This window comes from Ovis canadensis, chromosome 1 (assembly GCF_042477335.2).
Source record: "Ovis canadensis isolate MfBH-ARS-UI-01 breed Bighorn chromosome 1, ARS-UI_OviCan_v2, whole genome shotgun sequence".
Classification (NCBI taxonomy): Eukaryota; Metazoa; Chordata; class Mammalia; order Artiodactyla; family Bovidae; genus Ovis; species Ovis canadensis.
This window is the reverse complement of record NC_091245.1, coordinates 108,720,498-108,792,586: the sequence shown is the minus strand read 5'-3', so window position 1 is coordinate 108,792,586 and position 72,089 is coordinate 108,720,498. Positions and strand designations below refer to the sequence as shown.

At 42.0% G+C, this 72,089-nt stretch overlaps 1 protein-coding gene across 2 annotated transcripts; it reads left to right on the top strand.

Annotated features, from left to right (window-relative positions):
• The first annotated feature begins 36,857 nt into the window (after window positions 1-36,857).
• Window positions 36,858-71,679, top strand: FCRL4 (Fc receptor like 4). Of its 2 annotated transcripts, XM_069544975.1 has the most exons (13): window positions 36,858-37,000; window positions 38,688-38,711; window positions 46,468-46,722; window positions 48,122-48,376; window positions 48,820-49,104; window positions 49,922-50,209; window positions 60,160-60,270; window positions 60,685-60,747; window positions 61,944-61,971; window positions 62,738-62,820; window positions 63,019-63,087; window positions 69,606-69,637; window positions 69,735-71,679. In XM_069544975.1, exons 1-13 carry the CDS (start codon window positions 36,940-36,942, stop codon window positions 69,774-69,776), a joined length of 1,596 nt encoding a protein of 531 aa, XP_069401076.1. In that variant the 5' UTR covers window positions 36,858-36,939; the 3' UTR covers window positions 69,777-71,679. The 2 variants fall into 2 exon arrangements, with proteins under 2 accessions (XP_069401076.1, XP_069401084.1); XM_069544983.1 differs by lacking the exon at window positions 60,685-60,747.
• Window positions 71,680-72,089: the final 410 nt, after the last annotated feature.

Below are 72,089 nucleotides of genomic sequence, written 5' to 3'. Positions count from 1 at the left end.
AGATGCCCCATGCAGCATTCTTATTTGCTACAGTCACTTCAGGCAACATCAGATCTTCTGGATCGTACCCCTCACACAGTTGAGTGGCCTCTTGCCCTGGGCCTCCCTCAGAACCGACAGTCGTTTGGGCTACTCAGTGACTGGGTCAGAGGAGCATACTTAAATGTGAAAGACAGTGCCTCCAAAATAAAAACAAAAATGTACCAAACATTTTGCCTCTTCTTTGGTGATAAGGGGTGGTGCAAGTTGCAATAATTTGGCTTTGACTCTGGCAATGTCCTGAAATGGGTGTGATGATATCATCTAACTTATAGCTTTGGGAGGAGACCATGAGCTACTTGGCACAATGAGTGGCACTGAATAGGGGCTTAATAATTATTAGCTCTTATGATGATGGAGGTGATGATGATTCTGTTTATTATTGTTTCTATATTTGAAATTTCAGCAAGACTGCGTAATGAAGGCCTTTTCAGACCTTTAAAATCTTTCCTTCGTCCCACTCCTCACCACTGAACAATACAATAAACAGAGTCAGAAAGGAATAGAGACCTCATCTGAGGTAGTTACAACTATATTCATATCTCATAAAGAGCAGCTACCAAATTCAAGAAGCCTGCTTAGATCTCCGCTGTAAAGTTAATGAACAGGAATTGCAATTAGAGCTAGGAGACCAGCAGGGGGAGCTCTCACACACTGTGACGGTAGTGGAGCCTGACCAGGAAGAGAAGGAGGAAGTCTTTCTTCTGGCAAGACTCAGAAGCTAATCAAGTCCTGGACTCTGTTTACTTTAGCCCTCTCAGCTTCTTTTCTACATGTAGAAGCATTCTCCTTCCCTTGTTGTATGGGGACTTACATGTGACTCACCATGGTTGCAGACCCTGAACTGTAATTCTTTCCTGATTCCGAATAAACCCATCTTTGCTGGAGAAGTATCTGGTGGCCTGTTTGTACCAGGTCAACAGTACAAACTGCTGTTATATGTTCAAATCATTTCATATGTATTATATTCTTGTGAAGTCCTAGACTTTTTTTTTTAGCAAGAAAGTGACAAGAAGTGAAGTATGTCCTTGGTCATACTTGCTGAGTATATTGGGGTGAATGTGTATGCAGGGTACGGGTGTGGGGACAGTTGGGGGAACTGCCACCTCCACCCCCAGGAGGACAAAGGCCTTTGGGTTCCTAAATAGCAAATTCTGTAATTCTAGGAAGAATATATAAGGTATAGTTCGAGCCGAGGCAGAAAGAGGAAAGACGACCTCAATAGGACGACCTACTCAATAGGAGTAGGTTACCTTTATTCAGGCAAGGAGGGGCGACAGTCAGCCTAACGGCCAGGCTGAGTGCTGAGAGGGATCAGGGAGGCTCCAAATTTATAGGGAGGTTTGTGGAAGCGATAAGGGAAACATTAATCAGGCAGGATGTTTTGGGTATTCTTTAGTTGAGATGGCATTTGTAGTTGGGCAGGGGGTGGTAAGTCTTCTGTGCAGGTGTAGTGGGTGGAAGGTTTCTGGACAGGAAATGATAAGCCCCAGATAGATGCAACCGGTCTGGAGCATCAGGGGGGCACCTAAAGTTCTGTTTTGTTTTCTCTGAAGTTAGATGATTCAGCAAGGGCCTTTGAAACTGTTGTTTTCCTTTCTAGGCCCAAAAGACTCCTTCAGAATAAACACGACTTTATGTGTTTCTGTAGGCTAAGTCCTTCCTAATAGACAATTCAATTTGTTACTTTCAAAAAAGGAATGAATACTTTCAGTTTAGAAGGTATGAAATGGAAATCAGCTCAGTCCAGTTCAGTTGCTCAGTCGTGTCTGACTCACTGTGACACCATGGACCACAGCATACCAGGGTTCCCTGCCCATCACCAAGTCCCAGAGTTTACTCAAACTCATGTCCATCGAGTTGGCAATGCCATCCAATCATCTCATCCTCTGCCATCCCCCTTCTCCTCCCGCCTTTAATCTTTCGCAGCATCAGGGTCTTTTCAAATAAGTCAGTTCTTTGCATCAGGTGGCCAAAGTATTGGAGCTTCAGCTTCAGCTTCAGTCCTTCCAATGAATATTCATTACTGATTTCCTTTAAAATGGACTGGTTGGATATCCTTGCAGTCCAAGGGACTCTCAAGAGTCTTCTCGAACACCACAATACAAAACCATCAATTCTCTGGCGCTCAGCTTTCTTCATCCAACTCTCACATCCATACATGACCACTGGAAAAACCATAGCTTTGACTAGATGGTCCTTTGTTGACAAAGTAATGTCTCTGCTTTTTAACATGCTGTCTAGTTTGGTCATAGCTTTTCTTCCAAGGAGTAAGTGTTTTTAATTTCATGGCTGTAATCACCATCTGCAGTGATTTTGGAGCCCCCCAAAATAAGTCTTTCACTGTTTCCATTGTTTCCCCATTTATTTGCCATGAAATGGAAATATCTCCTGCCATATCAACAAACAAGAAACAAGAAATTTCACAACAAGTGATTTACGGCCTCCAAAAGTGAATGAAGACTCTAAAAACTGTACCCTCACCCTCAGTGGTGATTGCTGAGGAGTTGGGGGTGGGGGTGGGGGGGTTGGACATGGCCGGAAGCAGCCCATCTGCCACACTTGCCACTCCTTAAGGTGAATAAGGAAACAGGATTTGGCCCCAGATAGCTGAGGTACATATAAAAGGAATGAATCCTGTGAGCCCAGAGGCTTGCATCTTCCCATACACAGAATGCTGAATTTCTCAATAGCTGATCTTGGGTGTTCAGACTGCTCCCTTTGTTGCAAACTTGTATATAACCTGGCTCAGAGTCCTAACTAAACATTCCTACCAAATAAAACAACTCTCTACTTTTAGGTTGTGACTATATTTTTTTAGTTGACAAGGCAAAGGCAGTGGTAGACCTGGAATGAGAATAGGGGGAGGAAAAGAAACAGAGGCTTTGGGTCAAGGAGAGAGGTGGTCACCTGCTCCTGAACAGATGGCTCTCCTTGAGTATCTCTCTCACACTGCTTCCAGGTTCTGTGTCCCAGGACATCTCAAGATCAATCAGCCATAGGCTCCACTACCAGGAGGGGCATCTTGTAGGTGTCCAGCAGTGATGGACGCTGCTAAATGGACAATGATGGGCACTAGCAGTGATGGACAGATGCTAAAACAGAGGACCCACCCTAGAGGTATCCTTTGCAAGGAAGCACTCCTGCCACATGAGTAATATCATCGTCACCCACAGGCTTCAGTGCACTGGACACCACTTACCTGTGGAACTTGAACAGGGCATATCCCAGGAAACTTGCAAGCCCTATGGAATCACTAGAAAACCTGGGGGTGGAGGAGCTGGAGTGCTTGTGAAAGCAAGTCTTGGCAGAAAGCCTCAGCAAGAAACCCTTTTTCTTGTTATTTTTATCAAAGCTACATTGTAACTAACTTTTAAACCAAGGCCCCACCTCCCACCCCACCCCCTACCCTGGGCTCTACTCATCTCCAGGCTTAGCACACCTTTCAAATCATTTGATCACACAGTACTTTGTAGGTTCCTTCCTAGATCAAAAAGTAGAAATGAAGACTAAGTAATTAATAGAAAACCAGATCTTTTCCCTAGCTTCCTCTTCAGTAATCTTGCAAACTATGTGACCAAACTAGCATCTAGAGGAAGATCACAAGATGTCAATGGGCCTGCATGCAGTGGGGGATGGTGATGACTCTGATCCCCTATCTCAGTGATTAACTGTGATCACTGCCCTTTTTTCCTTTAAAACTTTCATGGTCCAACAGAATCTTTGGAGATGGTTTTGGGGGGACACCGAGTCCCCTATCTTCCCAGATTGCTGGCATTTTGATTAAAAGCACCTTCCCTTCTTACCAACATCTTTCTTTCTTGAGGTTTTATTTTTTGAGCAGTGAGCAACCAGACCTAATTTGGTAATGCATACACTCTGAAGGTGAATGGTAACAACTTGGTCCACACTGAGTATGTATGGGACAGACAGACAGATATTCCTTTCTCTTATTTCATATATGTGTCAGGTACTAATTTAAATGTTTTTACATAGCAACATTTAATGGAGAAGTTGAGATTTCTGCTCAAGGTGAGAGACAATCAGCCTTAGAGCATATGAGTGTGTTTGCAGGCTGTGGGCAGAGTCGAAACTACCTATAAGGAACCACATGGAGCATAAACAAGTGATAGATGACAAGGATGCTCTTGAGAGACATCAAGTAAGTTTTTGATCTTACCAGGAAAATAGAAGATATGTCATTCTTTACGTCAGCTTCGTTCAACACAACACAGCCAGGAAGATATGACTCACCTATATAACACAGTCCATGAGACTGTACTTAAGCAATGCATGACAAGTCGTTTCAGCCACGTTCAATTCTATGGACTGTGGCCCACCAGGCTCCTCTGTCCACGGGGATTCTCCAGGCATGAGTACTGGAGTGGATTACCATGTCCCCCTCCAGGGTATCGTCCCAACCCTGGGACTGAACCCACACATCTTATGTCTCTTGTATTGGCAGGTGGATTCTTTAACTAGAGCCACCTGGCAAACCCAAATAAGCAGTAGTTGAAATAAACCTACCCCCCCACCCCCACCAGAGACAGAAACTAGGGAGATTATAATATTATATAATATCATTATAATTGAAGAAGCCAGAGAGTTCCAGAAAAACATCTATTTCTGCTTTATTGACTATGCCAAAGCCTTTGACTATGTGGATCACAATCAACTGTGGAAAATTCTGAAAGAGATAGGAATACCAGACCACCTGACCTGCCTCTTGAGAAACCTATATGCAGGTCAAGAAGCAACAGATAGAACTGGACATGGAACAACAGACTGGTTCCAAATAGGAAAAGGAGTACGTCAAGGCTATATATTGTCACCCTGCCTATTTAACTTATATGCAGATTACATCATGAGAAACGCTGGGCTGGAAGAAGCACAAGCTGGAATCAAGACTGCCAGGAGAAATATCAATAACCTCAAATATGCAGATGACACCACCCTTATGGCAGAAAGTGAAGAGGAACTAAAAAGCCTCTTGATGAAAGTGAAAGAGGAGAAGGAAAAAGTTGGCTAAAGCTCAACATTCAGAAAACGAAGATCATGGCATCTGATCCCTTCACTTCATGGGAAATAGATAAGGAAACAGTGGAAACAGTGTCAGACTTTATTTTTTGGGGCTCCAAAATCACTGCAGATGGTGATTGCAGCCATGAAATTAAAAGATGCTTACTCCTTGGAAGGAAAGTTATGACCAACCTAGATAGCATATTTAAAAGCAGAGATATTACTTTGCCAACAAATGTCCGTCTAGTCAAGTCTGTGGTTTTTCCTGTGGTCATGTATGGATGTGAGAGTTGGAGTGTGAAGAAAGCTGAACGCCAAAGAATTGATGCTTTTGAACTGTGGTGTTGAAGACTCTTGAGAGCCCCTTGGACTGCAAGGAGATCCAACCAGTCCATCCTAAAGGAGATCAGTCCTGGGTGTTCATTGGAAGGACTGATGCTAAAGCTGAAACTCCAATACTTTGGCCATCTCATGTGAAGAGTTGACTCATTGGAAAAGACCCTGATGCTGGGAAAGATTGAGGGCAGCAGGAGAAAGGGACGACAGAGGATGAGATGGTTGGATGGCATCACCGACTCAATGGACGTGAGTTTGAGTGACCTCTGGGAGATGGTGATGGACAAGGAGGCCTGGCGTACTGCGATTCACGAGGTTGCAAAGAGTTGGACACGACTGAGTGACTGAACTGAATTGAACTGAATGAGATACCAAGTCTCACGTTTTTGGATGACTTTCGACTACTTTAGCTACATTGTTGATCTATATTTAAGCAAATCTATAAACGAGAACAATTTCACTTCCTTAGAACCCACTGCAGAGGAAATGGCAATTACCAAATATCAGTGTCCTTGGCTTCCCCTTTTTAAAAAAACTTCTGGGCCATGCTTATTGGTGCCACTGTGGACAGCCTCTGTCCTCAGATCCAAGCACAACCGTCAGTTTCCAAGAGAAACTTCCTCGGAGTCTCCTGGAACAGGACTCCATGCTACTATGGTTCTTGCTGCGGGTTCTAGGTGAGTGGGCACCACAGAGCAGAACCTGGATGGGATGGATTGCTCAGCCTCCTCAGAACACTCAGCTCAGATGCCCATAAAAACCTCCCTTGGGCTTTGCACTCAGACATTCTCTAGAGTTAGAAGGGACTGGGCATGCTGTACGTGGAGTGTGGGCCCTTATCTTCTTAAATGAGAATTTAGCAGCATGTCAAAACAAAAATGATGACAATAGAAATGCTAATGTTTATTGAGTGCTTACCAGTAATTTGTGTGCTCCTTGTGTATGCTCACTCGCTCAGTCATGTCCAGCTCTTTGTGACCCTAGAGACTAGCCTGCCAGGATTCTCTGTCCATGGAATTTTGCAGGCAAGAATACTGGAACAAATTGACATTTTCTACTCCAGGATATCTTCCCAACCCAGGGATTGAACTTGCATCTCTTGTGTCTCCTGCACTGGCATGTGGAGTGCCACCTGGGCTCCTTACTAGCAATTTGCTTGTATTAAGTATTTTCATCTTATACTAACTACTACCAACTAGAATTTGGGTCAGAATTGAAGAATTTGTAAATCTGTTGTTCTTATATAATAATCCACACCAAAATGCCAAATAAAAATAAATGGTGACAACAGGAGCCAAAGGTATTAGAATAGCTATTAAAAATCAACGAAGTGAAAGTGATAGTTGCTCACGTGTGTCCAACCCTTTACAAAACCCACCAGGCTCCTCTCTTCATGGAATTCTCCATGCAAGAATATTGGAGTGGGTTGCCATTTCCTACTCCAGGAGATCTTCCCCCAAGGATCAAACCTCAGTCTCCTGCTTTACAGGCAGATTCTTTACCATCTGAGCCACCATGGAAGCCTATAGAAAAAATCAATATCTATTCCTAAAATAAGTATTTCAGAAGACTACTTACTTAACATAACAAAGAATGCTTATTCTAGATTGAAAGTCAATATTACACATAACAGAACAGCACTAAAATTGCCGTTCAAATTGGAGCTAGAACCAAGATGCTTGCTATCATTGTTATTTGTTATAGTTTTTAAATTCTGTCAATACACTAACATTGGTAGCAAAAGTAAGAGGCGTACACATTGGAAGGCAAGATTTAAAATATATTATTCATTCTTTATACTTTCCCACCACACTTATTTGGCACTTGCTTGCGTTACAAACTATACAGCTTCTATTCTTGATTATATCATCTATGCGGTATAGTTAGAAGTACATGCATATGAATTAATTAATTAGGAGGATTCAAGATAAACATCCAAAACAGTGACATCCTTGAAAATTATCAAATACTACTTTCAGATTATAGTGAAGAAATTCCATCTAAAATAGCCATAAAAGTGAAAGAATAGGAGTGATAAAAATGTTTTTTGACTTATAAAAGGAAATCTATAAAACTGTACAGAGAAAACGTCAATGAATGAAGACATGTCATTAGTCTAGATAGGAACACTAAAGTAGAAATATTATAAAGATGTCAGTCCTCCCCAAGTTGATTTATAGATTCTATATAATTTCAAACAAGCTACCTGCAGAATTTTTCCTTATAACTCAATAAAATATTCAAAAATTTATCTGGAAAAATTTATTGGTGAGAAAATCAAAGAATAGTTTTTTTTAAAGAATAATGTTGGAAATCTAGTTCATAATATTTTAAAAATAGATTGTAGAACAATATAGAAAGATGGTATTGTGGGTATAGGATATAAGTATAGGTCACTGGAAAATAACAGAAATCTAGAAATACATTTAGTTACATATTAGCTTAATTTATGATAATGAGACATCATCACACAAGAGATATTTGCAGATTCTATTGTAAATTTTAAAATAAGCCAGATAATTGAGATAAGTATATTTTTTAAATTCTCAAAAACATGTTGGAAAATGAGTTAAGGCTATATTGGACTTTTATACAGGTTATGTTCTTCTAAATATTGGAGTAGTAGAAAATTCTGATAAGATTTTATAAAATAAACTTTTAATATTTCTGCATTATGATAATAATATAACTATAACAAATGTGAGTGCAGACTTTGGAAAATATTTGCAGTAAATAAAGCAAGGAGTTGAGATAGGATGCAAAGTATTCATATAAGTTGGCAAGAAAACTTGAAAATATTTTGGGTAAATGGATAAAGATCATGATGAGCTGCTAAAAATTACTTCCTCCAGCAACTGCTTCCTTGACCATCAGCCTCACAAAAAGCACTGTCTGTCCCTAAAACCTAGCTGAGTCCCTGGCCCATAGTTGGCACTCAGTTAGTATTTCCTATATGAATGAATAAATCCATTCAGGAAACACAGACTAAAACATGGCAGTTTATAGTCATTAAATCGGCAACAACAACAACAACCCCAGAAGGCTAAATGCTGATTTCCCAGTGTGGGGAGATTGAGGGAAGCAGGTGTAGGCATACACTGCTCTTGGCCACAGAAGTGGTGAAGCATGTACGGAAAGCCAGTTAAAAAACGACATCCATGTTGACCTAGTAATCCCAGGTCTGGGAATCTAAAATCAATGGGTAAGCATGGAGAAGATAATATATACACTGATGATTTCATTGTATTTATTATGATATGATAATGTTGAAGTAATGAAAGCAAAATTCTAAAACGTATCTTAACAAGTGCTAAAATTAGGTTAAGCAAATATACATTCAAGAAAAATGTCTGGAAGGAAATAGTGAAACCTAATGAGCTGTGTAAGTGAAAGTACACATGGACTGTTTTATTATTTTTAATATAAATAATATTGAAGGGGAACTAAAAAGCCTCTTGATGAAAGTGAAAGTGGAGAGTGAAAAAGTTGGCTTAAAGCTCAACATTCAGAAAATGAAGATCATGGCATCTGGTCCCATCACTTCATGGGAAATAGATGGGGAAACAGTGGAAATAGTGTCAGACTTTATTTTTCTGGGCTCCAAAATCGCTGCAGATGGTGACTGCAGCCATGAAATTAAAAAATGCTTACTCCTTGGAAGAAAAGTTATGACCAATCTAGATAGCATATTCAAAAGCAGAGACATTACTTTGCCAACAAAGGTCTGTCTAGCCAAGGCTATGGTTTTTCCTGTGGTCATGTATGGATGTGAGAGTTGGACTGTGAAGAAGGCTGAGCACTGAAGAATTGATGTTTTTGAACTGTGGTGTTGGAGAAGACTCTTGAGAGTCCCTTGGACTGCAAGGAGATCCAACCAGTCCATTCTGAAGGACATCAGCCCTGGGATTTCTTTGGAAGGAATAATGCTGAAGCTGAAACTCCAGTACTTTGGCCACCTCATGTGAAGAGTTGACTCATTTGAAAAGATTCTGATGCTGGGAGGGATTGGGGGCAGGAGGAGAAGGGGACGACAGAGAATGAGATGGCTGGATGGCATCACTGACTCGATGGACGTGAGTCTGGGTGAACTCCGGGAGTTGGTGATGGACAGGGAGGCCTGGCGTGCTGCGATTCATGGGGTCGCAAAGTGTCGGACACGACCGAGCGACTGAACTGAACTGAACTGAATATCTAAATATTTGAAAAATGATGAGTTTCAATTCTGATAATAGGCTTAGCATTTTTACTCTGATGTATTCCTGTAATTTTGCAAAACTACCTAAATGATCTTTTCTTATTCAGTAAAAGAGAGAAGTTTTATACTCACTCAATAATTCTCTCTCTTCCCAGTGTCACGGCCCTATCACACTGTATTGTGACTCCTTGTCAATTTAGCATCTCCTCCATTAGACTGTAATTATCTTGAAGGTAGAGGCAGTGTTTTATTCTTGGTATCTCTGATATTTAGACCCATTCCTGGCGCAGTAAGTGTTTACCAAATGCTTGTTGAATGAATGGGTAAGTGAGGAAGGAAGTTGCTTCTACTGAGTACAAAGGGGCAATCCCTCATATGAGGACTTGGTGAGATCAGACTTCTGCTAAACCCTCCTCTGGACACCAAAGTCAAACCAGAAAGCAGGTAGGGAAGCAGGTAGCGGAGATCAGTGCTGAGGAAAGGAAGGGCTAGAGGTCTTTCTCCACTGTCCTTCCTGTCTCCATGCTATTCTAAACCAGCATCTGGGACTAAATACACACACACACACACACACACAAAAAAAAACAGAACTGCTGAGTAGCCGAAAGCCTCTGATAATGAACTTGAGAAGGGTCCATCAGTTGTTTGGGTAGGGACAGGGTGACATAGAAAAGGCACAGAAAGGCAGAGGAAGTGTGAGTGCACGGAGGAAGGGATCCCTGTGCTGTGCTCATTTCTCACGTCCCTCTCTCTCTGTCTCAGTTCCTAGCTGACGAGAGTCCTGTAAGTTCATCTCTGTTTCTTCTTCGTGACCTTGAAGTTATGGCCAGCACAGGAGCCTGGGGAAGTTGCAGTCCTTCTCCCCACAGCTGCAGGGACGTGTCTCCCTTTCCTCTAGCCCCAGTCATTCTAGTCCTTCTACCTCTTCGTTGTTGACACCTTCCTGCTCTGCTCTGCTCAAGAGCTGGCTCTTTGACCTCTTTTGCAGGAAGAGGAGGACAAATCTGATAAAGGAAAGGCAGGCAAGAAGACAATGTCTTACCTGTCTGCAGGTGCACTAAGGCTCCTGGGTGGGGGAGCCCCAGCTGGAAGTCCCTATTAGGAGCAGGAAGGCAGCTCTGAAAGAATTATTGACAGGCACAATCTCACTCAAATCTTTGATCCGGGCTCAGGACAAACTCCTGTCTTTTCCATCATATTTACCTACAAACTCAGTGTTTCATACTGACCTTGTTTCAACTTCTTATTTTCTTGTCTGAACAAGAATCAGAAGTGTTTTGGGTGTGGGAGAAGAAACTGCTTACTCATTTGCCTGATTCATTTCAGACGCTGATAAAGATTCATGAAAGAAAGTCCCAGAACTATCCCAGAGCAATGTGGGCTCATCACTTCCTTGGCAACCACCTAGCAGAGGATGAGGGTTTTGGCAGCCTTCTCAAGCATAGAGCATGGTTTAGTAGAAAGACTATGGTCCTAAAGTTTAGTGAATGAAGTTCAGATCCCACCTTTGCTGAATTCTAGTTCTGTAACCATGGGCAAAATGGTCTGAACTTCCTGCATTCTAATTCTGTGACCATTGGCAAAAAGGTCTGAACCTCCACTCATTTACATGCTTACAAATTAGACGTGATGATAATGACCCCATGGGTACTTGTGAGGCCTCACCGATCTCACATAGAGAGTGTAACAGGTGTCTGATGCCTAATGGAAACTTGATTCATGTCAGGTTCCTTCCATCAGTCGCCCAATCACGAGCTGTGCTATCTTCCATTCTCTGTGGACCATCGCAGTGGTAACAATGACATGCAAAGCATCTGTCTATCCTGGAACAGAGAAAGCATGAGGAGCCTAAGAATGAAGATGGACTAGTAATTTCCTTTCAAACATTATCCAAGAGACACACGCTGGAAAGCACCAGTAGTTGTTCAGTCGCTGCTGCTGCTGCTAAGTCGTGTCCAACTCTCTGCGACCCCATGAATTGCAGCATGCTGTGCTTCCCTGTCCTTCACTATCTCCGAGTTTGCTCAGATTCATGTCCATTAAGTCGATGATGCCATCCAACCATCTCATTCTCTGTCACCCCCCTTCTCCTCCTGCCCTCAATTTTTCCCAACATCAAGGTCTTTTCCAATGAGTCAGCTCTTGCATTGGGTGGACAAAGTATTAGAGACTCAGCTTCAGCATCAGTCCTTCCGATGAATATTCAGAGTTGATTTCCTTTAGAAATTCTATAACCTGAACTTGAGTCCCAGTGACCCTGTGCACTCAGGAGTCTCTTCAAGTGAGGGAGAAGAGGGTCAGACTTCAGAAATTACCTGCTCCTGAGCAAAAGATCAAATTCATGAGGAAAAAGCAAAACTGTCATTGAATAGGCTGTGAATGCATAGGTTTTGTGAGGAAAGTGAGTGCAAGGTATCACCAGGCACATGGACAATGGAAAATCAGGGAATGAATTGTCTGGGGTCTGTTGTAGGCTGGCTGATTCTTTAGGTCCATCGCTCTATCTTTGAAAAAGATGGAGTGATTCTGAGATGCTAGGGAAGGGAGGGAGGGGAACTGAATGAAATGTTTTACTACAAGGATGGGAAAAAACTTCACTGCTTTTACAAGGACTCAATCTTTTTAGCATACCAAAACCAGTCTCCAGAAACAGTGGCCTATATATTACTAACTGCACTGTTTTCTGGAGAATGTTGTGTGTCTCTATGGGAAAGGATTTCAAACCTTGTAAAGATCAAAGTTCAAGGTAATGATTACACTCCAGGTATAGCAGTGAAAGTAAAAATCATTCAGTTGTGTCTAACTCTGTGCAACTCCAGGGATGATAACCTGCCAGGCTCCTCTGTCCATGGAATTTTGCAGGTTAAAATACTGGAGTGGGTAGTCGTGCCATTCTCCAGGGATCTTCCCAACCCAGGGATGGAACCCAGGTCTCCTGCATTGCAGGTAGATTCTTTACCATCTGAGCCACTAGGGAAGCCCAAAGGATCAGAGTTCAAGGTAATGACTATACTCCAGGTATAGCAGGGTTAGGTGCAAACAAGGCTGGTCAAGGAATACAGAAGGAGAAGGTATGTTTATCAAATTTTGCTAGAAAGCCAGAGGTAGAAGCTATGATAATTCAGTTGCGTCAGGGAGATGGTTGGTAATGTTATTGACTTGATTCTGTGAGATCTATTAGATAGTGCCGAGGACACAGATGAGTCTCTCCAGGTGTTCTGACCCTCGCTGCCCTGAGATTTCATTCTCTTTAGAACTGTTGCCAACTCCTGTGCTGATAGCCAACACCCTCTGGCCCACCAAAGGGAGTCCAGTAACCCTGATCTGAGACTTTGCTCTTTTCAGAGTCAGACGCCCAACTTCAATTTCATCTCTTCAGAGAAGTCTAGGACCTGGTGCCCCCAAAGCTCCAGATCGCTTCCAGGTGAAGAGAAGACGTGGGATCTTCCTGGTACGAGGCACAGACAGAGGCTTCCTGGGTCTGCAAACAGAGTCAGAGGTCCCAAATTCACATGTAGAGTGAGCTTTGGTGAAAAGGGACAGTGGGTCTGGAAAAGAGGTAGAGCAGGGCGCTATTCAGACCTTAGTGCCTTCTTTTCCCATAAGGTAGGAATGGGGGTCTATTGTAGAGAGATACTGATGCTATCTTGTGTCCCTCTCATTTGTAGTAGTGCTTTAGGACTGAAATGGTTTTCAAGAGACTTCAAGAACCACAGAACCTTGGCAGGTATACCACATTCTTTTGTAAAATAGATAAACACTGCGTGTGTGCTTAGTCATTTAGTCATGTCTGAGTCTCTGCGACCCTCTGGACTGTAGCCCTCTAGACTCCTCTGTTCATAGGATTCTCCAGACAAGAATACTGGAGTGGGTTGCCATTTCCTTCTCCTGGGCAGATATATGCTAGGTGCCTATAATTATGCTATAGAGGCTGTAAAAGGAGCTGACAGCCAGAGAATAGCTTAGCAGCAAATCCAACACAATAGGATTTGAAAGAACATAGAGACTTATTTTATATTGGGGCAAGAAGACAGTACTGAAGCAGGGGTCTTGAAGTAGGTCTGAAAAGGTGGGAGGAAAGCAATTTATCATCTTGCGTGATGTCACCTTAAAGGAAGGCTAATATTTTCCATTTCCTTCCTAGTTCTCAACACAAGACTTCTACCCATTGTCACCAAACACAAACCCAAGGACTTTTCCCTGGAACTGCCCACTCTGGCCCCCTAGAGGAATCAGACTCCTGAAGTGAACACCTTATGAGATGAGAAACCTCATGTGACTGAAGGCTGGGAAGTGAAGAACTTGCCTCCCATAGAAATATACTCAGAACTGACAATCACCATCTTCAATTCTGTCTGCAAATATCTGTTTTCTGATCTTGCTCAAAATTGCCAGTTCTGTCTGCTGTCATGTTTAGGGAGACACCAACCACTTCAGCTTTGATGTTCCCCAGAGTCAAGTCATATCTGCTGTCTCCTGTTTGCACAGGGATCCTGTGTCTTATGTCCCCATGGAAACTGCCCCAGAAGGCAGGTGATTGAAGGGAAGACACTTGTCCTTGTCTGCTCCATGTCTGAAGGCACAGGGGAAACCACCTTTTCCTGGCACAGAGGGGACATGAAGGAGAGTTTGAGGATGAAAACATGGCATTTCTAGGGAGCAGAGCTGGAAATACTGGTTATCACCACATTGTGGGGGATGCGGATAGGCTGGAGGGTACAACTCTACAGCTGACGACAGTTATGGCCTCATCCAGACTGAGGTAGGAAATATCCCTGTGAAAGGTGAGATCCCACAGTTCAAACAGAGGTTCTCAGATAAGGCTCAGGGATCCTATAGGATCGTGAGAACACTTTAAGGTGCTCATAGCAACCAGAGCTATGAAGAGCTAAACCTTTTTTGACAAAAACAGACCTTCCAAAATAAAGAGCTGCCTTAGGGGAGCTACAAATCTGGTAGAAAAAGAAGATAGTAAGGTGGAAGACTTCCCTGGTGGCTCAGACAGTAAAGCATCTTCCTACAATGCAGGAGACCTGGGTTCAATCCCTGGGTTGGAAAGATCTCTTGGGGAAGGAAATGGCAACTCACTCCAGTATTCTTGCCTGGAAAATCCCATGGACAGAGGAACCTGATAGGCTATAGTCCATGGGGTCACAAAGAGTTGGACACGACTGAGTGACTTCACTTTTCACTTTAAGGTGGAAGAGATAGTAAGGTGAAAGAACACTGCTGCAGTCAGCAAGCTTCCTAGAATTCATCCTCATAGCTCTAGGGTAAATGCCTCTACTCCTGTGTTATTCAATACAGGGGCTGCTTGTCACATATGGCTATTTACGTTTAAATTGTTATTAGTTGCTCAATAGTGTCCGATTCTTTGCGACCCCCTGAACTGTAGCTTTCCAGGCTCCTCTGTCCATGGGATTCTCTAGGCAAGAATATTGGAGTGGGTTCCCATCTCCTCCTCCAGGGAATCTTCCTGACCCAGAGATCGAATCCAGGTCTCCTGCATTGCAGGCAGATTCTTTACTGTCTGAACCACCAGGGAAGCCCCACATTTAAATTAATTAAAAATATATTCTTTTATTCACACTAGTCACATTTCAAGTTCACAACAGCCATATGTAGGTAGTCCGCTGGGCAGCACAGATGTCAAACATTTCCAACATCACAGGAAGTTCTGTTGGACAGCCCTGCTCAGGATTAAATCTGGAATGTAGGGACAGAGGCAGGGGTAGGTGGTGAGATGTCAAGCAGAAGAGACACCCTCTGACCACCCATTTTCCCCTTCAGGTCCAATGTCTTGCCCTGTCCTCGCCTTCAGAGCTCCAGGGACCCAGGTGGTGTCGGGGGAGGAGACATGGTGAAGCTTCACTCTGAAACCCAGAGAGGCTCTCCGCCAATCCCATATCAGTTTTATCATGAGGATGTCGCCCTGGGCAGCTCAGGCCCTTTTGGAGGAGGAGTGTCCTTCAACTTCTCTGACCACAGAACATTCTGGAAACTTATTTGAGACTGACAATGGCCTGGGGGCCCAGTGGAGTGAGGCACCGCTATTAAATATCATTTGTGGGTTACTTGAGCCAGGGCTATGGGATTCCCTTCTATAGGAAAGACAAGTGTGCCAGTCAATGTGTGCTAAGTCACTTCAGTTATGTCCAGCTCTTTGTAACCTCATGGACTGTAACCCTTCAGGTTCCTCTGTCCATGGGATTCTCCAGGCAAGAATTCTGGAGTGAGTTGCCATTTCCTTCTCCAGAGGATCTTTCTGACTCAGAGATTGCACTCGCGTCTCTTACATCTCCTGCATTGGCATTGGCAGGCAGGTGTTTGTTTGTTTGTTTACCACTGAAGAGCATTTGGTTAAGATCGGGATTTCTCAGAAAGTAGCATTGACATATATACGCTATCTTGTACAAAACACATAGCTAGTGAAAAGTTGTTATATAATGCAGGAAGAGCAGCCTGGTGGTCTGTGATGATGTAGAGGGCTGGAATGGCAGGAGGGGAGGGAGGGAGCCTCAAGAGGGAGTGGATATATGTATAATTATGACTGATTCATATTGCATTACTGTTGTAGCCATGCATTCCGGGAAACAAACTCACCCAGAAGGGCAATGCAGATAGTGGAGTGCAGTTTATTACACCAGTGGGCCCAAGGCAGAGTCTCCTCTTAGCCAAGGACCCCAACCAGCATTTGTGAAAATCTTTTATACCCCATGTGTACGTGTCTGAACCCACCACCCCAAATTCCTTGAGACTTACATAAACCAAGGAAAATACAATCCCATTAACCCCATGATTCACGTGCTGTGCGCTCATGTGCTCAAACAGTCAAACAGTTAGCCAATAACCAATAAACCCGAGGTTACACTCCGACAGCTACAGAAACATTTATGGCCTGTCTGGAGAAAGGGGTGATTAGTGTATGTTTTCTCTTAGGTGATGAGTAACCTAGATACGCTCTCCAAGGTTCCCCTGTGTGGAGGGGGTCTTATCCTTCTGTTGTTTTCATAGGCACTAAACACAGGGTTCAGAATCCACTGGAAAGGTGGCCGAGCATGATCAGCATGAACAGGCCTAAGATGGAGTGCAGGCCCTGTGAATTCCTTCTTCACTGCAGAAACCAACACAAGTGTGTAAAGCAATTTTCCTCCAGTTAAAAAATAAATTTAAAAAAAAAAAAAGATAAAAAAGGAAGATTAGGGTTCCTTGGGAATTCCCTCGTGCCCCAGGCCTGTGTTTTCACTGCCATGATCCACTTTCAATTCCTATGTGGGGAACTGAGATTCCACAACTGAAAAAGAAAGAAAAAATGTTTGAAATTCCTCAGTGACTTGTATGGGAAGCAGAGACTAGAATTGTGAAGGTTAACAGCCAGCCTCACACTAACCTGAGAGGAGTGGACTACACTTTGGGTCATCGGACAAATAATTGCACATCCACTTCACCACGTCTAGCTAAGGCAAAACTCCCTGAGACCGCTGCCCCATCCCCACCTCACACCCCTCCCCCACAATATCCGCAGGACTCCAGCCCGAGTCCCAGGCCTCTATCCTTAGGCTTTACAGAGGACAAGAGCCACCTTCTGGCTGCAGTGATGGTGGTAGGGGCTGGGGGGATCTCTGCTTGGTTTACTGGCAACTGCTGCTCTGTTTTTGTTTTTTTTTTAACCTCAGGTTCCAGAGGAAGTCAGATTTGTAACTTCTGCCTTTGTTCTTTACTGCTCTCTCAGAAATGCTGCTTTGGTGGAGTAGACAGCACACAGGTAGCCTGGAAGCTGCCACCCAATGGGTGAGACTGTCAGTTAAAGCAATTCAGCCCTCCAAGAAAGTATTGATTGCACATTTACATTTGTTTCTTCAATAGAACTCTGAAAAAATAACTCTCAGTGAGAAACAATTTCCATGAAGATGCATAAACAGGGGAAAAACAACAGGGAGCTAGATTTTTAAAGAAAGAATCTGAGTAGTCTAACTACTATAGACTATAATGGGCTTCCCAGGTGGCACAGTTGGTAAAGAACCTGCCTGCCAATGCAGGAGACACAAGAGATGTGGGTTTGATCCCTGGGGTAGGAAATGGTAACACACTCCAGTATTCTTGCTTTGAAAATTCATGGACAGAGGAACCTGTTAGGCTACAGTTCGTGGGGCAGGAGGAGAAGGGGGCAGCAGAGGATGAGATGGTTGGATAGCATCACTGACTCAATGGACATGAGTTTGAGCAAACTCTGGGAGATAGCGAAGGATGGGGAAGCCTGGTGCAGCGCAGACCATGGGGTTCCAAAGAGTTGGACATGATTTAGCAACTGAATAGCAACAATAGACTATAATACAATGGATATACTAAGTATAGTATAATTGATATTTAATTAAAATATAACATACTGTACTATGCATAATTATATATGAAAATGTGCAATATAATATAGAAAGAGCTTTGGGCTGGAAGAAAAGAGATGAATTCTAGCCACAGTTCTGCCATTTGCTGAGTGGGATATATCAAAAACCTACCAAGACAATGATTTGATCCGAGTTTCATTTTCTTTCTCTGAAAATGGAGATATTCATGCATCCTCTCCTTGCCTTCACAGAGGCATTCTGAGTCATTTTATATAAAATGTCTCACTCCATTTTTTCATTTAGTTATACTCCTAATTCACTTCTTGAGAAAGCTTGTGACAAAAAACTATCAACAGAGAATGAAGTGCAAACAGAGAATCAAGCCCATGGAAAACATAAATCGATGGAAGTTAGCCACAGCTTGCTTGCTTCAGTTTGTAATCACAGAGTCCAGTCCTAGACTGCTCTCTTGGTAGCAGGAGAATTCTGGCTACTCCAAGCCTGCTGCTTGTTTAATGCTCAGGCTCCAGATTGCTCCTGCAAAAGTCTTAAGAACTTGGGCTGAGCCGGCCTAGGGCATGAATGGCACACAACCCTCCCTTCACCAGAGTGAGGAAGGATGAGTCAGCTTCACCAAGACCTCATGAACCAAGCACAACTGTCATATAATGTGTGAGTGGTGCCTCTCCTGTGGGCTTCCCAGGTGGCGTTAGTGGTAAAGAATCCATCTGCAATGCAGGAGGCTTGAGTTGGATCCCTGGGTCAGGAAGATTCCCAAGAGGAGGGCATGGCAACCCACTCCGCTATTCTTCCCTGGAGAATCTCAAGGACAGAGGAGGCTGGCGGACGCTACAGCATATAGGGATATAAAGAGTCAGGCATGACTGAACAGCTTGGCACACATGCATTCCTCCCATCAAAAGAAGGTTTCATTGGGCAAACAAAGCCAGCTAAGAACTTGATAACAGACAATCAGCCATTACTACCTTGACTCCAAGAAGTCACTTTCCCCAAATTACTATAGGCTAGGTTTTTCCAGTAGTCATGTGTGGATGTGAGAATTGGATTGTGAAGAAAGCTGAGTGCCGAAGAATTGATGCTTTTGATCTGTGGTGTTGGAGAAGACTCTTGAGAGTCCGTTGGACTGCAAGGAGATCCAACCAGTCCCTTCTGAAGGAGATCAGCCCTGGGATTTCTTTGGAGGGAATGATGCTAAAGTTGAAACTCCAGTACTTGTGGCCACCTCATGTGAAGAGCTGGCTCATTGGAAAAGACTCTGATGCTGGGAGGGATTGGGGGCAGGAGGAGAAGAGGATGATAGAGGATGAGATGGCTGGATGGCATCACAGACTCAATGGACATGAGTCTGAGTGAACTCCGGGAGTTGGTGATGGACAGGGAGGCCTGGCATGCTGCAGTTCACGGGGTCACAAAGAGTCGGACACGACTGAGCGACTGAACTGAACTGAACTGAGGTCCTTTACCCACAAAAAAATAATTGCATTTCTTTTTCAATTCACCTCCCTCCCATTACCTTTTTCAATTCTTAGGGCATAAGAAGAGCTGTTCATCCCAAAAGAGGCTTTTGATGTTTCTCTTTGAGAAGTCTTTCCAATACTTTTACCTTTTAAAAAAAAAGGCTCTTGTAATATTATGACATAATGTACTCACTAGATGCATTAGGGACGCCCAGCATATTGGTGCCAAGGATGTACTTCCATTCAGAAGAGCCCTCCAGATACCCAATAAGCTCACATAAAGACAAATAATAAACTTAGGGAAAATCCTAACTAACACAGGGAGGGAAAAGGATCCCAGCCCTCACTAAGTGTTCCCCAGTCATGAAAGGAGCCTGTTAAAATGCCCTGTGCCAAGAGACTGCAGAAGATCTCCATGAAGACATTAACCAGAAGGACAAGAAGAGCCTGGCATACATCAAACAAGTGGCTGAAGATTTCATGTCCCTAAAGGATGTCTAGAAAATTTCAAAGTGCCTTACCTGCAGGATAAAGGAAGGGAGAATATAGACACCAGAAGGGTGAAGACTACTGTGCCTGCTGAGGGTACCTATTAAAGTTCATATGTATTTAATTTAAGTATTCACTTTTTAAACCTTCCAGCAAGATTGTATAAGTGAATCAGTGACTGCCGAATAATTAAAATCCTCAAGATTCAAAATTGTGGCTGCTTTAATTTCAAAATCAAATATATACTGAATTTGTGTCATAAAGTTACTCTGAACTGTGCCTACTTGGGATACAGAACAGAACCACAACCTAGGACTGGAAGAAACAGAGTCACTACATGGTATTCACATGGGGATGTCATTCACTTTGCAGTCTATAGAGACGGCATCCCATAGCAATGAGCATGGCTTGGAGCCAATAAATCTGGCTGCACAGCAGAATCAGCCATAAAATCAGCAAATATCCCATCCCAACCCAGACTTACTGATTCTAATTTCTGGAAATGAGGATCAAGAAACAGTGTTTGTATAGTAACCCAAATGCATAGAGATGTTGGTTTAGTTTGGGCTATTTAATAAAAAATGATAATAAAAATAATAGAAACAAAGATTGAGAGCTTACCATGTGGCAAATACTTTTATAATCACTTACCATCCAGTGACTAATTAAATCTTCACTTTTGATTATTATTACTGTTTTCCTCATTTCACAAATACAGAAACTGAGATACAGGAATGGTGAGTAATTTACCTAAAGTGACCCAACCACAATGAACTATGCTATGCTCATAAAGAGCACACCAAGGTCTCAAGAAGAAAGTGATTCAGTTAGGTTACACAGCCAGTAGACAAATCACTAAATTTTCCAGGTGTAAAGCATATACTATCTGCCCCTGGGAAGACAGGCTTTTCATTCATTCCACTAACATATATTAAGCACTAATTCGACTCCAGGGACTGTGCCAGGAGCTAGAAACACAGTGGGACAGAGCCAGGAGTTTATTGCCAAGGAATACACATACAGCGGTCATGTGGAATGTGGGATGCTTATCCTGAGTGTAAACTTCCCAGCATGGGGCCTTCCAGACCATCATCTATGGATATGTGAAATGAGTAGACTCCTCTTACGTCACATCCATCTGAGACAGAGCTTCCCCTTGGAGGACACTTGCTTTTCTCTGCCTCACAGGATCAGGTTCTGGTGTCAGTCCCCACAGGGAAGGCCTCTATGTCTAGTCCACCTTCGTGTGTTGGTTCATTTATTCAATATCTTGTGTGTATGTCCTATGTGCTAAAGATGCTGGCATTCTCCTTCTGATTTATTCAAAGCTCAAAATGGAAGATTTGGGAAATGATTCAAAAATGGAAATTTGGACATGCCATGTTCTGCATCCCTCCCCCTTTCTGAGACTAAGCTCAAACCATTTCCTCAGGAACAAGCCCTTCTACTACCCTCACCTTCTATTCCTGTCTGATTTCTACGTCTTCACATTTCAATTCATATGTCAATGTATCTGAGAAGTCTAACTCTCCTCCCAACTCTGCTTTCAGAGATAATAATGAAATACCATAACTCCTGCTGATAATAATAGCCAGTTCTTACCATAGCACTTTGTTCTTATGCTTGACATATGTTAATTGATCATATAGAGTATTGTTTATATATGAGGGAATTAAGCACAGAGAGGGTATGTAAGTTAATCAAGATCACAGAGCTAAAAAGTGACAAAGTCTAGTTTTGAAACTAGAATTCTGGCACCAGAATCTATACAAAGATGCTATAGATTTAAGAGAATATTTTATGACATATTTTGGAACACAAAAAAGAAAGACTGCTTAAATATAAACTAAAACCTCATGGTGATGGTAACTGACATATATTCACAAATGGCATCCCATTTTCTTCCTGGATATTACTACGTTTTTTGTCTAAGACTTCATCACATTCAGAGTTTGAACTTTATCTGAACCGCTTTGGTCAACAGCAATGCACAGGAATCTTTATTTTAGATGTGACAATATAATTGTGAGGTACATCAGAGACAATACAACTTTGTTTAAAGTCCAAGATTCTTTTTTCCCCTGATTAAATCATATGTTATTGAAAGTTAAGTATCTTTTCTTGTGATATTAGCCCAATGTAATAGAAAGATACTTACACAATTTGTATCTTTGAAAGGAAATGATAATGAGCTATACTTTTAGTGAACAATTCCAAACAACTGATTAGTTTTCTCTGAACTTGATCTGGACTTCCCCAGCTTAGACTTGTTTTGGTCCCACCGGGCATCAGGGGTTGCCCTTGCTGGGCCTCCGTGACATTGCCCATGCACAGTGTATCAGGAGACAGTCTACCAACCTTTCAAGACCCTGTGCCTTTCTGGGTACTGAATCCTCTGAAATTGTCTACATGTTAGCCCCCTTGCCAGCCTTTCTTCGCCTCTTAATTGACTGTTCCCAGGACTGACACTTGTTTCTGTGCTTTCAGAAATCTTTCAGCTCAGATCTGAAGAAATGCCTCTATTCCAGTTCATCTGCCCCAGCCAGGGACCAGGAGCTTGTGCATGTCAATGGTGAATGAGTAAGGGCTGTTAGGTAAGGTCTCCAGGTAAGAAAAGGACCAATGAGGTGAGGCTTGTAGGGATGTCCTTAACATACCAGGTTCCGCTAAGACTCAACTGGAGTGGTCAAGGGAAGTATGAAGCATGTGGTTGGGAAAAGGTGCCTCTGTGAGCCCTTGACCTCCACGTCCTGTCTAACCTCATCCCCTTTTTTCAGTAAATCCCATGTGTCTGTGCATGGCTCATTCCCATGTCTAGAGCACCCAGTAGGGACTGAAGGGTGCAGGTGAGCTTTGGGGCAGTGCTTCTGTATTTGCAAGTGGGCTGCTGGACACAGCAGAGATTTTCAGAGCAGTAACTTCTGCCCCTTGACACTGATAGCAGTCATCACTCTGCACATAGGAAGAGAATGTGGGTCTCTCTCGAAGGCCATATCTTTCAGAGCCTCTGTGTCTCTTGGAGAGAGACAGAAATCCTGGGGGATGAAGTTTAAGGACTGGATAAAAGAGCCCCACCCCACACCCTCTTTTTAATTTTCTAATTTCTTCCCCAGCAGAGCACCTAGGAACACATCTGGAAAGCAAAGTGGTTTCATGTTCCTGGCTTGTCTTGTCCCAGTATTAATTCTCCCTCAATGAAACATGTAGTTCAGTGTATGAGACACAGTAGTTCCTCAACAAAGCATTAGCTTCATTTCTCTTTATGAGTTTTTTCCTCCTCAAAATTCCTGTGTTGTCTCTTCTGAAGTGGAGAAAGGACAGTCTCTAGCAGCCCCACTGAGCAAGTCTGAGCATGAAAGGAGCCTGAGAGGAACCTGCAGTGAATCAGAACAGATCCTACAGGCATTCTTGACCTTGACTCAGATCCTTGGTGAGTTGAAGTACCCACCAGGATACCCATGTGCTTCTCTCCTAGGAGTCATCAAGTTGTTTCAAGGATAAGGATAATTATCTGTCAGGACTCAGCAAGGAAAACTCAACAGAAGAAAAACTAAAATCATGGCATCTGGTCCCATCACTTCATGGCCAATAGCCGGGAGAAAGGTGGAAGCAATGACAAATTTTCTTTTCTTAGGCTCCAAAATCACTGCAAATGGTGACTGCAGTCATGAAATTAAAAGATACCTGCTCCTTGGGAAGGAAAACTATGACAATCCTAGACAGTGTATTAAGAAGCAGAGACATCACTTTGCTGACTAAGTCCATATAGTCCATGTGGCTTTTCCAGTAGTCCTGTATGGATGTGAGAGTTGGACCATAAGGAAGGCTGAGCACCAAAGAACTGATGCTTTCAAATGTGGTGCTGGAGAAGGTTCTTGAGAGCCCTTTGAACTACAAGGAGGGAAAACCAGTCAATCCTAAAGGAAATCAATCCTGACTTTTCATTGGAAGGACTGATGCTGAAGTAGGTAGCTGATGCTCCAATGCTTTGGCCACCTGATGCAAAGAGCCAACTCATTGGAAAAGACCATAATGCTGGGAAAGATTGAAGACAAAAGGAGAAGGGGGTGGCAGGGGATGAGATGGTTAGATAGCATCACCAACTCAACGTATATGAATTTGAGCAAACTCTAAGAGATAGTGTAGGACTTGGAAGACTGACATGTTGCAGTCCTTGGGGTCTTAAAGAGTCAGACACGACTTACAGGCTGAACAGCAGCAAGGAAAGTCAAGGCTAAGAAGCAACCCTAACCCACAGTCAAGGCTAACCCTAACCCTAACCCTAACCCTAATTTTTTCTGAGGATAGTAGAAAAGGTTATGGGAATATTGTCCTCATGACCTGCTCAGGACCCAGACCTTGTGTTTCCTTCAGGGACCAGGGTTGGCAGTTGGAGCCGTCTTTCCAGTTTTCTTCACCCCCTCACCCAGACTATACCATACTACAGTGAAGCCAGTATAGGGCCCTCAGCTGGAAGAACCAGGTCACAGACAGGACACGAGGGAGAGGGAACCTTCGTGAGTAGGGGCTGCCCCCAAATCCCCAGAGGGCGGTTATGTAGTCAGCACCTGCACACACAGAGTGAGCGGTAGCCTTGCACCCAGGCCATTGGCTGCAAGTCACAGACCCCCTTGGGGAAACTTTGCCACAATTCTTAGGTTTAACTGTGACAGAGGCTCTCAACTTGGCAAGCAGTGGGTGGAGATAACCTTTCAAGCACCTTTACCATCAGGCAAGACCTTCTGGTATGCATGGTGTTCACTCATGATTTGTTTTACTAGTTTACCCCATTTCTTCACTTTTAATCTTTTGACATGCGTTCAAGCCTTGATCATCATATTACTGATGATCGTCATATCATCATCTACTTCATGAGGTTAGAATAAATCAACAAATTAAACATAGTAATGTGGTATAAGTAGTTCTAATTGGCATAAGAAAACTAGTTGTGAAAAACAAACGGTTATGATGACTCTGTGGCAATGGTATATTTTTATATTCATCTGCCTCTACTGCAACTATGTAGTCAGGCTACACTGCATTACATTAATGTAGCTTCATTATATGAGAAACTACCTTAAAGCCATTAAGTTCCTCGGTAAAGGGTTTCCCTCCTCACTCTGCACCTTCTATTTCTCATTCTCCCTGACCAAAACCCCAATTAATTCTTAATACTGTTTCTATCAATGGATTAACTTTCAACTTTACATAAATTTAAAAGAATAAAATAGACTTCCTTAGGCAATTTGAGTGGGACTATTCTTTCCAGAATCCATTTAATCCTTAGTCCTAGGGATTTTAAAGACTTATGAAATGAGTTTTCCATAACATGAAATACAAAATAATTGAGACCAATATAATTCTGCCATTACAGAAAGTTTATTACACTGTCTCTAAAGCACAAACCTGCCTCTCTCCTTTTATACCAAAATTTTCAGAGTCCATGGTCCCCCAAATACCACAGTTTGTCCTGTCCTCCTTGTCTCCACCTTCACTTCCTGCCATATACCACCATCAGACTCTTTGCTAATGGAAGGAAAAAATTTAAATCTTTGAAATGGCTTAAATTAAAAAAAAAATTTAAATCTTTGAAACATTTCCAGAAACTTTAGGCAAAGTAGGCAAGACATATATTTCAGGAAAATAAAGGGAAGAAAATAAATTCTAAAAAGAGGAATGGTGGGTCAAAACAGCCCCTGGTGTCTGCAGAACTAATATGTCATAGACAAAAGGAAGGTAGAAAAAAGAAAAGAAAAAATAAAAATCTGACAAACAACTTCAGATGAAAAAAAAAAAAAAAAACTTTAGGTTGAGGCATACGATAGTAAATTTTGTCAACAGGACTAGGCTCAGAGATGCCAGTGTTGCTAGTAGAACCTTATTTCTGGGTGTATCTGTGAAGGTGTTTGTAGAAGAGACTCTCATTTGAATCATAGACTGAGTAAAGACCTAGCCTCATCAATGCAGGTGAGCATCACCTAATCTGTTGAGGACCTGATTAAAACACAAAGGTGAAGAAAAGGCTTGAGCCAGGACATCCATCTTCTCCTGACTTCAGATATCAGCACTCCTGGTTCTTGGGCCTTCAGACTCAGACTGTTTTACCATTGGCTCCCCTGGTTCTCAGGCTTTCAGGTTTGGACTAGGACAATACTACTGGCTGCCTTGAGCCTCCAACTTGCAGACAGCAGATCATGAGATTTGTTAGTCTTCTCAGTCATGTGCCAGTTCTTTTTGCTATATCTATGCATCTTCTACTGGTTAAAAGGTAACTGCAGAGACTTCACAAGGTGTTCTGGGCTAGAACCTTCTCTGTTTTTGGAAGCAAGGTTACATGGCAGGACAAAAAGACAAGATTTGGACTGGATGGGAATGCTGATTGATTTTTTACCACTTGTCTAACTTTGGGAAATTATTACCCTCTCTGAACCTCAGTTATCTTATCTATAAAATGGGAGTAATTGTTCTTATAGGGCTGTTATAAGATTGAGAACTTCTAAGAAATAAATGCCTATTGTAAAGAAGGCATATAATAAGTGGTAATTTTAATATTGTGATTGCTATTATCATCATTGTTATGGAAAGGACTGTTCCTTACAGACATTCCAAAATACAAATTTATCAAGAGGTCTTTAGTGAGTTTTATCCATGTTACTGCTACCACCTTTTTCCAAACACAGGCAAATGCAAAGAACCCTACATATGCTCATATAGTCTAATCAATGGAGTAGACTACAGAAAGCCCACTTCTCTTCTCCAGTCTTCAGATAATATTTTAGTCAGGGCTTTTTGTTCTAGAACAGAAATCAGTTCTGGCTCACTTTTCAAAATGGGGATATTTAACTGAAAATATATTAGCGACTCAGAAAGTGGAATGACTAGGCTTAGGAAATGGATAGGAACAAGAGAGTAAGTGGCCCAAGCAGTAGAGACCACAGCAAATTTCATATTACAGAAATGTGATCTACACACTGATCTGTACACTGTAGCAACCCCATACCCTAACACCACCAGCTCAAGCTGCAAAGTCCTGGGGTAGAGGACTAACAGGCTGAGCATGGGTCGCACATCTATCTCTTAACGGCACAGGAATGGGGGATGGAATAGTCTTGTTCATTGGGTTTTTAAAAGGAGACACTGCACTCTTCCTCACCAAGACCATGCACCAGGTGAGTCCACCTAAAAGGAAATCAAAGTGATGATAAGAACAGCGTGTTGTACTCAAGACATCAAATAAAGCAAATGACAAGAGTCTGCTAGCACCACTAACTCAGTCATCTTAAAATATGATCAATTGACCCATATATGTGTTCTACATATCCATGCAAATAAAGTGTCTTTTTTTTGGCCAAGCCCTATGACTTGCAAGATCTCAGTTCTCTGATTAGGGATTGAACCCAGGCCTTGGCAGTGAAAGTGCCAAATCCTAACCACTAGACCACCAAGGAACTTCCAAAGTGTGTCTTTTTGGATTAGATACAAATAAAGTTACTACTGTAAAACAGACTATAGCAAGAATTATGACAGGCTAGAGAAGATGCACATTGAAGAACTTAATGAACTAAAAAATAAAAGGCTGAACTTTAAAGAGGTCCTCTTTTTAGTGTTCATAAATTAAATATTACCACTATGAAATGCAGCTATGTGCTCAATAAGAAACAAAAAGTTTTCTAAGTACAAGAACTTTCACAGAGGGTAAATCTATAAAAGAATGTTTCTTGAGGGCAAAAATATTGTGTTTCCTGAAGAGAATTAAGCATTGGCTGATGTTCAGGAAGTTGAAAATATGATTTAAGAGCTGAAAGGATAAGTGTGTGAAATTTTTAACCAATGTATGGCATTTTTACAGCAGTTTATAAAAGAATAAAGATAAATACTACCACCACCTGGAATAACTATTTACTTCAATATCTTTAAGAATTAAGATGGAACTAAAAGTTTTGGTCCTGATGCTAATAATGTATTGAGATAAATCACATCAGATAGTGCATGCACGCATGCTTAGTCAATTCAGTCGTGTCTGACTCTTTGTGACCCACTGGACTGTAGCCCACCAGGCTACTCTGTCCATGGGATTCTTCAGTCAAGAAGAATCCTGTGCCCTCTTCCAGGGGATCTTCCCAATTGAGGGATCGAACCCTCATCTCCTTTGTCTCCTGCCTTGTAGGCCGATTCTTTACCACTGAACCACCAAGGAAAGCCATCAGATAGTAAATCTGTGTAACAAATCACCTTAAAACTAAAGTTTTATTTATTTATTTATTTATACATTTATTTATCTTATGATTTGGCAACACAGTTACTTGGCTTGGGTTTATCTCGACAGCTGTTTCGGCTTAGGCAGTGCTCAACAGTTATTGGCTGGGTTCTCTTATGCATTTCTCCTGTCACCTGATGATTGGGTTTGGGCTCTCTGGTTTAAGCAGTGAAGGCAGAAGCATGCAAAACCTCTTGAGACATTCATGATTTTCATATCATTGCTACTGCCACTTTTTATTGGCCAAAGCAAGACGTTAGACCATACTGTATTCCAAGAGATAAAGAAACAGATTCCCCTCTTTCATGAGAGAAGTTACCAAGTCACATTATAAGGTCACAGATGCAGGTTGGGGAAGAGTTTGTGGCTATTTTTGCATCTACCACAAGTCTTGAAAAGTTAATATGTGCTCAGTCGCTCAGTTGTATCCGGCTCTTCTGTGATCCCGTGGACTGTGGTCCACCAGATTCCTCTGTCCGTGGGATTTCCCAGGCAAGAATACTGGAGTGGGTTGCCCTCATCTTCTCCAGAGGCTCTTCCCATCCCAGGGATGGAGCCTGCATACACTGCGTCTCCTGCATTGACAGGCGGATTCTTTACCACTGAGCCACCTGGGAAGCCCAAAGTTGAATATAGCCTGGTCAAAATTAGTAAAAAATGTGCTCTTACAGTGGTCAGTGCTAATACTGAACTTATGATTTGCAATGAAAGGGAACTAAATTTGATCATTGCACCATTCATAAGAAATCACTCTATGCTGAAACAGAGCACATCTCAAACTCAATAATTAAAACCGTAAGCCAGATATATTCTTGGATTAGGATCACAGAAAGACTAGCCATTTTACTTGATGAATGAGAGGCAGAGTATAGCTGTCATTCGTACATGAATTTTAGGTGACTTACTTGTGACATGATACCATAGAGAACTGAAAGAAACTCATTCATGTCATCGACCTCGGCTCCCCACCAAAGATTAAGTCAAATACTTGGTTTTTTAGTGGATGATTCAATACATTTAAACACTATGTCTCAGGGAAACATTCATTAATATTATGTGCTGTGCTGTGCTTAGTTGCTCAGTCGTGTCAGACTCTTGGTGACCCCATGGACTACATGTAGCCCGCCAGCCTCCTTTGTCCATGGGGATTCTCCAGGCAAGAATGCTGGAGTGGCCTTCCTCTAGGGTATCTTCACAACCCAGGGATTGAACTTGGGTCTCCTGCATTGCAGGCAGATTCTCTACCATCTGAGCCACCAGGGAAGTCCAAGAATACTGGACTGGGTAGCCTATCTCTTCTCCAGGGGAACTTCCTGACCCAGGAATTGAACTGGGGTCTCCTGCATTGCAGGCAGATTCCTTACCAACTGAGCCACCTGGGAAGCCCCATTAGTATTATAATTCCCCAAAATTGTGATCCCATTGACTGAAATCAGTTTCTAGAAATAAAAGGGATGACCCAAACTATATAACTCTAATTATGGAGTTGAAAAGTAAATTTAGAAAAAAAATGTCTGAAAATAAACTAACATGGTTAAATTGGCCTTTTCCAATGAACGTGATAGTTGAGCTCAAGAGTTTCAAATAGAAATAACTAAACAGTAAGGCAATGTAACAGTGAAAAACAAATATGGCAATGTAGGAATACCAGAATTCCAAACATCTAAGTCCTTCTGAATATGAAAACCACTGTGCAAAATTTCTACGCGTGATCAGAGACGCTTACATTTGCAAATAGCTATTCAACCTTACAAAACAACAAAACTAAATGTTGTGACCATTTGTCTTTTTTTCTTCCAGTTTTATGAAGATATAACTGACATGCAGCACTGTCTAAGTTTAGGACTTCTCAGGTGGCACAGTGGTAAAGAATCTCCCTGCCAATGCAGGAAATGCAAATATGCATTTGCATTGACCTCTGGGTTGGGAAGATCCCGTGGAGGAAGAAATGGCAATCCACTCCAATATTCTTGCCTGAGAAATCCCACAGACAGAGAAGCCTGTAGGCTACAGTCCATGGGGTCGCATAAAGAGTCAGACCTGACTGAGTGACTGAACAGGCATGCACACATCATATGAGTTTAAGGTGGTGCAGCATAATGATTTAACTTACACACACCATGAAATGAGGATCATAAGGTTAGTAAACATTTATTATCTGATTTGAGTGCAAAATTAAAGAAATAGAGGCACTTCTGTGGTGGTCTAGCGGTCAAGGTTCTGTGCTTTCAACACTGGGGACATGGGTTTGATTCCTGGTTGGGGAACTAAGATCCCACATGCTGTCTGTGATCTTAGATGAAAAAAAATTTTGCTTCCTTTTGATGAAAATTTGTATCTTTTGACTACTTTTATCCAATTCCCCCTCACAAATCCCTCCCCCATCTCAGGTAACTACAAAGCTGATCACATCTCTATGCATTTGTTTGTTTTTGGAGTATAATTGACCTACAGTACAATTAGTTCCTGTCATAGAACATAGTGATTTGATGTTTCCATACATTTCAAAATGATCATCACGATAAATCTAGTTACCATCTGTTGCCATACAAAGATATTACATAATTATTGACAATATTCTCCACACTGCTCATTTCATGCCCATGACTCATTTATTTTGAAACTGGAAGTTTGTTTCTTACTCTCTATCATCTATTTCTCCCCCCTCAACTCTCTTCCCTCTGTCAACCACTTTTTCTTCTCTCTATCTATGACTATTTATGTTTAGTTACATTTGTTCATTTGTTTCTTAGATTTCGCATTTAAGTGAATCATACAGTATTCATCTTTCTCTGTCTGACTTACTTCACTAAGCATAATACCCTCTGGATCCACCCATATTGTCACAAATGGCAAGATTTGATTCTTCTTTATGTCTGAGTAGTGTTTCCTTATGTGTTTATGTATCCATCTATATATATAAACATACATACATATGCATAATGCTTCCTCGTGTGTATACATCACATAATGCTTCCTTGTGTGTAAACATCACATCTTCATTCATTCATCTACTGATGGTCATTTAGGGAATATTCACATCTTGACCAGTGAAAATAATAGTGCAGTGAACACAGGGGTCCATACGCCTTGGAATTAGCATTTTCATTTTCTTCAGATAAATATCCAGTAACAGGATTGCTGGATATACAGCAAATTCCCTGAGCTGTACAGCAAATCCCCACTGGCTATCTATTTTACATATGGTAGTATATGTGTTTCCAGGCGACTCTCTCCATCCGTCCCACTCTTTCCTTCCCCCCATCTCTGGTATCCTGTCTGTTCTCTATGTCCGTATCTCCATTGCTGCCTTGCAAACAAGCTCATCAGAATAAGATAATTAAACTTTTAATGCATTATGGAAATTGATTTTTCTCACACCTGACTTTTTTTACCGTACATTGCTTGCCTGACTTTCATAGGTTTGGAATTCACACCCCTTGAAACAGACTGCTGCTGCTGCTGCTGCTAAGTTGCTTCAATCGTGTCCAACTCTGTGCGACCCCACTGACGGCAGCCCACCAGGCTTCCCCGTCCCTGGGATTCTCCAGGCAAGAACACTGGAGTGGGTTGCCATTTCCTTCTCCAATGCATGAACGTGAAAAGTGAAAGTGAAGTCTCTCAGTCGTGTCTGACTCTTAGCGACCCCATAGACTACAGCCTACCAGGCTCCTCCATCCATAGGAAGTTCCAGGCAAGAGTACTGGAGCCTTCTCCGTGATGTGCAGTTGCAGCTAAAAATGTGTAGTTACAGACAAAATTTAGAACCAAATGCATAGTTTAATGCTGTTTACCAGTGATGGGTGGCCTTATTTTAGTATCTAGATTTTTTAATTCTTTAATATACAGTCTGCCAGTGAATTGCTTGGTTTAGAAAATTACAAAGTCCAACTAAAAGTTATGGTTTTATAATTTTTATTTTGCTGATTCTTTCTCAAAATGTTTTGGCCAATGGAAGTGAAGTAGTAAGAAAATTAATTTCTATACTGGCAACCTACTCCAGTACTCTTGCCTAGAAAATCCCATGGGAGGAACTTGGTAGGCTGCAGTCCATGGGGTCTCTAAGAGTCGGAAACAACTGAGCAGCTTCACTTTCAGTTTTCACTTTCATGCATTGGAGAAGGAAATGGCAACCCACTCCAGTGTTCTTGCCTGGAGAATCCCAGAGACGGGGGAGCCTGGTGGGCTGCCGTCAGTGGGGTCGCACAGAGTCGGACACAACTGAAGCGACTTAGCAGCAGCAGCAGCAAGCAAAATCAGTAGATCAGTTTTTCACTTTCCCTTCCAAATAAGTAGGGGCCCCCTAACATGTGTCATCCAAGACAAGAGTAGAAATGAAGGCCTTCCTTGTATATGTGCAGAGGTTTAAACATTATAAATCAATCTAGTGAAATAGTAAAATATATTTTTTCCTTTTACTTTAGCAAATATGCCTTTATGATGACCTGCCAGTCTAGGTTCAAATATAAACTCCTTGGATCTTTGGAATTCCATACTGGAACATGACACCATAAGAAATGCAAGCTCTGGTTGCAGGTCCCAAGCCTGCAGCTTCCTCCTTCTCCTCCCACCCCCAGCTTCATCCTATAGCACAATGCATGTCAAAAGGAAATACCGAGACTCAGTTCCAAGAGTTCCCAATGGACAAAGCAGAAATATTTTAAGCAATGAGATGAAGTAGCATTAGATTATACCTAAAGTACAAAATGAATACACATGAGTTCATAGTGATATAAACAAAGATTGAATGAATGAATGAATGAACACACAGAGACAAATCAATAAACAATGGGGACCAAAAGACAAATCTTCCTTACAAAAGTGGGACTTAACACCCTCTCAACCCCACTTCTTGAGCGTGGATTGGATTTAGGAACTTACTTCCAGACACTAAAGGGTGGAAAGGGATAAATAGTAACACTACATTGAAGAAAACTGGCAAACACCACCATAACCAAGTGACTCAGATAAGCAGTACTTGTAATAAGACATGTTGATGTTGTGTATCCCTTGATAGGAAATGATGAGAAGCACACTGTGGCATTCTTTTTCCAAACCCGTAACCCTAGTCAAATCCTGAGAAAAACATCAGATAAACGCAGATGAAACAGCATCATAGGATATCTGGCCAATGATCCTTAAAGTTGTCAAAGTCACGGAAAACAAAGACTGAGAACCTGTCACAGACCGGGGTAGACGAAGCAGAAATATCTAAACGCAATGTGGTATCTTAGACTGGATACTACAAAGAGAAAAAGGATTAAAAAAATTTAGTCATTCTAATGGGTATATAGTAGTACCATGTATGGTTTTAATTTGAATTTCCCTATATATATATATATATATATATTTTTTTTTTTTTTTTTGTGAAGAATGCATTCATATTCTTTGCCCATTTAAAAAAAAAGTTGTTTTTTAAAGGAAAAAAATGGTAAAATCTGAGTAAAGTGTGAAGTTAAAATTAATGCATATATATATATATATATATATATATAATCTAGAAATAAGTGCTGCTGTTGCTGCTGCTGCTAAGTCCCTTCAGTCATGTCCGACTCTGTGTGACCCCATAGACCGCAGCCCACCACGCTCCCCCATCCCTGGGATTCTCCAGGCAAGAACACTGGAGTGGGTTGCCATTTCCTTCTCCAATGCGTGAAAGTGAAAAGTGAAAGTGAAGTCGCTCAGTCGTGTCCGACTCTTAGCGACCCCATGGACTGCAGCGCACCAGGCTCCTCCGCCCATGGATTTTCCAGGCAATGGTACAGGTGAACCCATTTGCAGGGCAGGAATGGAGATGCAGACGTAGAGAACAGGCATGTGGACACAGTGGGGAAAGGGGAGGGGGGATGGATTGGGAATTGATATATACACACACTACCATGTGTGAAATAGATGGCTAGTGGGGCAAAGCTACTGTACAGCCGAGGGAGCTCCGCGGGTGCTCTGTGATGACCCGGAGGATTGGGATGCGGGTGGGGGTGGGAGTAAGGTTCATGAGGGAGGGGATACATGTGTACATACGGCTGATTCCTTCATTGTACAAAACATCATAAAACAATTATACTCCAATAAAAATTTTTAAAAGGTAGTATACCAATCAGGGTTTCTTAGTTTTGATAAATGTAGCACTATAACATGAGACAGTGGATGAGGGATACACCGGAAACTTCTGTACTATCTCTGCAATTTTCTGTAGATCTAAGATTATTCCAAAATTTAAAATTTATTTTTAAAACGCAGAGTTTTAAATATTTTTTCATACATGAAAAAGATCAATTTCTTACAGTCAGTAAATATAAATATTTACTGTCAGTAAAAATAAATATAAATATAACTGTTTCTCATTAATATAAAATCTAAAAGTTGTTCTTGATTGTTTAAGCAACTGCCTAATAAATTGTGGTATTTGCTGATTTGAAATGAAACTATAGTTATGATAACAATAACATGCATTTATAGCAATGACTTAAACACAACAAAAATAGTATTTGACTTAAACTATGTAAACTTTTACATAGTGGTTGTCAATGTGATTTTTGTGCTTGGACATCTTTTGTAATGTCATAAATATAAAATTTTATTTGCTAATTGAATATCCCTCATTCATCAAAAACAAGAAAACGAAAGATGTGATTTCAGCTTCCCCTCTACCCAGAATCAATAATATTGAAGTAGTTAGTGTAAAATACTTTTTGTAGAACATTGTATCAATTATAAAGTGCTTTCTAGTTCATAGCCCTAAAATAATAATAGTGATTTATTGAATGCTTACATTGTGCCTAGCACTGGGCCATGAGTTTTACATCATTATTGCATTCATACACACGACAATAGCAACATCCCCTCTGAGAGAAAGTGTTAGTTGCTCAGTCATGTCCAACTCTTTGCAACTCCATAGACTGTAGTCTGCCAGGCTCCTCTGTCCATAGAATTTCCCATCAAGAATCCCAGAGTGGGTTGCCATTTCCTCCTCCAGGGGATCTTCTGACCCAGGGATTGAACTCAGGTCTACTGCACTGCAGGCAGTTTTTTTTTTTTACTGTCTGAGCCACCAGGGAAGCCCTTTAAGTGAATATTATATTTATCTTGTTTTTACCAGTGTTGAATCTGAGACCTAAATAGGTTAAGTACTTGACCAAAGTCATACAATTAATAAGAGGTGGGGACAAGATCTGCATCCATGCCTCACCCCTCCTGAGACAAATAGCAACAGTTGGAAGATGATAGGTCACAGAGCTAGGTGATAAAGGACCTAAGTGCCACCTTGACACTCTTTATGTTCCCATGGTGCCTTGTGTCTATCTATACTTTGATCCTTACAACATTTTACAAAGTCTTTAAAGGAGATGCATTTTATTTATTTTGTGATACTTCTAAGGTCATGGACATTGCCTAGAATTGATGTCCAATACGATTCTTAATTAGAGAAACAACTGTATGTATATAGAAAAATGTGATTATGAGAAAAATATGGGCCATTCACCTAATTCATCCTATGTCTGTTATTGCCTCCTCCTAAGAAGGCCAGGGGTCATTTAGTCACAGATACTATGAATGTGATGATGACAGTGACATGACTGCCTCCACCTTTGATCACGCTCATCTCTCAGTCTACTTGGATGTCTCTTCCATGGGAAACTTCTCCTGATTCTCCATAATTGGGCCAGATTTCCCTCCTTCTAAACTATCAGAGCACTTTTCATTCTATTTAACTTCCTGTTGGCTTTACTGTCTCCCCACTAGGATGAAAGCTTATTGAGTCTTGCTTACCACTATTCTCCTGGCACCTGGCACTATGCCTGAAAGTGAAGGTGGCTCAGTCGTGTCCAGCTCTTTGCAACTCCCTGGAATACAGTCCATGGAATTCTCTAGACCAGAATACTGGAGTGGGTAGCCTTTCCCTTCTCCAGGGGATCTTCCCAACCCAGGAATCAAACCGGAGTCTCCCGCACTGCAGGCGGATTCTTTACCAGCTGAGCCACAAGGGAAGCCCAAGAATACTGGAGTGGATAGCCTATGTCTTCTCCAGTGGATTTTCCTGACACAGGAATCAAACCGGGGTCTCTTGCGTTGCAGGCAGATTCTTTACCAACCGAGTTATACTTATGTAATTAATATACATTGGTCGAGACATTCCTGTAGCAAATTTTGGATTCTAGGATCTTAAATCAAAAATTTCACAGTCCATTCTCCAGGAAGAGCATGATGGGGCTATAATTTATTCTTTGCAACCTTCTCAGATCAGTCTGTATCTTCATTTGAGACAAATGAACCAGGGTATTTTCATAAAGGTCAGACAAGGTACAAGTTGTCTTATGATTCAGATACTTTGTCCTACATAGACGGTTATCTGGAGGTAGCCCAGTAGAGGTTGTCAAGGGTCATTTCTGCATTGAATGGGAAGGTTTTGAACACTGGAATGATACAGCCACATCCTTGGATTATGTGGATCTCAGTTGGATTGCAGTCTTACCTGATATCTGGTAGCAGAGAGGATAGGTTACAGTTTTCTCAGAAGACAGAGTCTGGAGTGTTCTGAAAATAAGATAGCTAAAGCCTTGAGAAGCTATTCATACCAAGATATCTGAGCAGTTCTTAAATATTTTGATTAAATTTTGACTTTCATCACTGAGATTTTCTCACACAGGGTAATGTGCTATTTGGTATTTAAAGAAGGATTCCTCCACTTCCCCTTTTCACTTCATTAATTTGAGCAGCGATACTCAGAGAGGAGACCGGTTGAACTCACTCCCCAGTGCTGGGAACTGGCTTGTCTCCTATGAGATGCTCTTCAGGATGCTAGAGGAGGCTTCCGTGCTGCTGTGGGCATCCTTGCTGGTCCTCGGTAAGTGGTGGGGGTCGTCTCTGCTCACTGGGAAAACTGAGTCTCTCCATAGGCAAATAGCTTCTCTGGGCTGACTGCTGAAAAAAGAGATTTTACTCCCATTTAGAACAGCAGAAAATGAACAAAGGAGAAAGATATCAATTTAATGGAAAGACAGGGAAAAAATTATTTCCAAAAATGTGTACCTCATTTGCTTTTAATTGCCTAATTGAAAAATTCCTTTTATTCTCCAAAAAGTGGACTTATTTTTCCATGTAAAAAAAAAAAAACTACAATTAGTTGTTACCTTTCTAATCACAGATCATGAAGACTAGGAGTAAAAGATGAACTGACTCCCTTGTGAAAGGACCATGTTCTGACCATGGGCTGATGTAGAATGATCTTCTGCTGAGAATAGTTACTTCTTTCTCCGTATTAAAAGATCAAATCTGTTCTAATGTTTGCAAAGAGAGTGAGAAGTTTTCCTTTGATTTTGTTTCCCTGCTTCTGGGTTACTTGCTAATATCTATCCAAATGAGACACTGAATCTCTAGTAGTTCAAGCTTTGGGAAATAAAGACTAGCCAGTCATTTGTACAATGCATTTTGTTAAACGTGTTTGTCTTGTTCTCAGCTCTATCTCCAGGCTCTAATTAAGAAGGGAAGAGTTATTAGTGTGACTGGCGCATTACAGGATCTCAGTAAATAGTGAATGAGTGGCCATATGGGGCATAGCACAGTGCTGGGCAATGCAGAGGATGAGGAACGTGGAGGACATAGCCTCTGTCCTCAAGAACTGACACTCTGATAAGGAAATCAAAAGAGTATTTGACCTGGCAATACAAAAAAATATTGCACAATGGATTATAGGATAATATGTGATGATAATTATTGCTGATAACCCTGTGTCAGATAGTCTTCTAAGAATATCTCATATTAATGTATCTAATTCTTTAATAATCAAAGAGCTGGAACTGCTGTAAATTCTGTTTTATGGGTGAGGAAACTAAGGCAAAGAGATGATGTCTTGCCTTAAGTTTCATGCCCCAGTTAAGCAGAAGAGTCAGGATTCAAACCTCTACTCTGACAGTGTAGTTATGCTTTTAAACACTGCCCCATACTGCATGTCCAGTTGAGGATTTCACGTGAGCTTGAATGGGAGGGGTTCTAAGTCAAAAGAAAAGTGATGGTTCTGTGGCATAGAGGTATCTCAGAGGGCTTCATGGAAGAGGCGGAATTTCATCTCGGCTTTAATGCATGGGTGTAATTTGCTTTTGCTTCATATTGAGGTAGGAGAATAACACTCCAGGCAAGAAGATAGCAAAAAGCTAAGCCTCAGCAGCAGCCACAGTTATGTTAAAAAATAATTCTAGCAACCCTTAACTGACGACTTACGAATTTAACTCCTTAAAATAAGGCCTCGAGATCACTTTGATGGTCCCCATTTTACAGATGAAGAAATTAATTGAGCCTTGGAGGTTTTATGTAGCATGCCCAGGGTCACACAGCTAAAATTCAAACCTGTTTCTGTCTGAGTCTGCAGCCTGAGACTCTGGCCATGACATCACCTTGTTTCCCCAGAGTGGGTGGATCTGGGCATGTTTTTCCTCCTTTTGGGTGGAAGTTGAAAGTGGCAGGTGGGCTCTCAGGGTGAAATGGTTTGGGACTCATCACCTTGTGCTGACACCTGACTCTTTACTCTCTTGCAGCAGCTCCAGTCAGTGGACCACTTGGTAAGTCTTTCTTTTCCTTTCTTTTTTACGTTTCTGGATGTCCTAACAGCCATCCTCTATCTCAAATACTTGTCAAAAGGGACCTTGTCGTGCCCACATCCTTTTCTTGAGGACTACGGGCAGGTAAAAACACGTCTTAGGACCCGGACCCTGAGAGTTTGCGGGTCACACTCCCGGACCAAACCTGCTGCTGTGCCGGATGATCTTGGAGGAGGACCTGGGATATATGTCATGAAATTCAAGGAGAAGGTGTGTCCCCATCTGATGTGGGATTCTAGCTGAACTGACAGAATGCATAGACTCCTGAGGGGGGAAGAACAGAAATAAACTATTACCTCAATGGGGGAGGTTGAGGTGCAAACAACTCGCTGGCTTCTCCATATTTCCCCCAGTTTGACAGATCAGTTGCATACTCAGCTGCTTCAGTCATCTCCTACTCTGTGACCCTGTGGACTGCAACCTGCTCGGCTCCTCTGTTTGCGGGATTTCCCAGGCAAGAATACTGGAGTGGGTTGCCATTTCTTCCTCTAGGGATCAAACCCATATTTCCTGTGGCTCCTGCATTGGCAGGCAGATTCTTTACCACGAGTCACCTGGGAAGCCCCTGACAAATCACTGTCCCTAAGCAAGTGCAACCAACTCATCCCAAACTTCAGCATTCTCTGTAGATATTTCTCTGTTAATAAGCTCAGATCATGATGACTTTGAGCCCCTATCCTACTACTTAGCAGAAAGTCAGGCCTCTTTGGGGAGATGTTTCCAGGAATTTTGGCAGCCCCTGAAGATTCATTCAAGTCTCCTCTCCCCAGGGAGCTGATTATGGTCAGTTAACTCCAGCCAGCAGGAGCCACTGCCCCTTGATGCACGGTGTCCCATGAAACTTCCCAGAAGAGTCTCCCCCTCAGTGCGTGGATATAGACTTTTTCCCACAAATAACTGGGAGGAGATCATAACTTGACAAAGCTTTCTTAAAAGTTCTATGACGGCGAAATAAAATACAGAGAGTGTCAGCCAGTAGACGTGGGTAATCTCAGGACCCACTGCCTCCGTCCCAACCTCAGAAAGACCCTGACAAGATGTGTCTACTCCTGACCACAGGGCTACCTGTATTAGCAGGGGCAGCTTACTTGGTGTGGCAAGGAATGAAGCTGTGTCCATCAAAGGAAGTTTCCCCTTCTCCCTAGAACAAGACCCACTGCCCAAGTCTCCATTTCCCCAATCCCAGGCTCTTCCCAGGAATATAGATAATGCAGATTCCTATTCTCTTCAAGAGAAACACAGTCTCATACCTGCTGGGGACATAGTATATCTGTACAAACCTCTAAAGAAAGAGAGAGAAAAAAGGCCTGCAGAGACATATGAATGTTTATATAACCAAACAGAACACTTAGTTTTCTTGTTTAAAACAAGCATTCAGGTCACTCTACAAATTTTGCCCCCAGAGTATTTTCATTATATTTGCGTATAATTCTAAGGTGTATTTGGGTGTATTTTGTTATGGAAAAATTTGAGAATAGGTAAAGTCTCAGGGCTTCCCTGGTGGCTCAGCAGGAAAAAAAAAAAAAATCCACCTGCAGTGCAGGAGCTTCAGGAGATGTGGGTTCAATCCCCAGGTCAGGAAAGTCCTCTGGAGGAGGACATGGCAACCCACTCCAGTGTTCTTGCCTAGAGAATCCCATGGACAGAGGAGCCTGGAGGGTTATAGTCCATAGGATCACAAAGAGTCAGACACGGCTGAAGCGACATAGCACACGTGCATGAAATGTCTCAAGCTTTAAAAAATGTAATTGCTTATACACCCTTAAATACAGATACTCCTCCTTATCTGAGTATCAAATGTACTAAGATAAAAAGACATTTAAGTGATTCCACTTACAATTTTATGGTAAATTGCATATCCTCAACATTGAGATATTATTTTTGAAAAAAGATAATATAAATGGAAATAATTTACTTTGTTTTCCTCATCACAAAATTTAGATTACCATAGGCAATTTGTAGAACAAAGCATGAAGCAAATATTGATTTTTTTTTTTTTTTTTTGGTATGTGATCGCAGTCACAGCTTCAGGCATCACGACTGTGTGCAAAGCAGGAGAGCGGGGGGAGGGAGGAGTAGGAAACTCAAACGGCAGAGGAGCTGCCCTGCTATGCTTCTCTCCCTTCACCACAAAGGAAAAACATTTCCCCAGAATCCTCACCCCTTATTTCACTCCTAGCTTTATTCTTCTGACATCTCCTTACTCAGAACTGTGTCACACAGCTGGGCAGTTAGTGCTTCTGTTTTTCAAACTTATCGGCAGGCAACAGGCTCAACAGATGGGCACTGGGACTAAGTTTCAGAAACCAAACAAGTATTGTTCCTATCACTGATTTCCCCTCTTCAGTTGTTAACAGATCTTGCTCTACTACACTTGTCAGTGACTTTGGAGGCATCAGAGCAGTGGTCTCACAGAACTTTTACCACCTTCATGAATTACTGCATCTTTGACAGAATCTGAAGTATCACTTTAACAATCAATTTTCATTGTACATACCATGAAAGATTAGCCTGTCAAAGCATTGTTCTGGCTAGATAGCAGCATTAAAGGAGTGAGAAAGTTTACGTGGATGTTTGTGAATAATTTGGTTTGCAATGACTTTTATTATGTCAAAGATGGAAACTTTTTTTCTATCCTCTTATGTTTATAATGGAGGATTGCAAATGAAACCGACAAAAGACAGATTGGCAAGAGAAAAGAAAAGTTTTTATTCAAAACTTCAGGAGTACATAGAAAACTACAACCTAAGGAACCATTAGAATTCGGGGATTATGTAATATCTGGATTGGAAAGAAGGGGAGAAGGGCAAGAGGGTCACTTCGTTGTTGTTGCTGTTGAGTTGCTCAGTTGTGTCTGACTCTTAGCGACCCCAGGTACTGCAGCACACCAGGGTTCCTTGTCCTTCACCATCTTCCGGAGTTTGCTGAGACTCATGTCCATTGAGCCAGGGATGCCATCCAACCGTCTCATCCTCTGTCGCTCCTTTCTCCTCTTGCCCTCAACCTTTCCCAGCATCAGGCAGGGTGTTTTCCAATGAGTCATCTCTGTGCATCAGGTGACCAGAGTATGGGAGCTTCAGCTTCAGTATCAGTGCTTCCAATGAATATTCAGGGTTGATTTCCTTTAGGATTGACTGGAAGGCCACTTATTGGAAAACAAATAGGTTTTAGAAAAGATAAATAGGCCCTTAAAAGAATAGATGGGAGCTAAGCTAGTTTTGTCACAATGTCTATTTAGGTGTGGTGTTGACTTTCAGTAGCTGGTGATAAGAGCTGTTTGTTTATTTGCTCCTGGGGAGGTGATTTATAACAATTGACTGTTTTCACTGGCTTTGCTTTTAGACAGATAAGGGAATTCAGAATAAAAATGAATAAATAGGATCTTTTATCTTATGCCCTCAGTTCAGAATAATTTTTATGCCACAGTTGTACCTTCACCCATCAGTTACTAACTCTCACAACCTTGAAACAGCAAAACTTAGAAAATAAACATTCAGATAAGAAAGAACCACAGTAATAACTGTGGGAAGTAAAGTTAAAACAAAATCTACCAACCCAGAAATCCTCTCCACAAAGGTAAGAAAGAGAGCAAATGCTTTTAGTACTAAACAAGCATTAAATCAAATCCCTTACAATTATACAGTGGAAGTGAGAAATAGATTTAAGGGACTAGATCTGATAGAGTGCCTGATGAATTATGGACAGAGGAATTTGTGACACTGTATAGGAGACAGGGATCAAGACCATTCCCAAGGGGGGAAAAAATGCAAAAAAGCAAAATGGCTGTCTGAGGAGGCCTTACAAATTGCTGTGAAAAGAAGAGAATCCAAAAGCAAAGGAGAAAAGGAAACATATACCCATTTGAATACAGAGTTCCAAAGAATAGCAAGGAGAGATAAAAAAGCCTTCCTCAGTGATCAGTGTATGGGAGAAGGAAATGGTAGCCCACTCCAGTGTTCTTGCCTGAAGAATCCCAGGGATGGAGGAGCCTGGTGGGCTGCTGTCTATGGGGTCACACAGCGTCGGACACGACTGAAATGACTTAGCAGCAGCAGCAGTGATCAGTGCAAAGAAATAGAGGAAAACAATAGAATGGGAAAGACTAGAGATCTCTTCAAGAAAATTAGAGATACCAAAGGAACATTTCGGGCTTCCCTGGTGGCTCAGAGGTTAAAGCAATGTGGGAAACCCAGGTTCGATCCCTGAGTGGGGAAGATCCCCTGGAGAAGGAAATGGCAACCCATTCCAGTATTCTTGCTTGGGGAATCCCATAGATGGAGGAGCCTGGTGGGCTACAGTCCACGGGGTCACAAAGAGTCGGACATGACTGAGCGACTTCACTTTAAAGGAACATTTCATGCAAAGATGGGCACAATAAAGGACAGAAATGGTATGGATCTAACAGAAGCAGAAGATACTAAGAAGAGGTGACAAGAATACACAGAAGAACTGTACAAAAAAGATCTTCATGACCCTGATAATCACGATGGTGTGATCACTCACCTAGAGCCAGACATCCTGGAATGTGAAGTCAAGTGGGCCTTAGAAAGCATCACTACAAACAAAGCTAGTGGAGGTGATGGAATTCCAGCTGAGCTATTTCAAATCCTAAAAGATGATGCTGTGAAAGTGCTGCACTCAATATGCCAGCAAATTTGGAAAACTCAGCAGTGGCCACAGGACTGGAAAAGGTCAGTTTTCATTCCAATCCCAAAGAAAGGCAATGCCAAAGAATGCTCAAACTACCGCGCAATTGTACTCATCTCACACGCTGGTAAAGCAATGCTTAAAATTCTCCAAACCAGACTTCAACAATACATGAACCGTGAACTTCCAGATGTTCAAGCTGGTTTTAGAAAAGGCAGAGGAACCAGAGATCAAATTGCCAACATGTGCGGGATCATTAAGAAAGCAAGAGAGTTCATGAAAAACATCTATTTCTGCTTTATTGACTACATCTATTTCTGCTTTGGTGACTACACCAAAGCCTTTGACTGTGTGGATCACAAGAAACTGCAGAAAATTCTTAAAAGAGATGGGAATACCAGACCACCTAACCTGCCTCTTGAGAAATCTTTATGCAGGTCAGGAAGCAACAGTTAGAACTAGACATGGAACAACATACTGGTTCCATATAGGGAAAACATACGTGCAGACTGTATATTGTCACCCTGCTTATTAACTTATATGCAGAATACATCATGAAAAATGCTGGGCTGGAGGAAGCACAAGCTGGAAGATTGCAGGAGAAATATCAGTAACCTCAGATATGCAAATGACACCACCCTTATGGCAGAAAGTGAAGAAGAACTAAAGAGCCTCTTGATGAAAGTGAAAGAGGAGAGTGAAAAAGTTGGCTTAAACCCCAACATTCAGAAAACTAAGATCATGGCAACTGGTCCCATCATTTCATGGCAAATAAATGGGGAAACAGGGGTAGACTTTATTATTTTGGGCTCCAAAATCACTGCAGATGGTGATTGCAGCCATGAAATTAAAAGACACTTACTCCTTGGAAGGAAAGTTATGACCAACCTAGACAGTGAATTAAAAAGCAGAGACATTACTTTGCCAACAAAGGTTCATCTAGTCAAAGCTATGGTTTTTCCAGTAGTCATGTATGGATGTGAGAGTTGGTCTGTAAAGAAAACTGAGCGCTGAAGAATTGATGCTTTTGAAGTGTGGCATTGGAGAAGACTCTTCAGAGTCCCCTGGACTGCAAAGAGATCCAATCAGTCCATCCTAAAGGAAATCAGTCCTGAATATTCATTGGAAGGACTAATGTTGAAGCTGAATCTCCAATACTTTGGCCACCTGATGTAAAAAGCTGACTCATTGGAAAAGACCCTGGTGCTGGGAAAGATTGAAGGCAGAAGGAGAAGGTGATGACAGAGGATGAGATGGTTGGATGTCATCACTGACTCAATGGACATGAGTTTGAGTAAACCCTGGGAGTTGGTGATGGACAGGAAGGCCTGGCGTACTGCAGTCCATGGGGTTGCAAAGAGTTGGACATGACTGATCGACTGAACTGAATTGAACTGAAGGATTAAAACAGAATACAATGCCCATCACAGGCAATCCACCAAGAGATTGCAAAGATAGAAAGGGATCTTTCATTCTTCTATGGCCAAGGGGATTCAGCCCATTACATCCATGTTTTCAAGATTAAACAATAATTAGTTCTCAAGCAGGAGGACTTGACAGCACCTTTTGCCACATATTTAGTGTCAGTTGCTCTGTTGTCTCTGACTCTTTGAGACCCCATAGACTGCAGCCCAAGCTCCTCTGACCGTGGAATATTCCAGGTAAAAATACTGGAGTGGGTATCCATTCCCTTCTCCAGAGGATCTTCCCGACCCAGGGATCAAACCTGAGTCTCCTGTATTTTGGAGGATTCTTTACCTTCTGAGCCACCAGGGAAATCCAATTTATCACTCTAGTTCTCCTTTTATCCAGAGGAGAAACAACTTTTTCATATATTTATGTAGGGGACTTTCCAAGTGGCTCAGTGGGTAAAGTATCTGCCTTTGATGCAGGAGATGTGGGTTCGATCCCTAGATCAGGAGGAAGCTCCCCTGGAGGAGTGCATGGCAACCCATTCCAGTATTTTTGCCTGGAGAATCCCATAGACAGAGGAGCCTGCCAGGCTGCAGTCCAGAGGGTCACACAGAGTCAGATACAACTGAAGCAACTTAGCTCGCACATATCTTTAGGTAAGACTGGAGGTACTATTGCATACTGGAGCAAGGTACACACCAAAGGTAAACTCTTACCCTTCCATGGTAATGGGGAGTCAGGAGCCAGAGGAGCTGTCCCCCTACATGGCTGCATTTCAAAAAGATGGCTCCTTCTTGAGAAAGATGGTTCTGAGTTATGAGACAGGCAAGAGACTTTTTAGCAATTATAAAGAGTCACATATATTTGAAAGAAATTCTGAAGGAAAAAACAGAGAGAGAGAGTTGTTTCTCTTACTTTCAACAGGGAGAATGAAACCTCTTCTTTTTAATTTGTATTTATGCTTACATTCTCCAGCTTCTGTCCATCAATAATTCAAAGATCTTGAGGCTTGATTTTATGCAGGGCCCACATTTTATTTTCATGAATGAGTATCTTTGAGGTGTGGGGATTTAGAAGCACCTGGTTCCCAGCACTCATACCCTTTGTAGTTATTTCAGGGTAATTCCCACTTCAGACAACAGCCTGCTCATAACAGCCCTACCGACTTCTTGTTGGTAAAAATACTATACAGACCCTTTTCCATAACTGTGGAATTGACCCAAAATTCCTACACTCCCTCCCTCTATAATCCCTCACCCCACTTTGTGGCCTTGCCAGACAAATACCCTTCTTAGAGAAATGCGAGTAACACAAAGAGTCTGGGTGGGAAGGAGCCCAGGAGGAATCTACTTGAGGATGTGGCCTGTTTGAAAAGGTAAGGGGGTTGGCAAGTCTCTCCTCACTGATCTCCCATGCTGAGTGGGTCCTGCTGGCATTGCCCTCTGAAAGGCCAGTATTCTCCTCTAGACCATAGAGCAGCTGCTGATACTCCTGAGTAAGACAAACAGTCAGCAAATTTGAAACCTGGGAAAACAGCAGCCTGGCCACAGGTTCTTTCAGAGATTCTCCAAAGCCAGGTCTTCTGGTCCATTCCACACAAACTGCCTGGGTGGGGATGCAGGCACCTTCACCTCAGACTTATTTCTCTTCTCTCTAGCTGCTGTATACAAATCCGTGATTTCCATCCAGCCTCCGTGGACCACTGTCTTCCGTGGAGAGAGAGTGAATCTGACTTGTAGTGGATTTCACTTCTATGCACAAGAGAAATTACAAGGCTACCGTTGGTTCTCTGGGAAAGCACGTCCACATGAAACTCCAGGAAATACCCTTGAGGTTCGTGATTCTGGACAGTACAGGTGCCAGGCCCCAGGCTCACTCCCAAGTAACCCCGTGCACTTGATCTTTTCTTCAGGTGAGAAAGTAGGTGAATCAGTGAAAACTTGGGAAGCGGTTTCAGTACATCTTAGCTCCCTGGATTTCCCAAGAAAAGTCTTCATTCTACTCTAAGCCTTGATCTTTCAGTTTCATGTCCGACCTCCCACATTGTCTATAGGTGTTTTTCAAACTACTATTGACATCAGAGTTTAAACATCTAACATTAATCAGCAGACATCTTGCACACATATAATTAAAGGAAGGAGTTAGTTTTAGGGGATTCAGAAGTAAAGCTGTCTTAGGTCCTGTCTTTAACAATATTATAGCCTCCTGTGGGAGAAATTGCGTCTACATGAATGTGCTGAGCACAAAATAGAAAGTAAAAAGTGCCCTAAAACAGGAATTCAGAGGTGAGAAATCTCCATCCTCAGGCCTCGTGTCCTCACCTATCTTAGGATTTGTCCCTTCTCCACTACTTTCCTGTCTAACTGGCACACATATCTCTTCGTCCAGTTTTTCCTGCTCCAGAGATCTTCATTTAGAGCAGTGGTCCCCAACCTGTTTGGCACCAGGGACCATTTCAGTGGAAGATAACTCTTTCATGAAGTAGGGTGGAAGATAACTCTTTCATGGAGTAGGGAGTAAGGGGATGGTTTGCGGATGATTCAAGTGCAGTAGGGCTCATGCTCCTATGAGAATCTAATGCTGCTGCTGCTCTGACAGGAAGCGGATCTCAGGTGGTGATGTGGGTGATGGGGAGCAGCTGTAAATACAGGTGAAGCTTTGCTTGCTTGCCTGCTGTTCACCTCCTGCTGCGCAGCCTGGTTCTTAACGGGCCACTGTCTGTGGTCTGGGTGTTGGGGACCCCTGGTCTGATCACTCCCCAGGCATTGGTCAGGAGGAGCAGGCATTCACTGCCGTCATCTCAGAGAGAAAGGGTAGAACTTATCTCTAATCAGGATCTGCAGGGCATGAGAGGTTCACGAGTGGACCACATTCACTGTCTCTCGACCCCGGCTTTGTGTCTATGACCACAAACCCTGCGCCTGGTGCACTTCAGTGCACTGTAACACCTCTTAGTGCATTTCTCCAAAAGCGTCTTTGACAACTACTGTTATCTAGTCAGCAGGTTGGTGCTGATCTTTGCTGTATTCAGCAGTGTCAGAGATTTTGGTCACATCTCTCAGCTTTTCCTCTCCATGTTAGAATCCTTTTATTTTTGAATCTGTCCTTGAATGATTAAATAGATGTGTCTGGGATTTATTTAGGAATTGTATCTGAAGCAAGTCACACTGATTTGGAAGGAGATGAATGAGCTTGATCAGGAGACTAAATCCTGGGGAAGGAAAAGGAAGAAAAAGAAAAACTCTGCAATTCAAGAGACTCGAAGGAAAGAGTGCCTGAATGACAGTGTCTTATCTCTGTGTGATTTCCAGCCTCTCTCATCCTCCAGGCGCCATATTCTGTGTTTGAAGGTGATGAGCTGGTTCTGAGATGCCAGAAAAGGGGGAGAGAGAAACTGGCTGTTGTGAAGTATACTTGGAATCGAAAAATTATTTCTGGTACTGATGAAAGCTTTGATCTTTTGATACCGAAAGCAAGTTTAAATAACAGTGGCTGTTACCAGTGCATTGGATTCTTGGAAAATGCTTATGTATTGAAAACAAGTCAGATAAATATTCAAATTCAAGGTAAACCCTTCATTTCATACACATTTCCTTAGCAGTGTCAGGGTGGGGTAAACTGGGCACCTGAGTGGGGATCTATATAAGTAGTTTTTCTGTCTGTTTGTTTACTGATTTGTTTTGGTGTGCCTCAACGGTTTGTGGGATTTTCTTAGTTTCCGGATCAGGACTGAAACAGGGCTCTTGGCAGTGAAAGCATACTGTCCTTACAACTAGACCTCCAGGAAATTCCCTATATAAGCTGATACCATAGCGAATGTGGGATAAATTCATAACCTAAGTCCTCTAAGAGGTAGAGAAGGTGGAGTAATTTAACTTAAATAGTCCTGGGAAAGAAAAATGTTAATAGAGAGGCCAATAAGTTTGTCTTGTTGGATGTCTGAAGTTTTCTGGAACCAAGAATCCAAGCTGGCCTCATACTGAGAGCTTGGTTTCCCTCTTCTCTCTAGAATTATTTTCACGTCCGAAGCTGGAAGTCACAGATTCCCAGCCTATAGAGGGGAAGCCTGTAAACCTGAGCTGCGAGACGCAGCTCCCGCTGGAGCGGCCGGACACTCGGCTTCACTTTGCCTTCTTCAGAGACAACGGGGTCATGATCTCAAACCGGAGTGGGTCCCCGGACCTCCAGATCACAGCCATTTGGAGAGAAGACTCAGGATCATACTGGTGTGGTGCTGAAACAGTGACTGGTGGCATCCACAAACGCAGCCTCCCACTTCAGATTGACGTGCAGAGTGAGTGTTGGAGGGCCAGGCTGTGATGTCGCCCCTGGCTGCTCCATCTGGCCCCGTGGGGGTAGGGACCGCCAAGCACAGATGGATTTTGTCAGCCTGACAGAGGCTCCAGGCTTAGATCTCATGAGAAGTGAGGTACTATAATAAAAGAAATACAGGATTTTGCTTCCACCTATATTTCTCTAAAAACTTAGCATTTCTTTAAAATTCCAGCACCTTGAAATGACAGAGATGATTCATGGAGGTAGATACAGAGTTGGGGAAAACAAAATGAAAACAAGAAGCTAAATGCTTTGCTACTGAATCGACAGATTCTAGGATGTCAGGTCTTTGGGGAAACTGTTTAGAAAACACATAACCACAGAGGTGGATCTCAACTGGTAACAACAACCAGTGTGATGTGTAAAGTGGAAGAGGAGGACATACATACATAGAAAGATAAATACAGTAAATATTGGCTTAAGAACCAAAAGCAGGACTGGTGGAAAAGGATGTAGTCTAGGCCAATGTAATGATAGCAACTATTGCTATTATCTCTCTGGGATCAAAATAATTCAGACTAATAACTAGGACCTGACATAAAACCCAAACACTTTTCCAAGGAGAGTCAATTTTTCTCTCCTGGAGCCTATGTATCAGGATGAAAAGGTTATTACATTTAGTGATGCTCTAGGTCTGAAATCTGCAATCTCTGGGCTACAGTGCTAGCACCTGCAGAAGAGTGTACCTTCAAGTCCCATAAAAAGTGCCCCCGTCCAACATCCCAGCCCCAGCCTCCTCCCATCATGTCCTCACCTGTCGTCCTGTGTTCACACAGGAATCCCTGTGTCTGGAGTGCTCCTGGAGACCCAGCCCCAAGAAGACCAGGTGGTTGAAGGGGAGACGCTGGTCCTTGTCTGCTCTGTGGCCAAAGGCACTGGGAACACCACATTCTCTTGGCACAGAGAGGACACGAGGGAGAGTCTGGGGCAGAAAAGCCAGCGCTCCCAGAAAGCAGAGCTGGAGATCCCTGTTATCAGGGAGAGCCATGCCGGGCGCTACTACTGCACAGCTGACAACGGCTACGGCCTCATCCAGAGCCAGGCAGTGAACGTCACTGTGAGAAGTAAGGTTTAATCCCCATTGATCTTATTTATTCTCATATTTCTCAAATTAGGGATGGACATAGCCAACACTATCTTTATGATTCTCCTTTTTAAATTTCGTTTCCACTTTGCCATCTTCCAGGGTGATAGACACTTTCTTCAATTAAATATCAATAATTCAGGTTGTAAGGAGGTACTCCAGTGAGCTAATGCTGTCCAGGAACCATTTCACCCCTTGGGGATGATTTTGTGTATTTTAATGCTGATCCATTGTTTTGTTGCTCTCCAAGAACAGCGTCATGTCATTAGTAGTGTTTTGGTAGGGCATAGCTCCACCATCCTAAGTGTCAACTATACTCTCCTTTCAGTAAATCGTTGAACAGGACCAAAGATCTAAGGCATCATTTTACTCTGTTACTGAGGGTCTAAGAGTATCTTAGTACCAAATGGCATGCAAGTTATGAAACTTACAAGTACCAAGAGTGAATATAGAGTCCCTAAATGTCCATAGAGGACATAAGCCTTCCTTTGGGATTGCACAGTCCTAGCTTATATCTCTCTATCCATTCATCTATCTCCAAGGAGTCATATAAAGTCAAGCCAGATTCCCACTCAGCCACTATGGCACTGAAGAAATGATTCCTATGGGGCTTCAATGCAGCCTCTACTTCAGGTTCACTTGCATCCTGGGCTAACTACGGGAAAGCAAAGATTTTCCTGCCTTCCTTTATATTTAAACCCCTTAAAAGAGTTATCTCTACTCACTGTCTTCCCTTCTATTTTCTTTCAGACCCGTCACTATCAGGCTTTCCTCACTCCAATAGATACTATTATACCTATTCATCAGATGCTCCTTTTAAGTTTTCATTACTGGACCTTCATCACATTTTTCCCTGGAGTAGGAAATGGCACTTCACTCTGGTATTCTTGCCTGGAAAATCCCATGGGCAGAGGATCTTGATGGGCTACAGCCCATGAGCCAGGCGTCATTCTAGACTCTCCACCTCGAATCTACCTGCAAGTCTGATAGCTCTGCCTTCAAAATATCACCAGAATATGACTAACTCCCACCACGTCCACTCCTACCACCTGATCCAAGCCACCTGGATGATTGCAATAATACTGTTCTGTTTCATCTGTGGTTCTGCACAGCCTGTTCTCAACACAGCATCGGAAGGAACTCTAAGCCGTAAATCAGATCATGTTCCTTTTCTGCCCATGGCTCCCTATCTCCTTCAGAGAGAGAACCAGTGTCCTCTCAACATTCCGCCAGGTCCTGGCAATCTGTTGGTCCTACTACTGTGGCCTAATGGCTCACCACCCCCCTTCTCCACCTGAGCCACCAGAGCCCCCTGTCTCTTCTTCAAACCTTTCAGTCACATTCCACCACAGGGCCTTTGCAATGCTCTTCCCTGATATCCTCATGCTCATTCCCCTGCTTCCTTCACAACTCTACTCACCTTCTCAATGAGACCTTCCCAGCCATACTATACAATGTAGCAGCTCTTCACCAAGGCCCTCCCTCTCCTGGTCCTTCTTGATTCTTCCTTGCAGCATGTGTCACCAACTCCCATACCATGTAGCCTTTGGTGTCTCCTTCCACACCCCCCATGAGGGCTTCCCTGGTAGCTCAGATGGTAAAGAACCCACGTGCAATGCAGGAGATTTGGGTTCAGTCCCTGAATTGGGAAGATCCCCTGAAGATGGGAATGGCAACCCATACCAGTATTCTTGTCTGGAGAATCTCCAAGGACAGAGAGCCTGGTGGGCTATAGTTCATGGGGTCACAAAGAGTCAAACATGACTGACTGACACTTTCAACACTTCCATACCTCCCATAGTAGCTTCATGAAGGTAGATCTCTATTTTGACTATTTGTTATCATAAGTGCCTATTCTACTGATCAGCTCAAAATAAGCATTCAGTAAATATTTGCTGAGTGAATATATTTTGCATATATCACTTTTGCTTATCGTAATAATAATCCTAGAAAAGAAAGAGATCATTATCTTCATTCTACAGAAAAGGAAAGTGAAACTCGAAAAAGTTTGCTGATTTGCATTAGGTCACAAAGCTTCTACCTAGCAGCCTGGATTTGAACCTCAGTATAATCTTTTAGCTCAGAGACAGAAACCGTTGTCAAAGTTTTTTGAAGAAATACCACTGTCCACCATGCTAAATAAGCAGAGAACTGTGCTGTTTATATAAAACCAGTCAGCCCTGACTGAGCCATAACCCTAAACAGTTCGGTTAGTGGCTCTGGCAAGGGGTGGCTATGCTAATGGCGCAGCTGCGCTACAATTTTCCCTTCAGCTCCCTCGAGGCACGTCCCGTGATCAAGCAGGGCCTTCCCAGGTCAGGGGAACTGACATGTCTTCCCCCAGATAGATGCCACAGGAGGGTCTGCATCTCACCCTCAAAATTTCTTGAACAGTAATATTGGATGTGATTCCCAGCAGAGAAGGGCAGAGACTAAGCCTGAAATACCGTGAAAACGACATTTCAAGAATCAGGTGGGCGAAGGGAAAAAGAGATTAGCAAAGCTGAAAGCTGCCCATAAGACACCCTCTGAAGAGTCTTGAACGCCCTAGAATCCAGAGTGACACTGAGGGTAGGAACATTGCTTCTCTAGGAAGGCTTTTTTTTTTTTTTTTTTTTTGCTAATTGATTTTCTTTTAAATTTTATTGTAGTATAGTTGATTTACAATGTTGTGTTAGTTTCAGGTGTATGGCAAAATGAGTCTGCTATACACATACATATATCCATTCTTTTTAAGATTCTTTCCCCATGTAGGTCCTTATGGAGTACTGAACTACATATATGGAGTATTGAGCTATATCCTGTGCTATATAGGACTTCCTGGTGGCCCAAATGGTAAAGAATCCACCTGCAATACGGAAGACCCAGGTTTGATCTCTGTGCTGGGAAGATCCCCTGGAGAAGGGAATGGCAACCCACTCCAGTATTCTTGCCTGGAAAATTCCATGGACACATGAGCCTGAGGGCTACAGTCCATGGGGTTTTGAGAGTCAGACACAACTGAGCAACTAACAATTACCCTGTGCTACACAGTAGGTCCTTGTTAGTGATCTGTTTTGTATGTCCTAGTGTATATGTGGGCTTCCCTTGTAGCTCAGTCTGTAAAGAATTTGCCTGCAGTGCAGGAGACCCGGGTTCGATCCCTGGGTTGGGAAGATCCCCTGGAGAAGGAAATGGCAACCCACTCCAGTATGCTTGCCTGGAAAATCTCATGGACAGAGGAACTTGGTGGATTGCAGTCCATCGGGTCGCAAAGAGTCGGGCACGACTGAGTGGCTAACACACAGTGTACATATGGGAGGGCATGGCAACCCACTCCAGTATTCTTGCCTGGAGAATCTCCATGGACAGAGGAACCTGGTGGGCTCCAGTCCACAGGGTCACGAGGAGTCAGACATGACTGAAGCAGCTCAGCATGCATGCACACTGTGCATGTATCAATCCCAATCTTCTAATTTATCCCCAGCCTGGAGAATCCCAGGGACGGGGGAGCCTGGTGGGCTGCTGTCTATGGGGTCACACAGAGTCGGACACGACTGAAGTGACTTAGCAGCAGCAGCCACTATAAGTTTGTTTTGTATGCTTGTGCTTAGCTGCTCAGTCGTGTTTGACTCTGCAATTCCATGGACAATAGTCCCTGGGGCTCCTCTGTCCATGCGATTCTCCAGGCAAGAATACTGGAGTGGGTAGCCATTTTCTTCTCAAGGGGATCTCCCAGACCCAGGGGTCAAACCCGGATCTCCTGCACCGAATGCAGATACGTTATCATCTGAGCCACCAGGGAAGCCCAAGTTTGTTTTACGCCTCTGTAACTATTTCTGTTTTTCAGATAAGTTCATTTGTACCCCCTTTTTTTTCAGACTCCACAGATAAATGGTATCATGTGATATTTGTCTTTCTCTGTCTGATTTACTGCACTCAACATGAGTCCAGGAAGACTCTTACACTGAAAAGTTTACTTAACAATCCCTGAAAGAGAATAATTGTGAATCTGTTGGTAATTCACACCTACATGTAAAATTTCTCATCTTTCCTTTTGAATTTTAAGGTCAGTAGAATGAATCAGCATCCTCTGATACAGGCAGTGAACTGGTTCCTTCACGCATGTAATTTCATTTTATTCTCACAACTGGTCTGCAAGGAAACAGACAATCTCCGAGTTTAAGCAGATTTCGAGGATTCAGTTGATATGCAACAGAACCAGAATGTCTTCTTTTTAATTTGTGGACCTCCTGCAAAATCTCTGTGCTTAGAAATGTCATATAGCATAGCAAATAGCATAGCAGGATAGAAACTCTGAGGTAGCCTGGAGCACTAGTGCCAAGGTAGGCTGTCTTAGCTTGCATTGCTGTAACAAGATACAATAGACAGGGTGACTTTAAGAGCAGGCATTTGTTTCTTACCGTTTCAGAGGCTGGAAGTCTGAGATCAGGACTGAAATCAGGATGCTGGCATGGTTAGTTTCTGGAGAGATTCCTCTTCCTTGCTTGCAGATTGCTGCCCTCTGGCTGTGTCCTCATGCAACAGAGTTGGGGAGAGAGTGAGAGAGATCTCTGAGATCTCTTCTTTTAAGGGTCCTAATCTCATCATGAAGGACCATTCTCACGGCCTCATCTAAACCTAACTACCTCTCAAAGGCACCATCTCCAAAGCCATCTCACCAGGGTTAGAACCGCTTCAATTTATGAATTTTGGTGGAACACAGTTCAGTCCACAGAATGGGCTGAAGTTGGCTACGGTGGTGCTGTGTGCATGCGTGCATGTGTTCACACTCAGTTGTGTCCGACTCTTTGTGACCCCAAGGACTGTAGCCCACTAGGCTCTGCTGTCCAGGGAACAGTCCAGGCAAGAATACTGGAGTGGGTTGCCATTTCCTACTCCAGGGGATCTTCCCAACCCAGGGATTGAACCCGAGTCTCTTGAATCCCCTGCACTGGCAGGTAGATTCTTTACCATTGCGCCACCTGGTGCTGTGTGAAAGTGAGCCTAATGTGTGAGGGTGTCCCTGAAACTGGTCAAAGGGCCATGAAATTTCTGAGGGTGAGGGCATTAGAAAAGGCCCTGATGCTGGGAAAGATTGAAGGCAGAAGGAGAAGGGGATGACAGATGATGAGGTGATGGAATGGCATCACCGACTCGATGGACATGATTTTGAGCAAGCTCCGGGAGTTGGTGATGGACAGGGAAGCCTGGAGTACTGCAGTCCATGGGGTTGCAAAGAGTCAGACATGACTGAACAACTGTACTGAACTGAGGGCATAATGTAAGGGCAATGAATAAGAGGTAATACTTACATAGACATAGCACTTATTATATGTTAAGAACCGTTCAAAGCTCTTTACTAACTCATTTTTATCCACCAACAATAGTACTGCTATAGTTACTATAATCTCCATTTTACAGATAAGAAATCTGACAAACAGGGAAGATTAAATAAAGGTTGCTGGCCACACAGGTAGTAAAAAGAGGAATGACTCTAACCTAACAGCCTAATTTTAGAGTTTATGCCTTCCTTTTTGTTGCTATTCCACTCATAGTGAGATATAATTGACATACAACACCATGTAAGTTTACAGTATACAATATAGTGACTTGCTGCATGTATATATTTCAAATTTATTATCACAAAAAGTTAGTTAACACATCCATCACCTTACGCAGTTGCAATTTTGTGAGTGTATATGTGATAAGAACTTTTATAATCTACTATCTTCAGTTCAGTTCAGTTCAGTCACTCAGTCGTCTCTGACTCTTTGTGACCCCATGGACTGCACACCAGGCCTCCCTGTTAATCACCAACTCCCAGAGTTTACTCAAACTCATGTCCATTGAGTCAGTGATGTCATCCAACTATCTCATCCTCTGTCGTCCCCTTCTCCAGCCTTCAATCTTTCCCAGCATCAGGGTCTTTTCAAATGAGTCAGCTCTTTGCATCAGGTGGCCAAAGTATTGGGAGTTTCAGCTTCAACATCAGTCCTTCTAATGAATATTCAGGACTGATTTCCTTTAGTATGGACTGGTTGGATCTCCTTGCAGTCCAAGGGACTCTCAAGACTCTTCTCCAACACCACAGTTCAAAAGGATCAATTCTTTGGCACTCAGCTTTCTTTATAGTCCAACTCTTGCATCCATACGTGACTACTGGAAAAATCATAGCCTTGACTAGACGGACCTTTGTTGGCAACATAATGTCTCTGCTTTTTAATATGCTGTCTAGCTTGGTCTATCTTAGCAACTTTCAACTATATTTACAATATGTTCTTAGCTATAATCACCATTATATACATCACATCCTCCAAACTTACTCATTTTATAACTGGAAGTTTGTATCCTTTGACCACCTTCACCCATTTCTCCTATCCTCCACCCCCTACCCCTGGCAACCACCAATTCTTTCTGTTTTTGGTTTTTGCTTTTGAAAGATTCTATATATAAGTGAGATCATAAAATATTTGTCTTTCCCTCTGTCTGACTTGTTGCACTTAGCATAATGCCCTCAGGCTTCATACAAGTTGTTGCAAATGGCGGAATTTTCTTTTTTATAGCTGTGTAATAGTCTATCATATTCACATTCCATCATGATTGACTAGTGTGTGTTTGTTGTCGTTTAGTTGCTAAGTCATGTCTGACTCTTTTGTGACCCCCATGGACTGTAGCATACCATGCTCCTCTGTCCATGGGATTTCCCTGGCAAGAATACTGGACTGAGTTGTCATTTCCTTCCGTAGGGGATCTTCCCGACCTAGAATCGAACGTGTGTCTCCAGCATTGGCTTGTGCTTTTTTACTCAGTCGTGTCTGACTCTTTGTGACCAGTTGGACTGTAGCCCTGCATTGGCAGGGGGATTCTTTACCACTGAGCCACCAGGGAAACCCTATATATACCACACTTTCTTTGTCTATTCACACATCAATGACATTTAGGTTGCACATATCTTGGTTATTGTAAATAATATTGCAATAAACATGGGGATGCAGATATCTCTTCAAGATAGTAATTCTCTTTCCTTGGGATATATACCCAGTAGTGGGATTGCTAGATCATATAATAGTTCTTCTTTTTTTTTTTTTAATTTTCTAGGAGTCTACATACTGTTTTTCACTGTGACTGCACCAATTTCCATTCTCACCAACACTGTACAAGGGTTTTCTTCTCTCCTTGTCCTTACCAACACATTATTTCCTGCCTCCATTTTTTTTAAGTTATAGGGAATAAAGTTTATTTTGATGAAAAGTGTAAAGCAAAATTAAAATTGTGTACATTAGTAACATAACTCAGCATGCTTAATTTGGTATAAGTGTGACACATTTTCTTGCTTTCCTATGTTTTGCTAAATCATCATAACCTTGTTGTTGTTCAATCATTAAGTCATGTCTGACTTTGCGACCCCATGGACTGTAGCAAGCCAGGCTTCAATATCTCCCAGAGTTTGCTCAAAATCAAGTCCATTGGGTCAATGATGCTGTCTAATCATCTCATCCTCTGCTGACCCCGTCTCCTTTTGCCTTCCATCTTTCCCAGCATCAGGGTCTTTTCCAATGAGTCAGCTGTTTGCATCAAGTGCCCATAAAGTGCTCCATAAAGTATTGGAGCTTCAGCTTCAGCATCAGTCCTTCCAGTGAATATTCAGGGCTGATTTCCTTTAGGATTGGCTCTGGTTTGGTCTCCTGCAGTCCAAGGACACCATAACCTAGACTGCTTTATTAAACTAAGGCATGGAAACTTATTTTTACTCTTTTGCTTACGCTCTGATTTCAAACAATTTTATTTTAAAAAAGCCATTGTAACAGGTGTGAGGTGCTACCTCACTGTGGTTTTGATTTGCATTTCCCTGATGATTAGTGATGTTGAACACGTTTTCCTGTGCCTGTTGGCTTTTGCATGTCTTCTTTGTAAAAATGACTATTCAGATCCTTTGTCCATTTTTAAAGTATTATTTGAAGGGGTTTTTTTTTTTTTTTTTTTTTTGGGCCATAGAGTTGTATGACTTCCTCATATTATTACCAAGGACTTTCCCCCTATAATTTCTCCTAGGGGTTTTATGGTTTCTGTTCTTAAAGTCTTTAATACATTTCTAGTTAATTTCTGTGAGTGGTTTAAGATGGAGGTCCAGTTTCATTCTTTTGCATGTGAATTAGCAAGTTTCCCCAGCACCATCTATTAAGAGATTATCTTTTCCACTGAGTATTTTTGACTCCTTTGACAAATATTAGTTGATGATATATTCACAGGTTTATGTCTGGGCTCTTGATTCTATTCCACTGGCTCATGTTTCTGTTTCTATGCCAATGCCGATTTGTGTTGGTTGTTCAAGCTTTGTTATATTTTTTGAAATCAGGAAGTGTAGAGCCTCCAGCTTTGTTCTTTTGTTGGAGGATTGCTTTAGCTATTTGGTGTCTTTTGTGGTTCCATACAAGTTATTTTAAAATTTCTATAAAAAATGATGTTGGAATTTTGATAGGGACTGCATTGAATCTGTTTGGCTTCAATAGCTTTGAACAATATGGACATTTTAGCAATATTAATTCTTTCAATTCACCAACATGGGATTTCTTTCTATATATTTGTGTCTTCATTTTTTTAACCATATCTTATAGTTTTCAATATACAGATCTTTCATCTCCTTGATTAAGTTTGTAATCAATAATAACTCTTTTATTGTTTTTGATGCTATTGAAAATAAGATTGTTTTCTTTATTTCTTCTTCAGATAATCCCTTGTTGTTGTATAGAAGCACAACTGATTTTTGTATTGATATTGTATTCTGCAACTCTATGAATTAGTTCATTAGTTCTAACAGATTTTCTGGGGAGTCTTTAAGATTTTCTTTATATAAGGTCACATCTTCAAACAGAGACAATTTTTATTCTTCCTTTCCAATTTTGAGGTCTTTTATTATTATTATTTTCTTGCCTGATTGCTCTGGCTAGGAATTCTAGAACTATGTTGAATAGGAGTAGAGAGAGGGCACCCTGGCCTTGGAGAATGTATCTGATGAAAAAAATAAAAATTCTCCAATAATTTAGTCTATTCCTTCTATAGTTTTTTCCCCCCACCTCTTCAAAGCACATAAGACTCTGGCTTCTAGGAGGAAGGAAACGGATGTCATTTGATTGTAGTGTCCCAGTACATTATTTTAATGGCGAGCAATATCAGAGTTACTGTTGGTTCAGCTAGTGCCCTAATCAGTGGAGATATTTGCTCTCTTTCTCAGGCATGTTGCTGTTCCAAGTTAGATTCTGCCAAGTCATCCTTATAACATCTTTCCAGATGTCTAGGGGAAATTTCCAAATGGCCACATTACAAGAGTACAGAATAGGTAGACAGCTGGTTAGATAGATAGACAGATGTAGTGTGCGTGTGCTCACTCAGTCATGTCCAGCTCTTTTCAACCCCATGGACTGTATAGCCTGCCAGGCTCCTCTGTCCAGGGACTTTTCCAGGCAAGAATACTAGAGTCGGTTACCTTCTACTGAAGAGACCTTCCTGACCCAGGGATCGAATCCATGTCTCTTGTGTCTCCTGCTTTAGCAGGCAGATTCTTGGCCAGTGAGCCACCTGGGAAACCACAGATGTCCCTCTGAATATTAATGTCCTAAGTGAAGTCAGTGGGTCGGTGGAGGGAGCTGGCTTCCTTTTCTCCTCTTTGCCGCAATCCCCTCAGATTCCTGCCTTCTGCCCCTGCGTGCTGAGTCACTTCCTGTCATATGCAGGCTCAGGACTGCGCTGCCCACAAGAGGAATCCTGCTTCCTGTGCCACACAGTCCTAGTCCAATCCTCAACGGGCCCCACGGGTCCTTGTCTTTTAGAGCCCTCCCTTTCCCAGGGCTCAGGACCCCAGCCAGGTCGAGGAAAGTTTCCAGGGCTGCAAGGCACCTCCAGGCTCTAGAACCCTCCCCCGAGGCTCACACACACACTTTCTCTGTCCAGGCATCCCAGGGATTAAAAGAAGCCTTGTTGCGGGAGGAACCACTGGGGGATCACTCAGCATTCTCCTGGCTGTAGCCCTGCTGTTTTACTGCTGGCACCAGAGGAAACCGGGTTTGTGTTCTCTCTTACCCTTTGCTAACCTCCACAACCTGTCCCTGCCTCAGATACCCCATTCATTGCAGCCTTGGAAACTGCCCCATTACCATTCTCCACCTCACCATCCCAGTGCTAATAGACGGGCTCACATGCTTTCTTCAAAAGGCTGTTTTCTTAACAGATGTCTAGTCTAATTTATGAAGCCTCAGGTGAAAGATGGGGAAGGAATACATATTTTAATGTAAAGTTTCAAGAACTTCAAATGGTTTCCTTGGATAGTTTCTTTGGTCCAAACAGACTGGTCCACTAGATATTTCAGCCCATCCTATATCCCCCATAAGTGGACAATCAAATAAAACTTCATAGGAAAGGCCCTATGAAGAAATGACTGAGAATGGGAGCTAACTAGTCTCTATCCTTCTTCCTCAGAGATGTCCTTGAGTCAAAGCTTGGGACCAGCATCTCGTATTCCAATGGCTCCACTCTCTACAGGTCAGGCTACGGGCTCCCCCTCCACCCAGAGGAGAGAGTTTCTCCCACGTACTATCTGTTGTGCTTCCAAAGCCTTCTTGCTTTAGCCCAGGTCAGGCTAGTTTCAGACGTCAGAAAATCTGGTGTAGAAGACATACATAAAAGCTTTTTCAGCTCTAGTACAGTTACCCACATGCTTTAACTTTGTGTTTTGAGTGCATGCTCAGTCACGTCCCACTCTTTGTGACCCCATGGACTGTAGCCCCCCCAGGCTCCTCTGTCCATGGAATTCTCCAGGCAAGAATACTGGAGTGGATAGCCCTTCCCTCCTCCAGGGGATCTTCCCTACCCAGGGATCAAATCCAGGTCTCCTGCATTGCAGGCAGATGCTCTACTGTCTGAGCCACCAGGGAAGCACAACTCTGTGTTTTTAACTTAATTCAACCCAACTCACCAGATCCTTCTGAGCACCTCCTGTGTATCCTGCATTGGGTTGGATGTACAGAGCTTTGGACTTCTGACCAAAGTGTCCTTAACAAGCCTGAGGTGAAGTCTGAGGTTCTGGGCATAACCACAAATTCTTCTGGAAATCTACCTATAGCCCCACACTACTCTGCAAAAAAAAAAAAAAAATTGGTTGTATTTAGTATTTCCTAAGGCATATCAACACAGTCTTGAACCCTAATCAAGTCTCAGATGTTTGCATATTCAACAGAGCAATGTGTAGCCCTGACCCCAGCAAGTTATGTGCTTGGTTCAATTCTTTTTCACGAGAATCCGAGACTGCACCCACATTTGAATTGACTCTGCTAGGCAGCACATAGGCTTCCCTAGTAGCTCAGCTGGCAAAGAGTCCACCTGCAATGCAGGTGACCCCAGTTGATTCCTGGGTCGGCAAGTTCCCCTGGAGACCTAGGCTGCCCACTCCAGTATTCTTGTGCTTCCCTGGTGGTTCAGATGGGAAAGAATTCACTTGGGTTTGATCCCTGGGTTGGGAAGAACCCCTGGAGCAGGGCATGGCAACCCACCCCAGTATTCTTGCCTGGGGAATCCCCCTGGACAGAGGAGCCTGGCGGGCTACAGTCCATGGGGTCGAAAGAGTCGGACACAGCTGAGCACTGCACAGCACAGCACACAGCGCTGGTGGTACATGCATGTGAAATATTTGAGAATGGGCTCCCTCTGCTGACGCAAATCTGCCTTTGTTTTATTTGCAGGAGACGGCTTTCAGGGAGACATAATCAGGTGAGGTCTCAGCCTTCTGGTTTCCCAAGAATAAAATATGCAGAACTGTGGGGCTACAAGATCAGGCCAAGTGATTTCTCTATGTCCCTGTGACCTGATGCTTCCACTTTCACATTCTTTAAAATGGTCATAATCACAGCTTCTTAGAATCCATCTAATAGTGTATATAATGGATTTTCCCACATAAATAGATCAGTTTCTTATTTCAAATTTACCCATTCCATTAAAAGGATGATACTAAAGGTTATAGATTTTCTAGGTTGGCACAAAATATTTCTGGTGCAAATAATCCTATAGTTAGACCACATGTTACTATAACTGTATAAAATGATTGCTAGTCCTAGATTTTACAGTGGAGTCTCAGCTTCTAGTAATCCTCTTTTTGTCCCAAATGTGCTTATTTGCTCATCAAATTTTGTGTTTTTAAGCTCGGTTTGATAAATGTGGTCTTGTTCTTCTATCTGTGTCGGTATCTCGGTCTTAGGATATAGTCAGGGTCTTGGTTCATGGATTATGTTTAATTGCTTCTTGAATTATCCAGGCAGAATGCTGTGAAGACACTTCCCCCTGATGATGAGGCTGGTTTTTTTTTTTTTTTAAACCAATTGAGAGTGACCATTCTATTTACGAGATGATCATTTCTAAGAAGTCAAAGACTCTTCTGGCCTTGTTCTGCTGACTTCTCCCCACTCTTTTTTTCCCCTTTATTCCACTTTCATGTATAGTATAATGTTCCAAGGATGATCAGTGTTTCTATGCCTTACAGGAGACCCCTGACAGTAGGCCCACCAGGACCCTTCAACCCCATGTGCCCTGCCCCTGTGGAGCTGCAGCAGTTGTACATCAATGGTGAGGACTCCCTGGTAGGAAGCTGCTCTGGGCCTGAGCCAGAGAAAGATACTTGTTTTGAGGCCTGGCAAAAGGCCCTGGTCTCCGTAAGCATCCCAGACATTCACAGTAAACAATTGTTTATGAAGAAGCATCTGTATTGTACCCCACTGACTGGGACTGATTACAAAGTGTTTTTGTTTGTTTTTTTCTTCTCAGTGCATCCAAGAGAAAGAGACTTGGTATATTCTGAGATCCAGATTTCTCAGCCTGGGGCAGAAGGGGAAGGTACGTTACTGGAGAGAGATTGTGGCTTCAAATTGCGTTCATTCATTTGACACATTTGCTGAGTCTCCTTTGAATAAAGGGAGTGAATCAGTGATCAAGACAGATAAAAATCCCTACAGCAGTGCTTAGATTCCAAAGAAAGAGGACAGATATATAAAGCTATGTAGCATCTTTCCTGATATCAGAACAAAAATAAAACATTCTTCTAATAGACATTGTAATCATGAGGGTATATGTTCAAAGGTTACCTGAAAGTAATGAATGAATTATTGCAAAGCACCTACCATGTGATAAGAATATTATCATTATAATATATAAATATTAATATGTGTAATATTTACATGTTTAGTTAATTTATATAACAACCCCATGTAACCCACATACTGAGCAAGCAAGACTCATGACTTACAAAAATTTTCTGTCCCCCACTGTGTCTTTAAACTTTCTTCTGTGAGAGATTTTCCTGGACACTCGGGTTGAAAATTCTGGCAACCAAAGGCTTTTCAACACATTCTCCATTCTCTTAGGTGATAGACAGTAGGTGGGCACTTTATGTCATAGTCCCATAGTCTCTTATTTAGAAAGTGAATAGAAAGCCAAGTTTGAAGATGGTGAATCAGAACTTTCTCCTCTTCTAGAGCAGGCCAGTTTCAGAATGAAGCTGGCAATGGTGTGGGTGAGGGGGAGGACCAGGCAGAGTTGGCTTCTTCCCTATCTCTTGGGTTGACTTGCCCTAACTAGCCTGGTGAAAGGAGTGGGAAAGAAGTCAATTCAACTGGTACTGTGGAAGCTGGCTTCTGCCTTCCTGGGATGACAGATACTTAAGCGGGCACTCCCTCCTACAATGTATATATATGGTCTCTTGAAGTTTCCCGATGGAGCCCTCCTTCCTAAAGTTCGTTATGCACAGCTGAGGCATTTCTAATTCCATGAGTTGTTTCTTGCCCCTTCACTGGCCTCACCTCCAATCAGTCACATCCAACTTCCTGCTGCTGGAGTCCCTTGGTACCTGGAGGCCTTATTGAACAGGACTGAAGGTGATCACACTTCTGCTTGTTCTGTCTCCCATGTGGACCACATCTGTACTTGGGGACACCTGAGAATTTCAGGTCCTAGCTGGGCCAGCAGATTTCTTTTGATCCCACCACTTGTGAGTTAGAACTCTTAATGCTACTGATAAGGGATGTTGAAATATTTTTTTATTGTAATCTGCAGTAAGAAATACAAGCTGTGTAAAAAAAAAAAAAAGAAATACAAGTTGTACTGTTAAGAAATGTGAATGTGCACATATATATGCACACACATACACATACCTAAACCAAAAGTTTTAGGAGATAATACTTAGTGTGATGCACTCAATTTTCTATTCTACTCAAATTGATTGTTTTAATCAACTTTATGGAGGTATCAACAATATAAGATATTATTCACCACTTTTAAATGCACATTCAAATTATTTTAACAAATGTATCGATTCACAGAACCACCACCACAGTCACAGTGTGATGTGCAAACATTTCCAGAAGCCTAGAAAATCCTTTCATACTCCTTTGCAGTTAATCTCCGTCCAGCTTCACCCTTGACAATTACTGATCTGCCTTCTGTCCTATATAGTTTGCTATTCTATAATTTCACATAAACAGATTCTTATATAATGCAACCCTTTTGTTTGGCTTCTTTCACTTAACACAATGTTTTGAAATTCATCCACATTCTAGCATAAGTAGTTCACTATTTTTTTGACATGTAAAAAGCTATGCCTTTTTAATATATACAGTTCATGAGTTTAGGGATGAATCAACACCAGAGAAACTGTTACCACCAGTAAGGCCATAGATATATGCACCATTTTCCAAAGTTTTCTTTCACACCCTTTATGATGATGATAATGATGATGTGTGGTAAGGACACTTAACATAAGATTTACCTTATTAGCTAATTTTAAGTGTATAATAAAATATAGTTAGTGATTGGAGAAGGCAATGGCAACCCACTCCAGTATGCTTGCCTGGAAAATCACATGGACGGAGGAGCCTGGTAGGCTGCAGTCAGCAGGGTCGCGGAGTCGGACACGACCAAGCGACTTCACTTTCACTTTTCATTTTCATGCATTGGAAAAGCAAATGGCAACCCACTCCAGTGTTCTTGCCTGGAGAATCCCAGGGACAGGGGAGCCTGGTGGGCTGCCGTCTATGGGGTAGCACAGAGTCAGACATGACTGAAGCGACTTAGCAGCAGCAGCATAGTTAGGGATTGCAATATCTAGCCTAGTTGCTAAGTCGTGTCCAAATCTTTGCTACCCCATGAACTACAGCATGCCAGGCTTCCCTGTCCTTCTCTATCTCCTGGAGTTTCCTCAAACTCATGTGCATTGAGTCAATGATGTCATACAACAATCTCATCTTCTGTTGCCCTCTTCTCCTCCTGCCTTCAATCTTCCCCAGCATCAGAGTCTTTTCTAATGAGTCACTTCTTCACATTAGATGGCCAAATGATCGGAGCTTCAGCATCAGTCCTTCCAGTGAATATTCAGGACTGATTTCCTTTAGAATTGACTGGTTTTATCTCCTTTCAGTCCAAGGGACTTTCAAGAGTCTTCTTCAGCATCACAGCTTGAAAGCATCAATTCTTTGGCATTCAGCCTTCTTTATGGGCCAACTCTCACATACATGACTACTGGAAAAACTATAGCTTTGACTAGATGTACCTTTGTTGGGAAAGTTATATCTCTGCTTTTTAATATGATGTCTAGGTTTGTCATAGCTTTTCTTCCAAGGGGCAAGTATCTTTGAATTTCATGGCTGCAGTCATCATTGCAGTGATTTTGGAGCCCAAGAAAATAAAGTCTCTCACTGTTTCCACTTTTCCCCCTTCTATTTGCCATGAAGTGATGGGACTGGATGCCATGATCTTAGTGTTTTGAACGTTGAGTTTTAGGACAGCTTTCTCCACTCTTCTCTTTCATCTTCATCAAGAGGTTCTTTAGTTCCTCTTTGCTTTCTGCCATTAAAGTGATATCATCTGCCTATCTGAGGTCGATATTTCTCCCAGCAATCTTGATATTCCAGCTTGTGCTTCATCCAGCTTGGCATTTCACATGATGTACTGTGCATTTAAGTTAATTAAGCAGAGTGACAATATACAACCTAGATGTACTCCTTTCCCAATTTTGAACCAGTCTGTTGTTCCATGTCTGGATCTAACTGTTGCTTCTTGTCCTACATACAGACTTCTCAGGATACAGGTAAGGTGGTCTGATAATCCCATCTCTTTAAGAATTTTCCAGTTTCTTGTGATCCACACAGTCAAAGCCTTAAGCATAGTCAATGTAGCAGAAAAATACTTTTTTTTTTTTCAATTCCTTTGCTTTTTCTTGGAGAAGGAATTGGTAACCCCTCTCCAGTACTCTTCCCTGGAAAATCCCATGGACGGAAGAACCATCAGTCCATGAGGTCATGAAGAGTTGGACACGACTGAGCAGATGTTCGAAATTTGATCTCTAGTTCCTCTGCCTTTTCTAAATCTAGCTTATACATATGGAAGTTCTCGGTTCATGTACTGCTGAAGCCTAGCTTGAAGGATTTTGAGCATAATCTTGCTAGCATGTGAAATGAAGGCAATTGTACAAGAGTCTGAACATTCTTTGGCATTGTCCTTTTTGGGGATTGGAATGAAAGCTGACCTTTCCCAGTCCTGTGGCCACTGCTGAATTTTCCATATTTGCTGGCATATTGCAGAGGAGGCAGTAGCAACCCATTCCAGTACTCTTGCCTGGAAAATCCCATGGACAGAGAAGCCTGGTAGGCTGCAGTCCATGGGGTTGGGAAGAGTCGGACACGACTGAGTGACTTCACTTTCTCTTTTCACTTTCATGCATTGGAGAAGGAAATGGCAACCCATTCCAGTGTTCTTGCCTGGAGAATCCCAGGGATGGGGGAGCCTGGTGGGCTGCCATCTATGGGGTCACACAGAGTCAGACACGACTGAAGCGACTTAGCAGCAGCAGCTGGCATATTGAGTGCAGCTCTTTAACAGCATCATCTTTTAGGATTTGAAATAGCTCAGCTGGAATTCTGTCACCTCCACTAGCTTTGTTCGTAGTAATGCTTCCTAAGGTCCACTTGACTTCACACTCCAGGATGTCTGGCTCTAGGTGAGTGACCACACCATCATGGTTATCTGGGTCATTAAGAGCTTTTTTTGTACAGGTCTTCTGTATATTCTTGCCACTTTTTCTTAATCTCTTCTGTTTCTATTAGGTCTTTGCTGTGTCTGTCCTTTATTGTGCCCATCTTTGCATGAAATATTCCCTTGATAGCTCTAATTTTCTTGAAAAGATCTCTAGCCTTTCCCATTCTATTGTTTTCCTTTATTTCTTTGAATTGTTTCCTTAAGAAGACCTTCTTATCTCTCCTTATTATTCTCTGTAACTCTGCATTCAGTTGGGTATAGCTTTTCCTTTCTCCTTTGCCTTCTGCTTCTCTTCTTACTATACAGTATATCTCCAGAATGTATTCATCCTTGATAACTCAAACTTTGTACCTTTTGAGCCTTACTTCTAGTTTCCTTTCCCCAAGCTACTTGTAACCACCGTTCTACCCTGCTTCCATGAGTTTGAGAAAATACAGTATTCGCCCTTCTGTAACTGGCTTATTTTTCCTAGCATAATGTCTTCCAGATCCAGCTGTGTTGTCACAAATGACAGGATTTCCTTCTCTCTTAAGGTGGAATAATATTCCATTGTATATGTGTGTGTATGTCTGTGTGTGTGTATCATATTTCCATTTTCATTCATCCATCAATAAACTTTTAAGTTGTTTCTGTATCTTGCTGTGATCTATTCAAGATCCTGATTTCAATTCCTTTGGGTATGTACTTAGAAGTGGAATTGTTGGATCATACAATAGTTTTATTTTTAACTTTTTAAGAAACTTCCATACAGTTTTCCATATTAGCAGTACCAATTTACGCTCTCACCAACAGTGTTCCAGAATTCTTTTTTCTCCACATCCTTGCCAACTCCTGTTATCTTTTGTCTTTTTAATGATAGCCATCCTAACAGGTGTGATGTGATATCTCACTCTGGTTTTGATTCCACTGATGATTACTGATGTTGAGCACCTTTTCAATAACTGCTATATGTCTTCTTTAGAGAAACATCTCTTCAGATCCTTTGCCCAAATTGGTTTATTACTATTGTTAGTTTAGCTGTTGAGTTGTATGAAATGCTTATATATTTTGCATATGAATCTCTTATCTGATAATATGGTTTGCAAGTGTTTTCTTCCATCTTGTAAGCTGTCTTTTCAGTATCCTTGTGTCTAGTAGAAATTTCAATTGTAAGCTGATCCTGAATTTGGTTTACAAATGAGGGTAAGGACTTCTGCAAGGTCCCAAATCCAATGAAGACTAAGTCTTCTGTTTTACTATAATATTTGCTGCATATAGTGCCTATTGCTATATTTGACTAATGTATATCCTCTGAACACCTGCTTTGTCTGTCACTGATTTCTCAGCTATCCTCACTAATCAGTATCTTTTGAATGATAGAATTAGAATTGCCACCAATTTGATTGGGTTAATTGGGTGCTTCTTATCGAGTCACCTTGATCAGCTGCTGCTCTTCACACTCTGTCTTTGACATATTTGTCAAAACACCCTTGAAGCTGAGCACTCTATTGGTGGATGAGTTATATTTCAGGCACTTTCTGTGTTGATGATCTGTAGCAATATTTCTTCACCAGTGCCTGAATGTTTGCATGAAGCCCCTGAAATTGCATACAAAGTTCCTTGGATGTGTCTATTATTCCAGGGAGACAGTACATAGCTTCTATTTGGTCATTAAAAAGATCTGTAACCCCGAAAGACCCATGGAAAAAATATGATGAAAAATAAAGTATCCCAGGATGTATCTTTTTCCCCGGGCTCTATCCCTCCATAAAATTACTATAGAGTTCTCATGATTCTACCTGCTCTGAGATTCTTTATGTCTAATAAGGAGGATATGAGAAATTATACCTGCTAAGTTTTCTCTTACTGTGGCTCCATCTCTAAGAAATGCTGGCAATCAAATCAAAACCAGAACATGCTAATGTGAGACAGTTTTCCCCTCAGGGCATACATTTAAAGGATTCTAGTGGGAACTTGCAGAACAAGCAGGGGTTGGACTTTGCGATTGGTGAGATGGAGGTGCTATAAATTAATAGAGGCAATAATTGAAAGTAAGAGAGAAATCATCTCTTAACATCTGATAAAGAAAGGGAATGAGGTTTCTCTTTGTGGTATTGAGGGAGAACTTTATAGATCAATGGAGCTTGCAAAGAACATCTAGAGGGTTGGGTTAAGAAATGGTAAAACAAAATCACTTGTGTTGTAGGAGGTGTTAGGTAGCAGAGAAGAGAAAATGACAATCAATGCAGAAGGCCCAATGACCCCCAGATTCTGGGAAATAAGCTAGAAGACTAGGTTTCAAGTAGATCCAAACATTCATCACCCTGTGGTTTTCTTTTTCTCCACAGCCAATACCTTCAGAACATCTCTAGAGAACCAGGTGAGTTTCATTTCCTGACTGTTTTCTCTCCCACTACTACCTATCACCCCACATTCCCTCTCCTTCCAGTTCTTATTCTATCTTCTTTCCACCCCAGCATGTCTCAATTGTCTACTCTGAAGTGAAGACACAGCTCTGAGATGATTCGGCTGGAAAGGTCAGCTCTAAAAATGAAGATGCCACGAAAAGTTATGAGAATATCCTACTTATATGATTTGTCTCTTATCCAAAGACCCAGCTCAGTGCAGTCCTTGAGGACTCTGGAGTGGCCAACCAGTTCCAGCTTTCCAGTTCTTCTTGCCCATGTGCAGTCACTCCAAGGACGTCTGATTCAGTCTGAGGCAGTGATGGGAAGACCCTTCAGAGACTACACTGAAATGACCAAGATCCACGGTCAAGAGAGAAACCTGTATACCTTCTCTGAGCCTAACCTAATGTGCTCCTTACTGTCTGACTTCAGGAGAGGGAGAAAGACTGCTGTAGAAAAACAGAAGGACCAATTTTGGAGAATTGGGATTTGTACCTAGATAGAAAGGACTAAGTGAATCAGGTCTCTGTGTAACACATTTTCAGCAACTCTCCCCATGGGGACTAGGTTGCATCAATTGGTTTCACTATGACTGGCTGCATGCCTACTTCACAAGCAAAGCACAGGTCCATCCCTCCTGCTTACACTGCCTGTCAAGATTCAATTGCAGACAAAAGAATCCATTTCAAGTGGTTTACAGATAAAGGAGTTAAAAAATTTATATCGGCTACTTTGAAAAATCATTTGAAGAGCTGGAGAAGCAGGCTGCAGACTGAGCTTCCAAAAGCAAAACCTAATTACATTAATGTTATTAGGGACAAAGAATTTTAACACTGGAGACAAGAAATATAACAAATATAAAAAGTTAAGTAACAATCTGGAAAACCTAAATTTGAATTGGAAATGTCAGTACAAACTGATGACAAAACCTGCTCATTTTAAAAATGTTATCTATTTCTGAGGTCATCCACTGGAAAGGTCTAGAAATAATTAATAATTCAGTAACATTGAGCATCCATTGCACATGCTGTAGTCTCTAAATACTTTTTCCTACTCAAAGGATATAGAGCTATCTTTCTTGTAGGAGCTGTATCTTTGAGTTATCAAATAGGTGATGTTAGAATAATTCTTCCAATTAATGAAGAAGGACTGAAAAAAATAGCAACTATTTTATGTGAATGTTTCATGCTGCACCTAATGATCAAGTTGATATAAAAAAAACCCAGCCTAATATTATTGGCCTCCTAATGGAAGTATTCAATACCACCTACAAAGTATTTAAGCCTGAATTATCAGAAGTAAATCTATTGAAGTCTCTAGATCTAACTACAAGTTTATAGGAATACAATGGACAAAGGATTTTGTTAAATAGCACCATGGGATTGCGATCAGAAAAATCTAAACTATGGAAAAATTCTAAAGACAAATGATCTGGCTTCTTTAACAAAAGAAGGAAGGAGAAAGGGAAGACTTATAAATTAAATGATACTTAAGACATGTCAGTCAAAAGGAATGAGTGGGTCTTGCCTCAAACAAATCAAGTTTAAAAAGAATTACTTATGGAATACTAAATGAAATTTATATGTTAATATGAAGAAATTGTGTTTGGATAATTTATATGTTTGAAGAATTTATGTTTTGGGTATAAATGATAGTATTATGGTTATGTTTTTATTATAAATATTCATTTTTTACTTCATACTGAAGTATTTGTACATTAAATATTATGATTTTGCTTGATATAATCCAATAATAGTTGGGTGGGCAGGAAGCGGATACAGGTACAGATGAAGTAAAATTGGTCATGTGAGCACCATTTCTGAAGCTGGATGGTAGGTATGTAAAGGGAGGCAGTAGAGCTTATACTAGTCTCTTTGTATGTCTTAAATTCTGATGATAAAAAGTTAAGCATTGCCATTGTATATATGTACCACAGCTTCTTTACCCAGATCATCCGTCAATGGATCTCTAGGTTGTTTCATGTCCTAGCTACAGTAAATAGTGCTGCAAGGAACACTGGAGTACATGTGTCTTTTACAATTATGATTTTCTCAGGGTAGCCCAGTAGTGGGATGGTTGGGTCATATTGTAGTTTTATTCCTAGTATTTTAAGGAAACTCCATACTGGCTTCTATAGTAGCTATATCAATTTGCATTTCCACCAACAATGATAGAAGGTTCCCTTTTCTGCACATTCTCTCCAGCATTTATTGTTTGCAGATTTTTTGATGATGGCTATTTTGACCAGTGTGAGGTGATATCACATTGCAGTTTGATTTGCATTTCTCTAATACTGAGCAATGTTCAACATCTTTTCATGTGTTTATTAGCCATCTGTATGTCTTCTTTGGACATTGCTCAGTTATAAAAAGGAACACATTTGAGTCAATGTTAATGAGGTGGATGAACCTAGAGCCTATTATA

Bases quoted from the DNA above. Each gene is read 5' to 3' on its own strand.
- FCRL4 (XM_069544975.1), top strand. From the start codon at position 36,940: ATGCTCTTCAGGATGCTAGAGGAGGCTTCCGTGCTGCTGTGGGCATCC. The intron at 50,210-60,159 runs GTAAGGTTTAAT...TTCTCTGTCCAG, and splicing joins AGTGAACGTCACTGTGAGAA to GCATCCCAGGGATTAAAAGA. The intron at 63,088-69,605 runs GTACGTTACTGG...TTTTCTCCACAG, and splicing joins GCCTGGGGCAGAAGGGGAAG to CCAATACCTTCAGAACATCT.